Raw genomic sequence first — 71168 nt, forward strand, 5'->3', positions numbered from 1 at the left:
ACATAATATATTTTTTATATTAAAATTCAGTTTGGCCCTATTCAGATCCAGAGGTCAGTTTATCGGTTCACCCTTAAAAAAAATCCTAGCTTCATCCTTACGCTCCATCACACTTGAGTTCTTTTATGAGTTTTTTGTGTCTGTCTTGAAACTTGTGTGACTTGATATAAGTTAACTTCATCCAACTCGAGCGAAACGATATATGAGTCGAGTTGAATTGAGTTAACGATATATGAGTTGAGTTGAGTTCATCGAGCTTGTGTAGTCTAGTTGAGTTAACCGAGATCCAAGCAAGTTTGGCTTATGTACAACTCTAATGCTACATTTATCATGTTTGAAACCTACCATGGCATCCAAATAAACTCATCGAAATGTAAATTTAATAGAATTAACGTGAATTTGGAAGAAATTAGTACATAAAAGTTTAGGTATGCAAATATAATTACGTTAACATGGCAGACAATTTGTGTAATTACTATTGCATCCGCTCCCCACGTGAAAAACAAAAAACTCGAGGTTCTTAGTATCGGCTTAAGTGTTGTATCGGTTTCCAGGCTGATACGCCACCTTGGCCGATACTTGTCTCCCCATATCGGTTGGTATTTGCACATTTCTAATAAGAAATAGTTGGAAAACATTTTAAAATATTAAATAAAATAAAAAATGCTAATATTGGAAGTCATATATGGGACCGCATCGTATCAATTTGCGACCGATCCGGTTCGTTCATCTCAAGTCGAAGCCGTCGAAAGCGCAGCCTTCGGCGAATCTGCTATAAATGCAGGCGGTCGGCGTTATCTGTGCCTGCCAAGCCTCCGGCCTTGAGCATGGTAGAGAGCACGCTGGAACCGGCTGGTCTTGTGGGGAAACCGCTGCCGATGGACTCTCCGGCGCCGAAGGTGGAGGCGCTGGGTGAAAAAGATGGTGGACGGAAGCCGGTCGTCTGTGTGACCGGCGCCGGTGGCTACGTCGGTTCCTGGCTCGTCAAGATCCTCCTCTCCGAGGGGTACATCGTTCATGGCACGGTCAGAGACCCTGGTAAGTAGTTCCCACCTCATCCTATCTTGTGGAGATCGAGAGAGAGAGAGAGAGAGAGAGAGAGAGAGATTATGATGATGATGATGAGATATGTCTTGAGTTGATGTTAATGGCGTACTTCTAATCGTTCTGCTTCCATGAAACGCTCTTCTGAAATCATGAATTCTTGCGCCATGTGAGCCAGTTTTACGAAGCTTTTGCCAAAGGGAGACGGGGTGCATTATGCTCAACCATCCATCATAGCAGATGGACGGCTGGTTCGCTAAATCGCCATTTTCGTGATCGGAGAAGATCATTTAGGTTGACGATGCTCAGTATAATCAACCCTCTCAATGCCGCTTTTTGTAAAACGATTACAAATTTAAGCGACTCAGAAAAGTACCGTACTTGCTGTTTTTGGCCGTAAAATAATCCTCCAGCACGTCCCACCAGATAATTAAGCTATTATGCCTTGAAAAATAATTTTTGTTAAAACATAGTTTTATAAACATGGTTTTTTTAAATAATTTTGCAAAACTTTTGGGGGGGCATGATAAAATTAAGAAGAAGGAAATCCAGTCATCCGTTGCTCGGTGAGAGGCCGAAGCCTCCATTCTAAGTATTAAATTTTCCAGAATAGTGTCGCGACCTTTTTGTAATTCAAAAAAACTATTATACCCCTAAGGATAGTTTTAAATGAATAACGTGAGCCGGCATCAATACCTAAGAGTGGTCCACTGAGACGACCAGATTCTCATTGCACGCCACTTAATGAGGTCTGACATGACTGGATCTGGACTCGGTTTGATTTAGATCTGGTTCTTTGAAATTGAATGGACATCGATCGACCAGCTCAAGGTATGTTATCTATTTATACACGAATCGGTTTTTTTATGGATTCAGATCCACATTCACCGCTGAAAACAAAACCTCAATCCTACCAGTTTGAATTACTACACTCAGATAAATCAATACAGATTCGGGCTTGTAACATCAGCCAAACATATATGACTTGAGGGGCATTTATCATACATTTGAGTAATATTTTATATATAAATATGTAAAAATTTAGGGTCAACCAATATATTTTGTGTGGGCGACTGCCCACACTTACTCGCAAGTATATCCGCCCCTGCCCTGTGTGCCTTTGTACTACTACCAACATTACTACTTGCCTTGCTTGTCATATATGGCTGTAGACAACTAAGGTATAAAATTTGCTATATATGAAGATTTTGTTTTTTGGTTGTGGGGAAGCAATTTTATTTCTAGTTCTTGTAAGTTTCATAGATGACAAAGTCACAGTTTTCAAACCCATGATTCAGACTCGTATCAGTAGACAACCGTGTCACCAGGTCAACAAATTGATATGTTGACTTGGTCGAGTTTTAAAATAACCATAATGTAAATAACTGTAACTGAATTGGGCGAGTCAGGGCCGAGTCAAGGCGAGTCAGGCCAACCTTGAATCGTGGCCAGGTTTTTTAAAAATCCCAGATGACTTGAGCGATTCTCGATCGAACCTGGCGAGTTTGCCAACTATGGACAAAGTTATCATATTTTCATTTATTGGTGTACAACTTGTTATGCAATACCTTTTGGTATGTGGTGGTACTAAACATTACGTATTAAAATATATTTGGGTTTGTAAAGTGAGTGAATGAATGGTGACAGGCCAGCTCACTCATCAGGTAGCTGTTTGATTCATTATGATAGATGATTGAGAGAAAAACAAGAAGAAAGACGTGATGGACTCGCCATCTAATATTAGTTCACACATTTGTTGTTCTTTCTATCATCCATCACAATGGATAGGACGGTGTGACAATGAATAACTAGAGTTACCATTCAATTTTTCTTATAAATAAAATTTCCTCTTTTTTTTTTCTCTCTAGTACTTCTCTAAATGTTAATTAGATTAGCCAGTTACCCATTTTAAGAGTTACTCTAGTTGGGTAATCGTGTTTATTCGGTTTCATTATTATTTACCTAAACTTTTTGTGAGAACATCTCTTCTATTTAAATTGTGAAAATCTCCCATTTGTTTTTTGGGGATGGTTGAATTGAAAGAATGGTATAATGCTTCAATACTTGTAGAGAACATTTGACAACAAGAGCATTCTATTCTTGGAACATATGTTTAAAGAATTAATGCCTTATTCTTGTCCCGTGAAGCATCATGTGATTTTGTCCATCTTTGGTTTGTTCCATTTTGCAAAGGCTGCGGGGAATGAGGGCCCCTCGCCATTAAGATACATAATTGGAACATGCATTTTAGGATTATGCGTCTGTGTTCCTCTTGTATATTAAATACTCTCTTACATATTTGGAGCGGTGAATTGCACGTATAGTATAGCTAGCAGTTCTTGTAAATTCGGTGACAATTTTGGTCTACTACCGTCTACATATATATATATATATATATATATATATATATATATATATATATATATATATATATATATATTAAAAACGGTGATACATGGATATGTAGCATTGAAGTTCGTTGAAAGCCATTAATTTATATGCGTAAAAAAATTTTGTTCATTAAATAATTGGCTTTAATTTTTGAATCCTCCTGTTTCATAATTTATTGCTTTATTGGTCTCACGTTTTTCATTACGGACCTGTGTGTCTGGGCAATGGGCCTGGGTACCTAACGAATACCAGCAATGGGCCTGGGTACCTAACTAAAACCCGATACTCGGCTTGGGTCAGCTCGATCGGATTTGATTCGGCCAAATTAATTTTTAAATTTTTATTATTTTTATTTAATAATAATATATATTTTATTTTTAAAAATATATTTTATATTCAAAAATTTTGATTTTATATTTAAAAAATAATTTTTTATTTTAATCAGGTTGAGCCGGGTCAAGCCTAGGCCCAGGCTTGGATATCAGGTATGAAGCCTAAGCCCGGACTCGGGTTTCAGGCGTCAGGCTGACCTGGGTCTGACTTTTATCGGGCTGGCCTGGTCCGATGCCCAGGTCTACCAACCACTGAAATAAGGAAAATTTTAGCAAAAATTAAAAAAAATGGTTACCAATTTGTATTGGGCATCTATCTTTCATTTTCATTTCTTTATTTGTCTCATCAATAATGAAAATTAAGACATTTTATTTCTTGTTTAATGCCTGACAGCTCATGAAACAAGTAATTTGGCGTTAGTTATAAATTCTTTATTTGTTTAACAACCAACTTACAATGCCAAAAGGTGAGACCCCTAACTCTTTGGTTGAATCCAACAGTAAGAGTGCGTTTTTTCATACCTTAGAGGTTAGTAATTGAGTCCACTAGTAGGAGGCTGCTTTTCTTTTCTTTTTTTTTCATAAGTTAGAGGTCAAGGAGAGAGGGTACATGAATCTTCTTGTGTCGGCATAGTGTACTTAGTGGGGCTAACGACTTGTGAAAGAATAGGTTTATTCTTGTCTTATGTGCGGCACGGTACTTAAGTGAAAGCATGCACTACTACCATCACTAACACCGATGCAGCCCAAAAACTTAGAGGTAGGAAGTAGCGGAGCTACCATTGGACTGGTGTGAGCAGCTGCCCAACCCCGCTTGTATAAATCTTTGTAAATTTTTTATTTTATCATCTGTTGGACTCAAGCCAATGCCTTGTAGCTCTAGATGCAACCAATCCGTTACAATAATACGATGAATTACTCAACTAAAATTTTCTGGCTCCGCCACTAAAGGTAAGAGAATAGAAGGGCTTACATACCTTTTTTCCGAACAATAGGTTGTTAATCTTTTATTCACCAAGAGAGATGTTACATGAATGAGACCCAATGTATATACTTGCTTCATTTTCCACCAATGTATACCAGGGAACTAATGTAATTATGTTTCTCTACTCAGTAACATGGACCCTTCAAAAAGGTCATGACACTTGAATAACTAAATTGATAAAATCAAAGCTTTCGAATTATTATTTGTTAGTTTTATTATTTGCAAACAATTTAATTATATAAGTGTGTGCATATATTCCCCATATAATGTGGAGAGTGAGTTGTGTGAGCCATTGCACACACAACTTATAGCAGATGGGACATTTTGGTAATTTTTTCTTAAAAAATATCTACTACAGTTTTTTTTTTCTCTATTTTTATTTTTATCTTTACAAAGAGTTTTCTTTCTAGTATAAATGAAAGTATTTTCATCATTAAACATAGTGACACACAAAATTTCGTGCACTATTGCAGATGACAAGAAGAATGAACACCTTAAGCTACAAGGAAACTCATGTGGGAAGCTGCAGCTGTTCAAGGCAGACCTTCTCAACTACCCAGAGATGTCTGCAGCCATTACCGGATGCGAGGGAGTTTTCCATGTTGCTAGTCCACTTCCTGCCCACGCTGTCCATGACCCTCAGGTAATATATATATATATATATATATATATATATATATATATATATATATGAAAATTGGTGTATTTCAAACCAGTAAGTTAGGAACAAAAACCAGAAGACCTCTTAAATTCTTATCAAAAAATATTTTAAATAACATATTAACATTCTAATGTATTTATAATACTAATGCAACATAAAAAAAAATGTCTTGGTTAAATTTGTTTTTCAGGAAAGAATTGATTTCTATATTATCAAAAATTTGAACTCATAAGAGCCGTTCATTTTTTATTCTTATAATAAAATGTTTAGACTCAAAACATAATTAATTTTGTGTATGATTCTCACCAAAAACATTCCTAAGAGCATATCTATACAATAAGATTATACAAACAATTACTTAGATAATTATTTTTGGGTAGTCTTATTTTCGTCCCATCAGCAAGTGTTTATTTTGTGGTGATTTTAGCGGCGGCTTTTAATTATTTAGCCATACGGTAATACCGAGCACAACACAGATGATTTCTATATTTGTCTTTCCTATACATGTATATTTGTCTTCGCATGACTGTAGGCAAAGATTAGGTTCAACTACCTAGGTGGATTTGTGTGTCTCCTGCTTGCTGGAGAAAAGAAAGAGTGAGGCCAATTGCAAATTTGTGGTGTGGGTATTGCAGAAGGAGGTGATTGATCCTGCGGTGACGGGCACTCTAAATGTTGTTAAGGCATCAAAAGAAAATGGAATAAGAAGGGTTGTCATTGTATCATCTGTAGCCGCGGTTGTAGTTAGTCCGAGCCTCCCAAAGGACTCCTACGATGAAAGCTGCTGGTCTGACCTTGACCATTGCAAGATGATGAAGGTAACAAACATTCTCTCTCTCTCTCTCTCTCTCTCTCTCTCTCTCTCTCTCTCTCTCTCCCGATATCTTCATATTAACCTATCTCTAGATGTACGATGTTTTATCTCTAACCCCCCAACAATGGCTGCGGTTTGTCTGCAATGTTTTTTATCCCTCTCTCATATTCTATAAAAGTGTATAAGTTGTGCATCATACTACCAAGTGTGCTGATTGACAGTATTTTTGGGTAAAAATAGTAGTTGGCGACGGGCGGGTTGAAATCTGCCACACTAAACGCTTAGCTTAGTTTCGATACAAGGATCACGTGCATGCATGTTTGTGGAAGGCTCTATCTAATAAGTTGAGTTTTTTTTTCCCCCCCTCTCCAAATCCGCAAAATTGGTGCTGAATTAGCTGATTTAATGTGAAGTGGAAGTATGGCTTCTGATCTTCTGCTCTCTGTTTTTGAATTGTTGATCTTGCAAACAACAAAATCAGCTTTCAAAATCTGAACGAAGCTTCTCTGATTGATTCACTTCAGATGATCTTCTGAACCTTAAGAAACCGGTTTGAACAACTATATTATAAGTTATGACTGAGCAGATCATTGCCTTATGACTGAAGTACCATAATGAATTTTATTGAGAGGAATAATTTGGGGAGTTTCTTGGGGTTGGAGTTCTTTACTTGGTTGATTGATGTAGATCGCTAGCAAGCCCTGGCCCTAATCAAGAGGCTATTATTTGGATATCAATTTATTTATTTGTTGGTTTAGGACTTAATGGAGTTTTAAAGATCTCTTATCTCTAAAATTATAGATGTTAGTCTTCGGGATTGGCTGTTTGAGCTAGACTAGCAGATTGTTTTTCTTGATCACCATCAGTACCAATGGCTTTTCTCATAGATTTTGTTGGCTATGGCATAATCCGGAGGTGAATCGCTAGTTGCTTCAACAAACCCTACATATAATTGCATCATACGTCTTATGTCTGCTTTTAATTTTGGATGCTTGTGAAAGCTAGTTTCTCATATGAAGAACTAATTTATCTTTGTGGGTGTTGCTTCAAATGCTAGAAATGGTATTATGTATCCAAAACAATGGCAGAAAGTCTTGCTTGGGAGTATGCAGAGGAGAATGGCCTGGACCTTGTCACCATATGCCCGTCTCTGGTCCTGGGGCCAATGCTGCAGCCAACCGTGAATGTTAGTAGTTTGGTGCTGATCAAACTATTGAAAGGTATGGTTCGCATTCCAAAATTGATTTGATTTGCTATGTGGATCTTTGATCAATTTTTAGTAACATGGTAGTTCTCAACTGATGCATCCATCTAAATCTTTACTTAGCCAGTTCAAATTGGTCTTTAGTTAACTTTTCTGAAAAGTTTCCTTTTCATTTTTCTGTCAAAATGGTAATAACATAAAGGGTTCAAAAACATATATGAAGGGTTGATTTGAGTGGGAGAGGTTAAAGCAACAAATGATAGATTGAAGTTAGGATGTCACTGAGGGATTTATCAGTCATGATGAAACAACGTTGGACTCACATTCGTCTATAGGTTGGGAATGAATTGAAAGAAAAATGCAGCTTTGAATGAATTGAAAGGAAAAAGTTTTCTTTTTTCCTCTTCAATAATATAGCATTCACTTAACTCAAGTGCCTTTTAAATATTTGAGTAGTGCCTACTGCCTTCTTGGACAATGTGTGGGATCCATGGTCTGCCCATCCTTGAGAAAAGTAGTAGCCACAATTCTCTGCCTCTCTCTTCATATACTTGTACTCTTAGTCTTGTTACTATTGTGGTTTTAACTGGGTGTAAAATTATCAGGAGAGAAGGATGCAGTAATTTATAGTGGAATGGTGGATGTGAGAGATTTGTGCGAGGCTTTAGTACTGCTGTTTGAGAAGGCAGAGGCTAGTGGACGCTACATATGCAGTGCCCATCATCTTAGAGCAAGTGTTCTGGTGGAAAAGTTGAAGGGCATGTACCCCAAATACAATTACCCTGATCAGTAAGTTTTTTCATACGTTCTATTTGGAACCTATATAAGTTACTTATTTACCTATATCAATGCTCCCAATGGTGATGTTTGTGGCCCAGGCTATGGTGCATTTTTTCTGATTCACAACTCAGTAGTTACTGTTGGTGTGGACCATTTTTCATTCATTTATCTGCTTCCATGAAGGTCTAGGATTACACTTGTCCCTCCAACTACTGAAAAAGGTGATTAGCACAATGGTTGGTTACATGCCTTCTCTGTTGACAGTCATTTAAAGAGTGTGAGCTTATGATAAAATCAGAGAAGGAGGACAGTATGAAAGTATTTGCAAAGCATAGTTTTCAAATGAAATTCTGCCCATTCCCAATCTAATATCATTCCCTTAATTCTTTTGAGTTCTTCTCATATCTGTTCCTATTCTATGGTCAATTGACAAATTTATCCCTAATTTGCTGCCATTAGAACCTCTACCCTTTACGTGACAGTTCCAAACGTTTCGTCTTTGAGGTGAAATTAACTGAAATATGAATGTGACTGATATAAATATTCTCAAGAAGAGAGAGATGAGTGATTTAGAAACAAAAACTAATCTTAGATAATGGAACAGACCAAGTTTGCTAATAAAAATAGCCATGGTAAGCAGTTAATAATGTGTCTAAAGTTGAAAAAAAAATGAAATTTTCTTGAATATACGACTGTTGAGGACGGATTTCTCAATCACAATGGGGCAAGGATGGACTTATCAAATTCCTATTTGTCAGGGATGAATTTGGAGAGATGCCATTATAACCCATTTGGATGATGCTCAAACAATGTAAGAAATCTAGATTCTAGCGTCAAAATCAGTGTAAAAGAATTTTCTTTGATGCTAAAATCAGGTCTATAAACATGTTGTTCAGCTTCATGCAAATGGCCGTTAAATGATAACAAATACTCAACTTTGTTTTATGGCAGTGGCAGAGCATCCAACAGTTCTTTTTATGCCTGTTTGAAGCTCCCCTACTGTTGGCTTTTGACTCAAGTACTTGGGTGTTAAACTCAAGAATTGAAGGTTGATGCAGGTATATAGGTTTTGGGCATGAAGTACCTCTTTCTTCTAAGAAATTGCAGAATTTGGGTTGGAGATTCAGGCCTTTGGAGGAAACACTTGCCGATTCAGTTCAATCTCTTCTCAAGCATGGAATTGTTGAGTAGTGAATCTCTCTCTCTCTCCCCTCAGTTATAATAATGAGGAGGAATGGAAAGTGCTGTGGTGGTATATATCGAGTCATGGTTTCATCCATATGATATTGATCAGGATTCGAAATCTGCGTCTTAACTGTTAGCAGGAAGATGAAACAAGTCTTTTCTCTCAGATTATGCTTGACTATTTGTTAACCACGAGAACAACAACGACGATAAGATTTTGCTTTTGAAGAAGGGAAGCAATAATAAGGAAAAAGGGTTGTCTTTTTATTCCTCATCTGAGAAAAAGTCACAACTTTTTATTTTCTAATAAGGGCCACAAGTTCTCTTATAGGCAGAAAATGAAGGCATACTTCCACCGATTGCTCAACCTGTCAAAATCTTAGCCGAACTGAAGCCAATGGAAGTAGCACCTTTTCCTTTCTCTGTTTGATTAGAGCACTTCTAAACCAAATGCAGAAATGTCGGCTTTCAAATGTGGCAATCTCTAGTATGAAGTCTGTGCAAAAAGGCACAGCGCTGTATGATGCTGTGCTCTGTTATGAAACAGAGAAGCACCAGTAAGACAGAGCAACCGGGTAGTAGCAGAGAGGCAGAGGGAGAGAGAAGCCACATAAGGGAAGCAAGTGCGATGACTTAATTGAATTTGTTACATTTGTACAGAAAAGAAAAAGGAGAATCATTTTGCATGCTTCAAAAATAACTTTCTTTTTGCACACGAGTACTCCATATACGGATCATCCATCTACATCACGCATAGTGAGACGTTTAACCTGAAACCACCAAATATGCTGTAGTTCGAGTGCTGTAATTCAGCTAATATCTCTTAGCACACACCCTTCAAACTGGATCGTAAAGATCACACATGCCCAGTTTGGAAAAAATAAATTGCTTCTTTGAAATTAGGATTGAACTAAAGGTTGGTTCATCATTAAAAAAATCTTTAAAAATAATGAGAACAGTGATAACGGCAGGAGCTCCAATCTGGTAATAGGATTTTCTCGCTGGATAAATATCCTTTTTCATAGATGTCTAACTCCAGTTACATGTAAAATTGCAAGTTTGGATTCATATCGTGCACATGTGAGTCCGATTCACACGTGAATCAATTTTAGCAGTATCCAACTGGTTGATCAAGTAATAGGTACATCCATACCAAATTTGGTATGGAATTTGCTTAGTGATGGTTGACATACAAGTTTCATTTAGTCTGTATTTTGCAAAAGATTTTACTCCAAATCTGACTCACGGTCAGCTTAAGCAATATATCCAATTGATGAAACCTGTAATAACTACAGTAACCAACAGTCAAGCCACCACCCAAAAGCCTGACATTTGAATGTCAGACAGCACCACCATTTAGCAAGCTTTCAACTTTCCCAATTCAGTTCAAGGGTTTGAATGTGTCGGTTTTGCTCAAAACGAATAAAGGGCGACTCATGTTTGGTTGAAGGCCGAAGCCTCCATTCAATTCTTTATTCCTTATTTTATAGGCCTTTCTTTTGGTGTTTTAGAATACCATTTGTTATGCTTTGACTTTGTTTGTAACTTGTGTTTTGCAGAATAGAGAGGATTGAAAATAGATACTAGCCACAACCACTTATCAGTTCCCTCAGTTCCCTTTTAAGTGTCTTGAGAAGGCGAACAACTGCTGTTGTCGATCTCCTATCAGACAAATTGAAAAACCGCTGGGCAATATGGATGTTGAAACATTTTAGCATTTTATACGTTATTAAATTGTTCGTTATTAAATTGTTTTAAACTATTTATTACTTATTTTTTAAATAAAATGTATGAGAAATAATCTGTTATATCCGTACCAGTCGGCAAACAAATACAATGCAAAACGACCGTATGGTGTACTGTGAGTCAGTTCCACCACCAGATTTTTGGGATTGACATAAGAAAGTAGCGTGGGGAAGGGCAGGAGAGGGCAAGCAAAGCCGGTACCACAGTACGCCTTGCTATCAATGGAGGACTCGGAAGAGAAGGAGGTGGTGGGCGGTGGTGGCGGCCGCTTTAGCGGAGGAGGGACGGGGGTGGTGTGTGTGACGGGTGCCGGTGGATTCTTGGGGTCATGGCTGGTGAAGACCCTTCTCTCCAAGGGGTACACCGTCAGGGGTACAGTCAGAGACCCAGGTGCTTCTCTAACACCTCTTCTCCCCCTTCCGACCCTTCTCTTTCTCTCTTTCGGAAATGTGGAGAGCGAGAAAGAGAGAGGGACAGTCAGACAGAGGCTGGCAGGCGGCACCTGATTTTTTAATTGGCAAGTTGTGTTCAGGAAAACTCCTGCCAAGTGCGAACCACCTCATGCCAAGAGAAGGAGAGTTCAAGTTGCGGGTCTTTTAAGTCCCCCCAGGAGCAGGGATCTCCTTTAAACAACTTCACGTCTATATAATAAAGTCACAAATCTCTTTCCTGGAACATCTCGGCGAGAGGAATTCCCATCATATCTTAAAACATTTTTATGTTTGCTGAAAAGATGTGAGAATACGTAGTACGTACTGTCCATAGAAAATATAAGCAAGAGAGAGTGCATCAGCATGCTTCTGATAGAAGCTAAGTGGCATGTTTGTTACTGCTTACTTGTTATAAATTATGTTCAAGGATTGAAAAAGAAAATGATTTCGACCATCAAGTTTGGTCACACGAATAACTACACAGCACCACGAGAACGGGTGTTCGTATTCTGTTTAGAATATAAACTATCCAGGATATATTAGGAAGCAGGCAAGAGGCAGGAAGAGAACCGAGCAGGACGCGGGAAGAGAGAACGGACTAATAACGAAAACTGAAAAAGGAACTGTTTTATCAGATTGGGATTGCCACAAAAGCATCATCTTCAAACTTAAAAAGGTGTCTTAAAAATCTCTCCGTCAAAATGGGCAGCTTTTGTAAAATCAATTTTCGTTAGCACTATAGATTACCAGTTTTACTTTGAAAAACTTAAAACTCGGTCCTTGAATCACATTTTAAGATGTATAAATGTACTATTGGCAATCAGTGGCGTGAAATTTTACAGCCCGAATTTGTTTGTGCAATTCATCTGCGTACACAATACGGTGCAGAACAATTGAGCTTTAATTCATAGATGCAAGTTGTATTGACTCAAATTTGACTGCATAGATACTTCAATATAGTTTGCTTGTTAAGGAGTGGTCTGGAACCCCTAGAGACTTGATTTTTATTCTTGACCATCAATAGTTCAGCTTATCTCTCCATACCATGAGTAGAACATTTAATGAATCTTGAATTTAAATTTGCGTAACTAGAAGATTCTGTTTGTTACAGTTTTGTTGTTATGTTGTGCTCAAACTTCAGTCATTCATGACAATCCTATTTAGAAGAGCCTTTTCTAACGAAAACTATATTTGTCGTCTGCCTAAATATAACTTGCTAAGGCATCATTTTGTCTACATAAGGCCAATCTTGGTTTGCAGATTCTTTCTTATGACGTATGCCAGTTCGTTTGCAGATGATAAGAAAAATGAGCATTTGAAGACCTTAGAGAACGCTCCTGAGAAACTGCAGCTTTTCAAGGCAGACCTACTAGACTATGATGGCTTGTATTCTGCTATCGTTGGATGTGATGGAGTATTCCATGTTGCTAGTCCACTTCCGACGCATGCTGTGGTTGATCCTGAGGTGCAGTTTTCCACAAACTACTTTGTGTTACACCACTATAGAGTAGCAACCTTATGGATTCTTCTTATGCACATTCCCATCTCAGAGGAAACTTGTTTTTGTCGTCAAATGTAGGTCTTATATTTTGATGCACTAGTTCTGATTAAAAGATATCAGGAATCAATATGTCAAAAAATTCTGTAATGATTAAGTGTTATCCTCTTTCTAGTCTCGTAGACAAGGAAAACTTGGTCCTGTTAGCTGTTGAATCATCATGAACTCATTATTGTTAGGCCTTGCTTTGCTTTCTTCATGCTAATAGACAAAACTTAGTATTCATTAATATAGATGAACTTATACTTGCCAAGCATGCTTTACCTGACACTATGATAGATAAAAGTGTACTTTTTGCAAGTTAATTTAATATTTGCCCACAGATTACCTTTTCGTCATAACATGCTGTTATGCTGACAATATCTTCATGTTGCAGAAGGAGGTGGTTGACCCGGCTGTGGAAGGTACAATGAATGTCCTTAAGGCATCATCAGAAGAAAGGGTTAAAAGGGTTGTCCTTGTTTCAACTGGTGCAACTATCACAATGAGTCCAAATCCACCGGATGATAATTTCTATGACGAAAGATTTTGGTCTGACATTGAATACCTCAGGGCAAAGGAGGTAACAAAATGGTCTGTTGGCATTCTGATTCCTCGCGTATGCTGGAATGATTGACATTCTAGTGCTACTGAAACACAAAGTGGTGACATAATTCAAGTCATGAGAACATTAAGGAAAATAAAGGGGAAAGAAAAAATAGTAAAATCCATTGCAAGGAAGACCGTAAGGAAAGCACTGTAAAGGAAAACATCTAACAAAGAATGAAGAGCAGTGTGATGGGTACCATTTCATGGTCTTGTTCTTGCATTCATTCTGATGCAACCACTTTTTCTCCCAAGAATTGCGAAACTGAAACTCCAGAGTGCAGTTGGGGGAGGAAATAGAGGAGAAAGAAGACTTTTCTTGTCTGAAAACTTTGCTTAGATTGCACAATCCTCAGTTGGGTATGCCTTTGTGTTAACATTGCATAATACATAACTTGCTAGATTAACATAGTCAAATGACTTCTTACTTACGGCTTCTGTCGGGTTTTATGTATTTTCTGGTTAATATTATTGCAAAGGGTATACTGTCTAGTTAGATTTGGGGGTATACTTGGTGAAAGAACTGTAAAAGGTTTGATGGTTAATTTTCCTAATAATGCGGAACGTGATGACCTAAAAAGGGAGTAAAAAGGTTATTCTGAATAGTTCAAGAAAGTTCTTCCTAATTTTCATGACTGCCTATACTAACACGTTGCTCTATATTTCTAGTTTGTGCCTATAGTTGATGAGACTTCGACTTCTGACTCAGCTTGATTTACAACTCATTTCTATCACGTTCATGGAGGGCACTCTTCTTCTCTGGATGAAATATTTGTCTTTTTTCTTTTTGTAATTAGAATTGCTTCCTCTGTTGGTTCTGCCATCTTTCCTTGAGAAGCTGCTTCCAAACCTCTCTGTTGAAGAGCTTCCCCTCATCTTCATCACTGTTTTTATGCTAGAATTGGTATCCCCTTTCAAAAACAATGGCAGAACAGCATGCTTGGGAATATGCTAAGGAGAGTGGCTTGGACCTGGTAACTCTTTGTCCAACTATGAATCTGGGCCCAATGTTGCAGGGGAATGTGAATGGCAGCAGCATGTTTCTTATTAAACTATTGAAAGGTATCTATACATGCCAAAACCTGCTTACCTTTTGATGTGATTTTGGGTTAACAAATGTATGAAAATACCTTCAACAACGTACCTTCAAGAAAATAAAGCCACACGGTTACCTATGTGCCCAGCAGGAAAAAAAAAGTGAAAAAAAAAGGAAAAAAGGACCTTGTGGACTTGGATGTTTGTATAGTTCCATTATTTGAAGCGGTGTTCAATTTCCACATTGAGTTTAATTTTGTTATCTCATACTTGATATTTCACTTGGCAGGAGAGAAAGAGACCATTCAAAATGTCATTCATGTAATTGTGGATGTTCGAGATGTGGCAGAGGCATTAGTTCTGGTATATGAAAATTCAGAGGCTTCTGGACGCTATATATGCAATGCACATCATATCAGAGCACGTGATTTGGTGGAAATTTTGAAGCGCTTGTACCCTCATTATAATTATCCGAAGCAGTAAGTCTTCTGATGTGCTTGACTTCATGTGTTGATAGCCAATTACCATGGTCACAATCAATAATTGATTTTTAGGTGAAAGAAGATATTCTTAAATTTTGTATTGCCTAATGTCTGCTTTGAGACATAACACTAGTAGTTGCATTTCTTGGACATGGTTATAGTTGTTAACCTTGGTGGTAGTGAAACTGTTTGTATTTTTCATGACTATGAGCATTAGTTTCTCTTCCTGCTTCATCCGAAGCTAATTGTTAGCCAATTCCCCAGTTCAGCATATGTCTATAACTGTATATGTACGTGAGAATACATATCTACAAGCCATAAACTGCAGTGGATTTAATGTCTTCAGATATGGTTTTTCGTAGTTTGATTTTCCCTGTGATTGGTACAGATGTAATACCATAAATCAGGTTTTCGGTTGATGAGCTGAATGAGATCCTCTAGATTGACTATTAGCTCTATATTCTTAAGCGAATCACCAATACCACAGAAAGCATTTCTTTATTTATGATTCAAAAACTTTGGGCTATTCTGCTTTTGAGGAACTCAAGTAGTATTGTTTTATGAACTTTTGCTTAATTTTCATTTATGTTCATTGTCGATTTGTGTGATATTTTATGCTTATGGTCACCGTCACAGGTTTATCGATGTGGCACATGATAAGCATGTCTCTCCAAAGAAATTGCAGAGTCTGGGCTGGAGTTTCAGGCCTCTAGAAGAAACACTTGCTGATGCTGTACAATGCTTTTGTGAGCGTGATCTTCTTGGGTGACTCTTGTCTCTGTGTCTTTGGCATGTATTTTAGCAACTTTTGTCATGTCCTTTCTAGTAATGGTTGCCAGATTCTTTTCATTGTTGGGCATTGGCTATTAAACAATGATTCATATAAAGCTGGCTTTTGTCCGTTTTGTTGTCATCGTTCTACTAGTAAAGTTAAAGGCACTTCTGTTGGTGTTGGCGTTGGTTATTACTAATGATCCATGTGAAGCTTCTTGTTCTTAATATAGGTTTTGAGTCGAGTCATAATTTGTGCACCAATTTATTTCTTTTACGTATTCTTATTTCTTAAATGATGGTCCATACCTAATCAGGTCTTGTATCATCTGCTGAAGAAGGGGTAACACTAAAATGGCCTTAACCTTCCGAAAAGATACTCGTTCTAAGACTTGCCCATTTGATCTCAGTTGGCTTCTCAAATACTTTCCGAATGCAGTTGGCAATGGCTTTCTTTCTTGTATTAGCCCTTCTCCATTTGGCAAAGTTCGAAGGCCACAGCATCACAGAACTGGGGCTTATGGTTGTCCTTGCTTTCGGAGGAATCGAGTCGATGATGTACTGTCTTCACACCAGTCAGTCGACCAGCTATGCTACGTCACTTAAGACCTTCAAGGTAGGACATGTCTTTTGGTTTTCTCTTTGGTTAGGAGAGCTGAGATTAGGCAGACTAAAACCAGATTATGCCAAGAGTGACAAACTCCAAGTATTGGACCAGTCATCTTCTCTAATGCCTGAGTTGTAAGGATATAGCTACGTGTTGAGGTAGTGCGGGCAATTGCCCATACAGACCCATAAAAACTGTTTATTTTCATATTAATATTTATTACCATTTTTCTCATTTTCAATAAAAAATTAAAATTTTAGTACTAATGCGCTTACCCAAAAATTTCTGGTCCTGCCCTGCATTGAGCGACGTGATTGGGCCGCTAATTGGCTTCTTTGAATTAATTTAGATCAGATCCAAGTCCATCCAGTTGAACTTCCTCTTTTAGTCCTCGTGAATAACAAAACATGCAGTTTTACTGGAATGGCCATTGACGAGTGTCATTCATGTTTTCTTTTAGTTCATTATACTGTATTAAATGTAATGCTTTAAAAAAAAAACATTTGTGGGCCACATTTTAATTTAATGTTAAAAAGGCTTTTCATCCTAACTTTTAAATAAGACAATCAAAATTGATCAATCTTCTTGACTTATAAATTATTTTTGTGTGATCTTTCTTCCCAAGTTCAAGATTAATCATTTATCGTTTCCAAGAAAATGTGTACTACGTCGTTTGATCACAGGGTTGTTCTCCGTGAAGCGTCATTTAATTTCGTTGGGCTGGTTAATTTTTTAAATTAATTTAAAAATGATAACCAAGATAAGTATTTGTTTAAAAAAATTGTTAAGAAAACAATTGTCAATATAGCCCGAGCTCCTGTCAAAGAATTTCAAAAAGTTTGAAACTAGATCAAAATCAGGCTTTGAAATGAAAATTTTCCATCTATGTGGACCTAATTCGAAGCATAAACTTCGTTTTTTAATTTCTGAATAGAAACTTAACTTGTCTAAAAATTGGTAAATAAAAACTTATTTCAAAGATGTCAGTGGATCTGATTCAGGTGGGATATCTAACCTAATTTCTTCAAAAGGGTTGGATATGGAAAAAAAATTTAACATCTGATTAAAAAATTGAATCGGATGCAGACTTAAGAAATGGCACCTAATCATGCTTCATAATCAGTTTTTAAATAAATATCCAATTGAATATGAATTTGGATTCGGATTCAGTTTTAAATAAATGGTCAATCAAATTCGAATTTGGATTCAGATTCAATTTCAAATAAAAATTTTATATTTGACATTCATATATTGGAAAGTCAGTTCTTAAATATCTGAATGCAGTTCAGAATTGGCTGTGTATTTAAAATTCAGATTTGAATTTGGATGAAAGAATAAAAGTCGAACTTGGTCTAGATTGACATTGTGAATTTAAAAGTCAGATTTAGATATGGTATAGTTTTCATTCATATTTCAATTCAAACTGAAATATGTAAACATCCAATAAATCAGATACACTAAAGAGTAAATCCAATTCGTTCCGCTACTTATTTTACATTGCATTGATTTCTGGTTACATGCTCAGTTAAGCTAATAAAAAAAAATAACAATAATATGACGGCCTTCTTTTTAAAAAATGCAACCTAAAAAGACAATAGTAAGAAGTACAAATTTTTACATCTTTCAAATTACGAAAATTTAACATTAAGAACTTGTTTAACAGTTTTCACAGCGCATTAGTCATATCAAACAATCTAAAAGCATAAAGTCTGTAATGAAAATACAATCAAATGCAAGTGGGTAAGTTAAAAAATTGATTAAATTAGACATTCTCCATCTTTGTTATAATCCGTGGATGTGAATACACGTGACAACTTGCACCCTTTTTATTTTAAATTGAAATTATTGAAACAGCTGCCAAGATTTTGGTTCATTCTCATTTTTTTTAATAATATCTTGCTCGTTCACTAATGTATAGGTAAGGAAAGACTTCACATGGATGACATTAATATTGAAACTTTTTCATATGGTAGATTTTTGGGTTGCTTTTATGAGGCTCCAATTAGGATTAGGGTGATCAACGTGTAGCCCTATATCAAAGAATAGCTAGGCATATATAGTGTCGCCTCATATGTTTTTCCATAGCTCAGCTGGCAGTTACGGCGAGTGAGAGATTTGCGAAGTGAATCAAGCTTGTAACTGCAAGTGAAACCCCTTACCTTACCTTACAGTTACAATATGAATGGGTTGGGCTCTTGCTTGCTTTAAAACCAGAAGGAAGATGATCAAGAAAATGGTAGAAGTGGAAGTGAGAATCAGAAGGTCCTGGAGAAGAACCTGTAAGAAAGGAAGAAGCATGAGAAATATGAGCAGTATCATTTAACGTCCTACTGTCGCCTCCAACTTGATACAATGTAATTGTATTCTGCAGATAATCATAGACCCAGGATAAGGACACAGTACTAGGCTGGTACTGTAATATATATATATATATATATTATTGTTGGTGGGGATAATATTCATGAGTTAGCTTTTGGCGGGGTGGATGGATGGCTGTTGGACCTATAAATTGCTTTAATGGTAAGCTGCCCACGATAGGACAAGGTGACTGGAAATTTGAATAGTCGTGAGACAGAGAGCGACATCATCAATTATAGCGTGGAAATTATAGAGCCCACTTGGACAATAATGTTGTTTGACGCTTAACTGGTACGGTCTACCGAGACTTTGTCACTTGAAGAGTAGAAACCAAAGTTGCATATCAAAGGTGCAGGTGCGCCTCACTGCACCCAAATGGGTCAAACAAGAGTCGGGTGCGGTCAGTCACACCAAGCTAAAATCGTCTTTTTTTGACTCGCGTTTAACCCGAGTCGGGTGCGGTCAATGGCGAAAAAGTCCACTTTTGTCCAATTTTTAGGGTTTTTTTTTTTAAGTTTTTAACAAAGTCGATGGTTGCCCCTTCTTCATCTCTCTTCTTCGACCTTTCCCTCTTCGACCCTTCTTTTTTTTCTTCTTCCCTCTTCTTCGACCTTCATCCCTCTTAATCCCTTCTTCTTCTTCTTCCCTCTTCTATACGTCGCATTGGGTGGAGCCGACGAACTCGTCGCTTGCAGCCTGCAGGGTAGAATGACTGTATGAACTGTGATTCTGTGAACTCAAAACTAAAGTATATTTCTTATTGAATTGATGATTGATACTCATATCATGATTAGCAAATTGTAATTTTCATGTTGTTATTTAATAATTTTATTGGTTTATTGACATAATTTTGTTATATATATTATATACATATTATTATAATAAATTAATAATAATAATAATAAAATACTCTCGCCGCACCGCGCACCAAAATTTTTTGAGATATGCCGCGCCGGCATCCGTAACATGAAGAAGATCAAATAGTCCACAACTAGATGGACTAAGACTTGATGAATAACCACTACAAGTGTGTTTGCCAAGTTGACAGACTTCACACTGAAACAACTCTTATAATAATAGATGAGGAAGTAGGTAACAGAGCTTGAAGACAGATGGATGACCTAGTCTGAGATGCCACTGGAAGGAGGAGGACAATGAAGAAGAAGAGGAGGCTGTAACACCCACAGAATCAATCGTCTTCCGAGTTTGAAAGTCTTAAAATGAATATAAACTAGAGTCAAATGTAACACAACAATGGAAGGTATTAATCAATTGTCCAACTGCTAAAAGATTAGTGGGAAACTTAGGAAAATATAACACATTAGGAATTACCATAGATTGAAAAATTTTAATATCTCTATAATCGATAATAATAGGAGACCATCTGCCATCTGTAAGTTTCACATGACGAGTTTAAGGCTATGTCACATAGGTGTAGGGTGCGGGTGGTGGAGCAACACATCCAAAAAAATTTAGGTGCGGCGAGAATATTTATTTATTATTATTAATTTATTATTATTATAATATACATATATACACACACACACACGCACATATAAGAATTAAGAAATTTAGAGTATAAATTATAGCCTATACACTCTACACTATACACTTTATGGATAAATTATATATGAATGTTACATATTACATACTTATAAGTTCTAATGTTTGTGTATATGAATGTAACATATTAAGCATTAACATGCTAATAAAATACAAACATTAAACAAGTAAACAAAAAACACAAAACACACAAAATGAAAAAAAAATGCTAAACCCTCTTTTTAACATTAAAAAATTTTAAAATAAAAAGTATTGAAAAAGAACGAAAATAGGCTTGACGCGGTTTGACCGTACCCGACTCGAGTCAAACACGAGTTAGGTGTGCGTCCAAAATGGAAGAAAATGATCGAGTACGGTTAGCTGCACTCGACTCTTGTTGATTGGTAGTCACTTTCCAGCGTCCATGTGACTTAGGTTTGAGGTAATGTGTGGAGCAAGGTAAACAATGAAGGTCTACTACAAAAATGTATCGATGCTCCTGAATCAATAATATAAGTAGTATTTGTATCATGTGGAGCAGTATTGATAGACATAGCATTGTCTATCATAATTATGGAGGCCGACGCCTGAATAGATTTGTGTGCTAAGAACTGTTCATATTTTGACTTGTTGATATTCAATGTCACAGTTTCAAGATGGGAAGAAGACAAAGACCCCTCTAGGAGATGAAGCTGCATGGACAGATCTAACAGGAGACTGCTGATGAGTTTTTGCCCTACTTAAATGCAGCACCTCTTCCTAGGGATATAGTGGAAGGACGACCATGCTTATTCCAATATCTATCTTTCAAATGCCCTATTTTCTCACAGTAGGTACACTGAAATCTCCGTCGACCTATGTCCTTCCACTTGAAGAAACTACTTCCACGGCCTTTTGAAGCCACCAAGTCAGACACAGGAGCATCACTGGAAGGAGGAGAAAGTGTCACAACAAGACGATTGAGTCTGTTGTAAGCCTCAGCTAGGTTAGGGGTTTCTGCTCCGGTCTACATCTACGTCTTTGCCATTGCTTATTCGGGAGAGAGAACCTATAGAAACCATGCCACCATTGTCTGTTCACCCTGAGTCTTGTGGTGTGTGGGACATGGAGTTTTCAGTCTTTCATAGATTGACTTGATGGAAGCAAAGTACTAAGCAAGACTTTGGTCATCCTATCACAAATTAAGTAATTCCTCGTCTACTTGCAAGATCTTGCTAACTTTTTTGTCATTAGAGTACGTTTGTTTCAAAAAATCACACATCTGTTTTGGCAAAGATATAATATGCAATTATAGAGGTAATTTATAGTTGCCCATTATTCATGATTTATGACATGACAATATTATTATCTTCTTTTCATGAACTATATTTTTCACTATCCAACATAGATTCATTTTCTTCTATACGATGCTCCTTTCGATATCCAATCACAGACATCATAAACACACAAGACTAAATCTCATAATTAGATTCATCTAACTTTACAATAGAGCCATAAGAAAAGGGATTTTCTGTGTTCTTATGCTCATATTGCATCTTTGTCTTGCCTTCATCAGCCATAGTGGGGGACTGGACAATATGACCTTAATCTGGTTACACTTTGATAAAATCAAGAGTATAGTGCACAAAGGACTTAGGCAGCAGATTTTTTTTTGCATCAATAGAAGTCCTTAAAAAAATATTTATTAACTTGTTGTTCAGTAAATAAATCCACCAATCACAACAATCAACTTTAGAAGATCTAGGCAGTAGAATTTTTTTTTGAGCATCAATAAAAGTATAAAAAAAATCTATAAGCTTGCTATTCAGTAAATCAATCAACCAAACTTCCACATAGTAGGCTTCGTATCATTGTTTACTAGAATCCACATATGCATAAAAACATACAATCTGATCAAAGTATAACCAACTTGCAGCCACTTTTCCACAGTCAACCAAAAAAAATAAAATCTGATGAGCTTTGTCAAACGGGTACTCCTCTTAAGGAGGAGTACTTGCAGGGTACGGGTATGACATGAGTACGGGTACCGCAAGGTATTGCGTTGATCGTACCGAGTGTGGTCAATGCACCCAAGGTCATTTTTTACCTTTTTCAGACTTGGCCAAAGTTGACTGAGTCCAAATTTGTCCGATTTTAATGTTAACAATTTTTACATTTTAACTTTTTAAACCATTTTAATGTTAAAATTTTCGAAACCCTCATTTTAATATCCCACTTCCCTCTTTTTTCTTCATTCTTGCTTCGTAGTGTTGGGATTCGTTTTTTGCTTCGCTAGCTCCTTTATCTTGTTATGTAAAAGTTTATGTTGTTCTTTTATTTGTGCTTATGCTTCTGTATACGCGTGATTTCCTTCGGCCTCAGTTGAGCAGTAAATTTGTGACTGAGGAGAATGAGAATAAAAAATGATAAATTTTGGATTATGATTTGTGAATATGTTATTTTGTTTGTACTTTATATATATATATATATATATATATATATATATATATATATATATATATATATGCGAATATATTATTTTGTTTGAAATTTTTTGACATATATATGTATGTGCATGTGTGTGTACGGCCGTACTCCCGCACCCAAGTTTTTTAAAAATGGTCCGTACCCGTACTCGCACCAGCACCCGTACCCGTACCCGCACCAGCACCCGTACCCGTACCTATGTGACATAACTGATAAAAAATTGATTCACGTTAAGCTGAGCCCAAATCTGATTTAGAACTTTCCAACACAACTCCCACGGAATTGTTCACACTAACTCGAACTCGACTCATTAACATACTCGAGTTTAAGTTTAAGCTCGAACTCGACTCGTTTATAAACGAGTCGAGCTCGAGCCGAGCTTTGTCGAGCGAGTTCGAGTCGAGCCCGAGTTGGCTCGACTCGTTGTGCAGCCCTAACTGCATCCATGTTGGGAACCTAATATCACATACCTCTCATTTGTGATTAGGTCCCTCTTTTCACGTTGCTCCACTATCTCTCGCTTAGCAGAGAAAAGGGATAAAGGAAGGGTAGAAGAAGAAAAATAGTGGAAAGAGAGGGAAGAGAGAAGAGCAGAAGAGGTCACGGCCACGTTCCTCTTTCTCTCGCTTTGATACCATATTACAACCAGCAGTATTAGAGAGAGAAAAATTTCTTCTTTACTAACTCTAATCTCAATAATAAATAGATTAGGGCAGAGGTAGAAACTTATAAATAACATCAACAAAAAATAGCTAAATATTTAAAGAGAACTCCTAACTATTAAATATTACAAAGGACTAGGTAGAAAATTAAATTCTTCTAATTCACAGGTTCTTCGCGTATGGTGGAATGATTCACATTCTAGTGCACTGAAACACAAAGTGGTGACATAATTCAAGTCATGAGAACATTAAGGAAAATAGAGGACAAAGAAAAAATAGTAAGAACCATTGCAAGGAAGACCGTAAAGGAAAGCACTGTAAAGGAAAACATCTAACAAAGAATGAAGAGCAGTGTCATGGGTACCATTTCTTGGTCTTGTTCTTGCATTCATTGTGATGCAACCACTTTTTCTCCCGAGAATTGCGAAACTGAAACTCCAGGGTGCAGTTGGTGGAGGAAATAGAGCAGAAACAAGACTTTTCTTATCTGAAAACTTTGCTTAGATTGCACAATCCTCAGTTGGTTATGCCTTTGTGTTAACATTGCATAATACGTATCATGCTAGATTGACATAGTCAAATGCCTTCTTACTTACAGCTTCTGTCAGGTTTTATGGATTTTCTGGTTAATATTATTGCAAAGGGAATACTGTCTAGTTAGATTTGGGGTATACTTGGTTGAAGAACTGTAAAAAGTTTGATGATTAATTTTCCTGATAATGCAGAACGTGGTGACCTAAAAATGGAGTAAAAAGGTTATTCTGAATAGTTCAAGAAAGTTCTTCCTAACTTTCATAACTGCCTATACTAACGCTTTGCTCTATATTTCTTGTTTGTGCCTATGGTTCATGAGACTTTGACTTCTGACTCAGCTTGATTTACAACTCACTTCTATCACGTTCATGGAGTGCACTCTTCCTCCTCTGGATGAAATATTTTTTTTTTTTTTTGCAATTAAAATTGCTCCCTCTGCTGGTTCTGCTATCTTTCCTTGAGAAGCTGCTTCCAAACCTCTCTGTTCAAGAGCTTCTCCTCTTCTTCATCTTTGTTTTTTTGCTAGAATTGGTATCAATGGCAGAACAGCATGCGTGGGAATATGCTAAGGAGAGTGGCTTGGACCTGGTAACTCTTTGTCCAACTATGAATCTGGGCCCAATGTTGCAGGGGAATGTGAATGACAGCAGCATGTTTCTTTTTAATCTATTGAAAGGTATCTGTACATGCCAAAACCTGCTTACCTTTTGATGTGATTTTGGGTTAAAAAAAATGTACGAAAATACCTTCAACAACGTACCTTCAAGAAAATAAAGCCACAGGGTTACCCATGTGCCCATCAGGAAAAAAAAAAGTGAAAAAAAAGAACAGGAAAAAAAGGACCTTGTGGACTTGGATGTTGTATAGTTCCATTATTTGAAGTGATGTTCAATTTCCGCATTGAGTTTAATTTTGTTAACTCATAGTTGATATTTTGTTTAGCAGGAGGGAAAGAGACCATTCAAAATGTCATTCATGCAATTGTGGATCTTCGAGATGTGGCAGAGGCATCAGTTCTGGTATATGAATGTTCAGAGGCTTCTGGGCGCTATATATGCAATGCACATCAAATGAGAGCACGTGATTTGGTGGAAATTTTGAAGCGCTTGTACCCTCACTATAATTATCCAAAGCAGTAAGTCTTCTCATGTGTTGATAGCCATTTACCATGGTCACAATCAATAATTGATTTTTGGGTGAAAGAAGATGTTCTTAGATTTTGTATTGCCTAATGTCTGCTTTGAGAAATGACACTACTAGTTGCATTTCTTGGACATGGTTATAATTAACCTTGGTGGTAGTGAAACTGTTCGCATTTTTCATGGCTATGAGCGTTAGTTTCTCTTCCTGCTCATCCTAAACAAATTGTTAGCCAATTCCCCAGTACAGCATATGTCTATAACTGTATATGTACGTGAGAATACATATTTACATGCCATAAACTGCAGTGGATTTCATGTCTTCGGATATGGTTTTTCGTAGTTTGATTTTCCCTGTGATTGGTACAGATGTAATACCATAAATCAGGTTTTCGGTTGATGAGCTGAATGAGATCCTCTAGATTGACTATTAGCTCTATATTCTTAAGAGAATAACCAATACCACAGAAAGCATTTCTTTATTTATGATTCAAAAACTTTGCGGTATTCTGCTTTTGAGGAACTCAAGTAGTATTGTTTTATGAACTTTTGCTTAATTTTCATTTATGTTCATTGTTGATTTGTGTGATATTTTATGCTTATGGTCACCGTCACAGGTTTATCAATGTGGCACATGATATGCATGTCTCTTCAAAGAAATTGCAGAGTCTGGGCTGGAGTTTCAGACCTCTAGAAGAAACACTTGCTGATGCTGTTCAATGCTTTTGTGAGCTTGGTCTTCTTGGCTGACTCGTCTCTGTGTCTCTAGCATGTATTTTAGCAACTTTTGTCATGTCCTTTCTAGTCAATGTTCCCAGATTCTTTTCATTGTCGGGCATTGGCTATTAAACAATGATTCAGATAAAGCTGGCTTTTATCCGTTTCGTATCGTACTACTACTAAAGTTAAATTCCGTTCTTTTGGTGTTGGCGTTGGTTATTACTAATGATCCCTCTGAAGCTTCTTGTTCTTATTGTTGGGTTTTGAGTCAAGTCATATTGCACCAATTTATTTCTTTTACTTGTTCTTATTTCTTAAATGATGGTCCATACGTAATCAGGTCTTGTATCATGTGCTGAAGAAGGGCAACACTAGAATGGCCTTAACCTTTCGAAAAGACATTCGTTCTAAGACTTGCCCATTTGATCTCTGTTGGCTGCTGAAATACTTTCCGGATGCAGTTGGCAATGGCTTTCTTTCTTGCATTAGCCCATCTCCATTTGGCAACGTTCGAAGGCCGCAGCACCACAGAGCTGGGGCTTATGGTTGTATTTTTTATGATTTGAACTATGGAAATTTTGAAGATTTTTCTTGTAAAAGGCAGAGTTTAAAAACTAGTGAATGTTGTGAGCTTTATGAATTAAAAATAGTTTGAAAGTGCAACATTTATTGATTGCTGCATCAACTGAGTGATCTAAGGAAGGAAACTAAAAAATCTTTTTGGTTTTGTGAGTTGCTGGTGAGGTAAATACTGCCTCAATGGCCACGATCATCATCAAACAGTGACAAACTACATAAAAAATGTGTACATACATCACTGGTGGTTCTGTATAATGAATCCGCTTATTCTTTCAGAAGCATTGCGACACTTATGCCATCTACCCGTCATCTATCCAGTCCATCTCGATAAAGGTTGGCACGAATTGTTCGAATATGGGTGAGACTGTAACATGCAACGTTTTGAACTCCCACTCTTAATAATTCAAGCTAGTGATGCTAATGTTGATGATGGGCTTCATCCTTAGATTGGCATCTTCACATCTGAAAGCAACATGTATGGCAGATCCCATCCACCCTCTGGGCATTAATAAAGGAATATCCTTCACTATTTGGCTACAAATGGAACGAAATGGTCTTGTTTTGTTCCTCAGTTGAAAAGTGATGTCTTGAGCAATCTGAGAAGCACTTTGATAAACAGATTTTATCTTGTCCGTCTCCATTAAGGTATTCGTTTTTGTTTTATTTGACAACAAGTATAGCTTTTTTTGCACTTCGTTCAAATAAGAGTTGTACCCGCACGGAATTCTCTTTAGAAACACTCAGTCGCTGCAAATTTGAGGTATGAAGTGTGACATGAAGAACTCGGACTATCTTGTATTTCGTTCCACCCTGATCACACATCAGTTGGATCAGAGTTTATGGTCTGCTTTGGAACCTAGGTGACTGCAGTATCACTTCGGTATTGAAGAAATTAAGTAGCACCCACGGGAATTGAATACTTCGGCATCACTGTTTACAGTTAAAGAAATTAAGTAGCACCCACGGGAATTGAATATGATGTACCATCTATGCACCAGTCAGCCAGCTATGCTACGTCACTTAAGGCCTTCAAGGTTGGGCATGTCTTTTGGTTTTCTCTTTGGTTAAGATAGTTGAGATTAGTCAGGTAAAACAGACTATGCCAAGAGTGACGAACTTGTTGGTGTATGGAAGTTGATCCATACAAGATACTCATTTGCAATACCGCGGTAAGTCCATTTTGTAAGGGCATATATGTCATTTTGTACAATGCGGGTTTGCCCTAATCCTTATGTTTTGAGGATGGCCGCCGCTTGAGTGTGTCTATTCTGTGTGTTCATAGAAGAGAGAGAATACAAGAGATCTGTGCGACCGTGGACGTAGGAGATTATTGCTCTGAACCACGTAAATCGTTGTCTTCTTCCTTGTTGCTTCTAACCCCCTCTTGAGAGTCTGAGATGAGAGTTTATTCTGTGTTGTTCCTAACAGAACTCCAAGTATTGGACCACTCATCTTCTCTAATGCCTGGTTGTAAGGATATAGCTAGGTGCTGAGGTAGTGTAGGCACGTGTGGGCAATTGCCCATACAGACCCATAAAAAGTGTTTATTTTCATATTAATATTTATTACCATTTTTTTCATTTTCAATAAAAAATAAAAATTTAGTATTAGTGCCCATACCCAGAAATTTCTGGTCCTGGCCCTGCATTTTGCTATGTGATTGGGCCCCTAATTGGCTCTTTTGAATTATCTTAGATCAGATCCAAGTCCATCGAGTTGAACTTCCTCTTTTAGCCTTGTGAATAACAAGAAAATGCAGTTTTACTGGAATGGCCATTGACCAGTGTTATTCATGCTTACTTTTAGCTCATTCTATTGTATTAAATCTAATGCTTTAAAAAAAAAATCATTTGTGGGCCACATTTTAATTAGAACTAAAAAGGCTTTGCATCCTAACTCTTAAATAAGACAATTAAAATTGATAAACCTTCTTGACCTATAAATTATTTTTGTGTGATCTTATTGTTTCCAAGGAAAAGTGTACTACGTCGGTTGATCACGGGGTTTTTCTGCGTGAAGCGTCATTTAATTTCGTTAGGCTGGCTAACTTTTTAAATTAATTTCAAAGTGATAACCAAGATAAGTATTTGTTTAAAAAAAATGTTAAGAAAACAATTGTCAATATAGCCCGAGCTCCTGTCAAATAATTTCAAAGTGTTTGAAACTAGATCAAATAACCAGGCTTTAAAATGGAAATTTTCCATTCATGTGGACCTAATTCGAAACATAAACTTCGTTTTTTAAATTTATGAAAAAAAACTCAACTTGTCTAAAAAAACTCATTTGAAAGATGTCAGTGGATCTGTTTCAGATGGGATATTTCTTCAAAAAAAGTTGGATACGAAAAAAATTTTAACATCTGAATAAAAAATTATATCGGATGCAGACTTAAGAAATGACATCTAATCAGTCCGTTCTTAAATAAATATCAAATTGAACATGAATTTGGATTCTGATTCAGTTTTAAATAAATATTCAACCAAATTCGAATTTGGGTTCAGATTCAATTTCAAATAAAAATTTTATATTTGATGTTCATATATTTGAAAGTCCGTTCTTACATGTCTGAATGCATGTTCAGAATTGGATGTATATTTAAAAGTCAGATTCAAATTTGGATGAAAAAATAAAAGTTGAACTTGGTCTAAATTGACATTGTGAATTTGAAAATCAGATTCAGATATAGTATAGTTTACATTCATATTTCAATTCAAACTCAAATATGTAAACATCCAATAAATCAGATAAAGTAAAGAATAAAATATAATTCGTTGCGCTACTAATTTTACATGTTAAGCTAATAAACAAATAACAATAATATGACCACCTTCTTTTTCATAAATGCAACCTAAAAATACAATAGTAAGAAGTGCAAATTTTTACATCTTTCAAATTACGAAAATTTAACATTAAGCACTTGTTTAACGGTTGCCACAGCGCACTAATCATATCAAACAATCTAAAAGTGTAAAGTCTGTAATAAAAATACAATCAAAATGCAAGTGGGTAAGTTAAAAATTTGATTAAATTAGACATTCTCCATCTTTGTTATGATCCGTGGATGTGAATGCGCGTGACAACTTGCACCCTTTTTATTTTAAATGAAAATTATTGGAACAGCTGCCAAGATTTTGGTTCGTTCTCATTTTTTTAATAATATCTTGCTCGTTCACTAATGTATAGGTAAGTAAAACTTTTCCACATGGTAATTTTTTTTTTATTTGAGTCTATTCGTTAAGTTGATCACTGTCTCATATCAATAAAATTTTATGGTTATTATTCTCTAGAGGATCAATTTCAATTATTTAAACTTGGTGACGGCCTGTAAAATACTTTTTAAGTTAACTATGTGAGCATGATTGTCATGTTTTAAGAGGTGTTTTGAGTGCACATGACCTAGGATCCTCGTGCTTTGATATTTAAGGACTTAAGACAATCCTCCTCTTTAACAATTTGGTTCACTCCCACACTAGGCTCAGCTCTCAATTTAATGGATCCTAACATGTCACCCACATGTCACCCACTTGCTTTAGTTCCAGTCCTAAAAACACAAGGAACGAAGACAATCTGTTATTTGTCTAGTTTCTTTTATAAGGCTTTGAAGATTTCTTACAATCTTTAATGTGAGACTAAAGTCGTAGGGAGTTACAATCTACCCACTTCAGCCACTTGTATTTGTGCATACGTGATCATAGGTCTAAGTGTTGGTTCATCCGATATAACTTGTAATAATCCAGTTCTTAATTTGGTGAATCTCAACCCACTTCTTAACAGTTTCATGTCTAAATCAAGAAAGATTAGGAACTACGACAGCGAACCACTTAGTCAGCTCTCACCTAAGCCATTAAGCTATCTCTCAATTTTTAGTACATGATTAAACTTTTTGTGGTTTTCCAATCTACTTTCCTTAAAACGTCCGCATGCGTGAGACCCATGTCGAAGTATTGAGTTGTAGACTAATACCAACGGTAACAACTTGACCTAACACCAAGATCAGATTCCTAATTTGGCCACTCCCATCTACTCGATCGCAGTTTCAATTCCAACCTCAAAAAACCTATGAGCCAACATAATGTATCACTTCACCAGCCTTTTTATTCTTCACATGTTGCAATATACCCCCTTAGAGTAATAGGTAAAAACCATACCACTTAGATATGAGACAAAAACTAGACCCTATTAAATTTGTGTAAAGATATGTTTTCCACAAAAAGTGAACATCTTAATGTATTTTTAAACCTTAATTTAATTTACATTATGTTTTAGTTCAAGTTAATTTTGTAAGAAAAAAATTGATCTTTCTACTATTAAAATTTTGATGTATATGAACCGTTCATTTTTTTTATTATTAAACAAGATTATTAAACTAAAAAATCACTAGATTAACATATATTTATCACAAAATATCTCTTAAGATCACAAATAAAAAAAAAACATTCTAACTAATTTTAGTAGGACTGGCTTCTATCTCTTGTCAAAGTCGTTTAGTATTTACCATTTTCATATATATATATATATATATATATATATATATATATATATATATATATATATATATATATATATATAGATTAGATTTTTTAAAAATTATTTATGACTGAAAGCCAACATAAAAGTGCATTGGTGATGTCAAGTTACTAATTGGCCACAGTTTTCAGCAACGGAATGCACCTTTTGTAACACTTTTTAACAACCCAAAATAAGAAAACAACTGTATGACCACAAAAGTTACCAACTGATTTCAGTATATATATATATATAATCTGAAAACCTCCAACTATTTTGAGCTTCTTCTCATCAAGGCTGCATGATGCATTTCATTGAAAGAGCATGATTAAACACACACGTCCGTTACATTAATGCATCGGATGGTTGGAGGTATTTTTCTTTAAAACCCTGGCTGGAGAAACACACACACATATATATATATATATATATAAAATATGAAAATTCGTCATTGAAAATTGTAGCACTAACAATGGTTTATGATGAGGCCCCGGTTGATGGTGGCTCCAGTGACGGTTTATGGTCCTTTTAAACTTTTTAAATTTAGGTATCCAATGCTACTATCTGGCTTCCAACAACATTTACGTTTCTCTCTCTCTCTCTCTCTCTTTCTCTCTCTCTCTCTCTATATATATATATATATATATATATATATATATATATATATATATATCAGAATTGAAATGAGTCGACCAACATCCATTTTTCCATGGACTTTTTACATTTTACGATACTATAAATACCGTCAATGGTGCATTCTGCATTGACAGGACATTGGCCATGATCTTTTGGAATTCAATGCACTCTCTATAGCATCACAAAATCTAAAAAATCATATGGCAACTGAACCGTGACTCTAAAGCTCAAACGACATTTAGGGATATCAAATGAGGATCATCATTCTTTTTTTGATATGATGGTCTTCATTTGATTCCCTTTTTACAATTTTTATACACTTTTTTTTATATCTTCTTTTTAATGATGAGAGAGGAAGAGGTTTGATTTCCACCCGCCACCCGCCTGACGTTGGTACGGTCCGGGGCTGTCAACGGAGACGGCAAACCACATGTTCTCCACAGCTAATGATTGAAGGGAAGAACTTCCTCCGTCTTATTTAGAACATTCAAGATGGAGAGAGGTTTCTCTTTCCTGCCACCCAGCAACAGTGCCCAGGCTGTTGGCAAACGACCCCCGACAATCCTGGACCAGGGTGGAAGGAGGAAACCCCCTCCCTCCTTCCTACGTCAGGATTAGTTCCTACTCCCTTACTTATTCACTACCATCGGCTCGATCATAAAAAGAAAAAGGACAACCTTATTTGGATGGCTGGTAGATCTGGATAACTGCACCATCATGCATTCAATAAATATATATATATATATATATATATATATATATATATATATATATATATATATATATAAGAGAGAAAGAGAGAGAGTTGAATTGTTACATAGAGCTGGGCATCAATGTTACACTCCGGCTTACCACTCCTATTTTTTTTTTCTTTCAACACAACCCATCAACACATCAAAATAATGCACCACATATATTTCAAAATAACAATGGGATGAATAATTAATTATGTACAAAAGATCATTCTCACAAAAATGATCATACATTATTAAAGATGACCCTCATGACAGAAAAAATGCCCCTAAAGACAGGATATTGATGTTTAAATAAAAATCAGACATCAATATATCAAAAGGCATGATGCACCAGCACGATGATGCACAAAAATTTTTTAGTAGGATTTGAGTTCTAATCAACCTAAAAATTCTTTAATAGGATTTGAGTTGAGCCATCTGAATAACTCATTGTTATGGATCTGTCAAAACTTGAAAAATGAAAGCAATAGAAGGCTGAGCCTTGACAATATGACGACACACCAAAGAAAGCCCAAAATCTCTAAGATAAAAGTTCAAATTTTGGAAACCAAGTATGAAAGAAACATGATCGCTTTCTTATAATAATGCATCCATGCGTTTTCTTAAACTATCATTGTAGTCTCTTTCATATTCCACAATATGTAAGAATCTAACCTACCGTCATAAACAATACACTTGATTAGCCTCATTCAATTCATTCACAATTCATTCACCTTCTCACATTTAATTTACATCTCCTAAGGCGCGTGCACATCACAAATGACCTCCGTTTGAGAGACAACTCGTGTGATGGCCTGAAATACTAGGCATCCATACACACTACAGCAGTAGAAAATCCACCAAGGAAGAGTGTATTCTAAGGGAATCTGTTCGGCCTTCCCTAGAATGCCCATGTTGTTTAACAGTTGCCACAACGCACCAGTCATATCAAACAATCTAAAAGTATAAAGTCTGTAATTAAAATTCAATCAAAATGCAAGTGGGCAAGTTAAGAATTTGATGAAATTAGACATTCTCCATCTTTGTTATGATCCATGGATTTGAATACGCGTGACAACTTGCACCCATTTTATTGTAAATGAAAATTATTGAAATAGCTGCCAACATTTGGTTCATCCTCATTTTCTTAATAATATCTTGCTCGTACAAGTAAGCAAAGACTTGACATGCATGACATTAATATTGAAACTTTTCCACGTGGTAAAGCGTTTTTTTTATTTAAGTCCATTAGTTAAGTTGATCACGTGTCTTATGTAAATAAAATTTTAAGGTTATTATTCTCTAGAAGTTCAATTTAATTTATATAAACTTAGAGACGGCCTCTTAAATACTTTTTAAGTTAACTATGTGAGTATGATTGTCATGTTTAAGAGGTGTTTGAGTAAACAAGACTTAGGGTCCTCGTGATTTCTTATGGATTTAAGATCAGACCCTCCCCTTCAACAATCTAACTTACTAGTCTCTCAATTTAGCATATCCCAACATGCCTACCACTTACTTTAGTTCCAGTCCTAAAAACACAAGGGACCAAGACAATCTATCATTTAACTAGTCTCTTTATAAGCCCTCGAAGATTTCTTACAATCTTTAATATGACATTAAAGTCATAGGCTAATACAATCGACTCACCTAAGCCACTTGTATTCGTACGTACGTGATCACAGGTCTGAGTGTTGAACCATTATCTGATATAAACTGTAACAATCCAATTTTTAATTTTGTGAATCTCAATCCACTCCCTAACAGTTTCATGTCTAAATCAAGAAAGACTAAGAACTAGGACAGCCAACTACTTAGCCAGCTCCCATATAAGCCATTTAAACTTTCTTTCAATTTTTAGTACATGATTAAACTTTTTGAGGTTTTCCAATCTTCTTTCCTTAAGATGTGTTTGCATGTGTTAGACCCCATGTCCAAGTATTGAATTGTAGACTAATACCAACGGTAACAACTTAACCTAACACCAAGATCAGATTCCTAATTTGGCGACTCCTACCTACTCGATAGTAGTTTCAATTCCAACCTTAAGAAAAAACTATGAACCAAGATAATGTATCACTTAACCAACCTTTTTATAAGCCCTTGAAAATTTCTGACAATCTTTAACACAAGATTAAACTCTTTAGATGTGGCAATATACCCCCTTAGAGCAATGGGTAAAAACCAAACCACTTAGATAAGGGAGAAAAACTAGACCCTATTAAATTTGTGTTAAAAAATGCTTTCAACAAAATGTGAACATCTTAATGTATTTTTAAGCACTAATTTAATTTACATTATGTTTTAGTTTAAGTTATTTTTGTAAAAAAAAATTGATCTTTCTACTATTAAAATTTTGATGTTATAAGATCCATTCATTTTTCAATTATTAAAAAAGATGATTATACTAAAAAATGACTATATTAACATAGATTTATCAAAAAATCACACTTAAGATCATATTTTATAAGGCTAGAGTGCAAATAAAAAAAAATTGTAATTAATTTTAGTGGAACTAGTTTCTATCTCATATCCAACTATTTTAAGCTTCTTCCCATCAAGGCTGCATGATGCATTTCATTGAAAGAGCAGGATTGAAACACACACATCTGATACATTAATGCAATGGATGGTGTGCTGTGAGAGGTTGGAGGCTTTTTTCCTTAAAACCTGGTTGGAGAAATATATATATATATATATATATATATATATATATATAATTGCCCGATGTTGTCGGACGACTAAATATTTGCAAACTATCACAAAAAGCATAATGTCACTGAGGCATTACCACTGGCTTATGGTGTAATGACAATTTATAGTGTTTCTAATCATGGGTTATGGTACTTTATAGACGAGTTCTAAATATTTAGCTATCCAGCAAAGATTTTCCTTTATATTCATATATATATTTGTCATTTATTTTGAAATGCATTTGGGCTTTAGATAATTCAGAATTTTTTTATGATCTAAATCTGTCATATTAGATCAAAATAAATGTGGATCTAAAAGTTGAAATATGGGAAACCAAACTTAATAATGTAAGTGCCATTTATACTAGTGAAGTTGGTTGGAGTGCTACGAGAAAATGTATTAAAGTTGATCGGGGTAAAAAAGATTGTACTGAAGGTATATTGGTCCTCTTTCCACGTTCCTTATGTTATGACCGCACTCTGTATCTTTACTTGCATTTATTTTTTCGAATATTAGGCGTTTTGATTCTGCACTGCCACTTTGTGCAAATAAAGGATTATATTTTTTCCCCTTTGACCACTTGAAGTGAAATCAATCACTTAACGAAATGGTATCTTGCTTGCTTCAAAACCGGAAGGAAGATTGTCAAGAAAATGGTAGAAATGGAAGTAAGAATCAGAAGGATTAAGGAGAAGAAGCTGTAAGAAAGGAAGAAGCAAGAGAAATATGAGCAGTATCATTTAAAGTCCTACTGTCGCCCCCAACTTGATACAATGTAATTCCATTCTCCAGATAATCACAGACTTCTTGATGGGAGGCCAGAGAGAAGCGGGAGAAGGCAAGAAACATAGAGACAACGAAAACTAATGTCTTCTGCGACTGAACATTCCTCAGTTGCCTATGAGATTGCTTAACGTTTTCCACTGTACAGTGCCAGCCCTGTTTCAGAAATATTGTTAGGACATAATAGATATGACTGTGGAAAGAAATATCCTTGATTTTATGAAACGAAAGAGGCAGAAATGAAAATTGACCAAGTGGCATGAATCCTTATCATCTTTTGTCAACCTATGCATCTGGTTAGACCCAGGTAATGAGGGCACAGTACTAGGCTGGTATTGTATTATTATTATTATTATTATTATTATTATTATTATTATTATATATATATATATATATATATATATATATATATTATATATATATATATATATATATATATATATATATATATATATATATATATATATATATATATATATATATATATATATAGAGAGAGAGAGAGAGAGAGAGAGAGAGAGAGAGAGAGAACATGACTTAATCCTACAAGATGACTATAATATGAAAATTCGCCATTAAAAACAATCACTACATTAGCACTAACAATGGTTTATGATGAGGCGCCGGTTGATGGTGGTCCCAGTGATGGTTTATGGTCCTTTTAAACTTTTTAAATGTAGGTATCCAATGCAACTATCTGGCTTTCAACAACATTTACTTTTCCATGATATATATATATATATATATATATATCTCAGAATTGAAATCAGTCGACCAACATTCACTTTTGGATGGAGTTTTTACATTTTGCGACACTAAAAATATCGCCAATGGTGCATTCTGTGTTGACAGTTCATTGGCCATGTTCTTTTGGCATTCAATGCACTATTTGTAGCATCACAAAATCTAAAAAATCTATCTCTAGCCTTATGCAATTCTCCTCGATATCATTTCATTCCATTTTTAGAGAAGGTCTCCAAATAGACAATTCTGCTTGATATCATGTCTCAGCAACAATAACTTTCCCTCTCCTAACTCTTAAGCAGTTGTGTAGAACAAGAGAAAATTGTGCAATGTGTTTTTTTGCATCACTTGAAATCTGCACAGTATCAATAAGAGGAACAGCCAATTCGAGGTGTCCCCTAGTAAGGTATGGTCTCTCTCTCTTCTTTATTGGGCGAAAACTCCATGCTTCTCATGTCTCTTGGATCTAGGACTACATCTGTGCTTAAGGTAGAACCAGTGCAATATGATGCTGTTTACACACCACCAACTCTACCAAGGGCGCTACTCTCCATGAAACTCTAATAATGGATGGTCATGGTGTCCGGTTTAATCTAGGCTTTTCTGGTTGTTGTCACATTCTTGCACATGGCGAAAGATTAGGGCAAATTTATACGGTCATATATTTTTTGTCAGCTCATCTTATAAAGCATAAAATAAAATATTCACTACAGTGAATACTTTCCCATCAAGAACGCTTTCTTTAATCTTGGTAATAAGGTGTTTAATAGTGATATATCATAAATATATTTAGCAATAAAATATGTAACGGACTTCTTGTCAGGCAGGTGAACATTTTTTTTTTGTTGGACAAAGAGGGTGGTACATGTGAGACAAAAACCCTGAAGAGTTTAGGACTCTTAATATTTGAATGATTACGTGACACTTTTTAATATAAGTATGATGCATAAAAAGCGCACCTACAAGAATCAAATTATTAGTCAAAAATATTCAAGAATATTTGTTATTAGTCAAAAATATTCAAGAATATTTGTGATTAGAACCTTTTTTTTATATATTGTTAAGAAACCCAACTCTTTCTTTGAAGAGTTAATTAAGTTTCTGGTTGGATTATTCTTGAACATTATATAAATTTTTTTGAAGCACATGTCGGAGAAACAATCTTGGGCAGAGAAGGGGAGGGCAGGTACTCACGCTTGCCACGTTTTATGGAGAAGACGAGAAGAAATCGAGGACTCCAACTCAGATGACACGAGTCAACTCAGAGGAGCCCCGGTGGGGACGTGGACGAGATGGCACCAAGTCCGGGGAGAGCTTATGAGAAGAACTGATTGGCATTCTTCTATTCTTCTCTTCTGTTTTTATTCACAATGATAAATAAATGTGCAGGCTTCTAGCGTTTGAGTCGATCACCAACACGGGGAGCGGACAGAGAGAGAGAGAGAGAGAGAGAGAGAGCGGGAGGGAAGGAAAGAACGGGGAATCTAGGATGGAGTATACGCCGAAGGAAGTGGCGGTGATGAGTGGTGGCGCCGTTGGAGGAGGACGGCTGGTGGTGTGTGTGACAGGTGCTGGTGGGTACATAGCCTCGTGGCTTGTCAAGATCCTCCTCTCCAAGGGATACACTGTCCATGGTACCGTCAGGGACCCTTTTCTCTTTCTCTTTCTCTTTCTCTCTCTGATTGTACCTTTCTGTTCTCTGTCCGAGTCGGAAAAGTCGTAACAATTACTTTTTATGTACAAATAGAACTAGGAAACACATTAGTTCCATCCTGAATCCCTTATCTCATCATCCGTCCAATAGGAAATACAAAGCTTCGTTTTCACTATGTAAGACTGTTTCGTCATGTGTTCTTCGTTACGAAGTATGCCAGTTCCCTTGCAGGTGACAAGTTCCCTTGCAGGTGACAAGAAAAATGAGCATTTGAAGAACTTGGAGAACTCTGAGAAATTGGTGCTTTTCAAAGCCGACCTACTAAATTATGGGGAATTGTACTCTGCAATCGTTGGATGTAGTGGAGTATTCCATGTCGCTAGTCCTGTTCCACTTGGCTCTGTACCTAACCCCGAGGTGAAGTTCTTGACTATGTATACGGACTAGTGACTGTGATGGACATGTTTGCACATACAACTCTTAGATAGCAAACCTCTTTCTGTCAACAGTTCTTGAAGTATAACTTTGTTGGTGTTACAGGAGATGAGATTTGCTAAAAAATCAGTAGTCAGAAAACGTCATTCTTTGGGGAGACCATTAAATTTTGCTTTCCAACTATGTGTTTTATGTTGATAATATATTCATGTTGCAGAAGGAGTTGGTTGAACCCGCCGTGGACGGTACCCTGAATGTCCTCAAGGCATCAGCAGATGCAGAGGTGAAAAAAATTGTCTTTGTGTCATCAACTGCCGCTATATTTGTGACTCCAAATCCACCAGAGAATAATTTCTACGATGAGGAATGTTGGTCCGACACTGAATATTGCAGGGTAACTGAGGTAACAGACTGGTCGCCTTAACCCTCTGTATCTTTACTTGCATGTATGATCTCAAATATCAAACATTTTGGTATTGCTCTGTGCAAATGCTAATTATGCATCGAGGGGGCGTGGCGTGCGCCACCCAAGGTTTGAACCCCATCGGTGGCTACTGGCTACCCTTAATCCAAAGCATGTCCTTACCCTGGAGGCAGAGGGAAGGGGTCCTATGGTTTTATGCACTTTCTGAGAGACTGTCTTTTTTACCAAGTTGTGTTTCTGCCTGTAAACTCGAAAAAAAACAAATAATGGTAGAATTTGAATGCTTACTGAGGGGTAGAAAAGGGGGAAAAAGGGATCTTTTCCACTTTTAAACACTTGAAATGAAATCAATCTCTTAAAAGATAAGGTATCTTGCTTGCTGTATAATTGGAGGAAGGTTATCAAGAAAATGGTAAAAGTGGCAAGAAGAATCAGGGAGAAAGAAGAAGGAAAGCCATTTACCATGACACTGTAATTCTATTCTCTCCTGATAATCATACCCTTCAGGATGGGAGGCCAGATAGACGAGGGAAAAAGGAAGCCAAGGAACACAAGTCAACGAGGCCATTTTCTTCTGCGACTGAACATTCCTCAGTTGCCTGTGAGATTCCCAATGTTTTCCACTCTACTCTACCAGTCACGTTTCAGAAATATTGTCACGACATACTTGATGGATATTACGGTGGAAAGAAATGTCCTCGATTCTAAGAAGCTAAACTGGCAAGAGACCAAAACCGATTATTGTGACATGAATCTCTATCATCTTTGATCAACCTATGCACTCTTTTCTGATTAGACCCAGGATAAGGGCCGTACTAAGGTAACTTTGGAAAATTTGAATATACTTATGAATTTTGAATTCTTGAAAGCGGAATGCTCCCAAGCATATAGGATTGTTTTCCCTTTGACAGGTCATCCTATCATGGTGATTCAAAAGGAAAGAAAGAAATAATTTTCAATGGTTTAATAACTTCCTGATGCTTAAAATGTGTGTTTTTCATTGTGTTCATTACTGACCAGAGGAGTGGGGTCATGATCTAGGTTTCCTTTTGAAACCAACGGTGAGGACACCAGTAACTTGTATCTGAATTTTAGATCTCAGTTGTGGCACTCTGTCATCACCCCGAAATGTTACTCGTCTTCTAATCGGTGAACTGTTTTTGTCACATATTTTCTAATCAGAATTTCCCTCTAGTGGCAATTCTTTCATCTTTCTTACGTTCCCAAAGAAAAGGCAACCGCTTTCAGACCTGCTTATGTAAGAGCGTAACTTTATTTCTTTCTTCTTTACACAAGAACTGGTATTGCGTTTCAAAAACGTTGGCTGAAAAGCGTGCCTGGGAATGTGCAAAAGAGAGGGGCTTGGAACTTGTAACTGTTTGCCCAACCCTTAATCTGGGACCAATGCTGCAGAATCCTGTGAACGCCAGCAGCTTGTTTTTGGTCAAGCTATTAAGAGGTATCTCTGCATCCTTACACCCATTCTCATAGACTTTGATTTGAAACGTAAAAATGTTGGGTATATTCAATTTTACTTGCTCATCTTGAATCCTGTTGAGTTAATGATTGAGGTCTACATTGAGATGATTCGATCATAGGAGACAAGGATACAGTACCAAATGCTGTTCGTGGTATAGTTGATGTCCGAGATGTGGCAGAGGCTTTGGTGCTGGTATATGAAAAGCAGGAGGCTTCCGGGCGCTACTTGTGCAGTGCACATTGTGTTAGAACATGCGAGTTGGTGGACATTTTGAAGCGCATGTATCCTAACTACAAATACCCTAAGGAGTAAGTATTCACATATGCTCAATCTAACTTCAACCATCATCATGGGCATGATCAACATCATCAATAGGATCAATAGAAAATCTCCTTTAAGTTTTAAACGTACCTGCTTTGACAGATGACAACGGTTTTACAGTTGTTAGTCTTTGATGTGATGAGGTGACTGTTTCTGTTCACAATACAAACACTAATCTGCTACTGTTGCATCAGAGTCGTCTGGCATAAACCGATATTATGAAGCACTGCTGGTTATTGTTTACTCATGTTCATACCTCTAAATGCCAATGCATAGTTTAGTAGGGAGAAGGGATAGCTTACAATAATAATCTGTCATCGACCCTTTGAATTTAAAAGATTTTCAAATTTAACAAGGTCAAATGTTTGATATTGGGGATGCTTCTCTGTTGGGATAATCTGGCATGCCTCTGCCTGATCCCAGCTTGTCTTTCATAAGACAAAAAAAAAAAATTGTTCTAGAAGTAATAAGGACAACCGAATCTCACATGAATTATTCTTTGTTCTTTGTTTTAATCTTTTAAAGGTACTTTATTCTCAATCAACTCTTCCTATGACCATCTTCAGTTTGAAGTGAATATTTCGGCGAAAGGCTTATCTAGTGCTGCTTTTGAACCGAGTATCACATTCTTTTGGTATTTTGTGATGGTTGTTGTAGGTACACTGCCAGTTCTCACGACGATTGTCTATCTTCGAAGAAGTTGCAGAATCTGGGTTGGCATTTCAGGCCTTTGGAGGAAACGCTTGCCGATTCTGTTGAATCTTTTCGTGGGCATGGCCTTCTTGAATGACTCTCTCTCTCTCTCTCTCTCTCTCTCTCTCCCTCTCTCTCTCTCTCTCCCTCTCTGTGTGTGTGTGTGTGTGTGTGTGTGTGTGTGTGTGTGTGAAGAAGATCCTTCCTTATGGGGTTGACTGGTGTGAGCGTGCTCTGGTTATCATGCAATTATCTATGTGAAAGTTATGTCATTTTGGTCAGATTGGTATATTATTGTATTTCTTCCGTGGAATTGCATTTATTTTTCTCCATCGGTCAGTGTGTGAAGAAGACCCACTTTTTATGGGTCTAATGAAAATACAATAAATGCAAGCTAAAAAGACAAATAGTAAGAAGTGCAAATTTTTACATCTTTCAAATTACGAAAATTTAACATTAAGCAGTTGTTTAACAGTTGCCACAGCGCACTAGTCATATCAAACAATCTAAAAGTACAAAGTCTGTAATGAAAATACAATAAAAAAGGAAGTGGGTAGGCCAAAAAATTTGATTAAATTAGACATTCTCCATCTTTGTTATTATGATCCATGGATTTGAATACGCGTGACAACTTGCACCCTTTTTATTTTAGATGAAAATTATTGAAACAGCTGCCAACATGTACCCTTTTTATTTTAAATGAAAATGATTGAAACAGCTGCCAACATTTTGGTTCATTCTCATTTTCTTATTGAAACTTTTCCACATGGTAGTCTTTTTTTTTTTTTTGTTATTTATAAGTCCATTAGTTAAGTTGATCGCGTGTCTCATATAAATAAAACTTTAAGCTTATTATTCTGTAGCAGTTCAATTTAGTTTATTTAAACTTAAAGACGGTCTGTAAAATACTTTTTTAGTGAGTATGATTGTCATGTTTAAGAGTTGTTTGAGTGCATATGACCTAGGGACCTGTTGATTTGATATTTATGGATTTAAGATCAGACCTTCCCCTCAACAATCTGACTCACTCCCCCACGAAAGGAAGAAGCAAGAGAAATATAAGCAGTATCATTTAACGTCCTAGGGTCGCCTCCAACTTAATACAATGTAATGCTATTCTCTAGATAATCATAGACTTCATGATGGGAGGCCAGATAGAGAAGCGGGAGAAGGCAAGAAACCTAGAGACAACAACGAAAACTAATGTCTTCTGCGACTGGACATTCCTCAGTTGCCTATGAGATTGCTTAACGTTTCCCACTGTACAATGCCAGCCCTGGTGCAGAAATATTGTTAGGACATAATAGATATGACTGTGGAAAGAAATATCCTTGATTTTATGAAACTAAAGAGGCAGAAATGAAAATTGACCAAGTGGCATGAATCCTTATCATCTTTTGTCAACCTATGCATCTGGTTAGACCCAAGATGAGGGCACAGTACTAGGCTGTTATTGCATTATTATTATTATTATTATTATTATTATTATTATTATTATTATTATTATTATTATTATCAGAATTGAAATCAAGTAGACCAACAACCATTTTTGCATGGACTTTTTACATTTTAAGACACTATAAATATCGCCAATGGTGCATTGTGCAATGACAGGTCATTGGCCATGATCTTTTGGAATTCAATGCACTATCTGTAGGATCACAAAAATCTAAAAAGTCATACGACAACTGAAACGTTAGTCTAAAGCTCGAACGACATTTGATATGATTTTTATACAATTTTTATTATATCTTCTTCTTAATGATGAGAGAGGAAGAGATTGAGATTCTGCCTTCCACCTGCCTGACGTTGGTGCCCCCAGACAGTCCGTGGCTGTCGATGGAAACGGCTAACCACGTGCTCCATTTAGCAATATATATAGTTATTTGTAATAAAATACTATCAATATATATATATATATAAATTAATAAAAATTTTAAGAAACCAATTATGGAACAAATCAGGCTTATCGGGCCCACCTAAGTCAGCTCGACTGGCCCGGGTTCTTTTTTTTTGGGTTCCGGCCTCAGTCGTATCGGATACCGAGTACTTAGTGACAGCACAACCCAGTGCCCAACCTTACCCACCACAATTCTCGACGAGGGTGGAGGGAAGAAACCCCCTCCCTTCTTCCTCCCTCGCCATCAGTGCCACTCCCCTCTTTATCCCCTGCCATAAAAAAAATATAAAGAGAAAAAATAATAAGACCACTTTAGTTGGATGGCTGGTATATATATATATATATATATGAGAGAAAGAGAAAGACAGATAGTTGAATTGTTACAGGCAGGCATCGCTGTCACACTTTGGCTTACTACTCTTTTTTTTTTCAACACAATTCATCAAGGTATGATGACATAACACCATAATCACAAATAACCTTTTAGGGTTTTAAATGATGAGGTTTTTCTCAGTTATAATATGGCGAGCTTGAAAAAAAAAAAGAATAAAATGAGAAAAATATGGTAAATTTTTAAAAACTTTAAAAACTAAAAATAGAGAAAGAATAAAATAAGTGAGAAATTAATAATATAAACATTACATGATAAGTAGATTTGTAACAAATAAAAAATAGAAAATGAAAAAAAAAATTGACATTAAAAAAATAAAAAATAAAATAAAAAGTGAAAAAAGAACGTGTTAAAAACACGTTTTTTTTGTTTTTAACGACAAGTTGTTTATCGTGTTTCTCGTCACACTGGTTGATAATACACATCAAAATAGTGTACCATATATATTTCAAAATAACAATCGGGTGAATAATGCATTTATGTACAAAAGATTGTCCATACAAAAATGATCATAATGTTCATAGATGGTTAAAGATGACCCCCACCACAAAAATGACCACGAAGACAGGATATTGATGTTTAAATACAAATCAGACATCAATATATCAAAAGGCATGATGCACCAGCACGACGATGCCATCTGATTCTATTGTCCTAGGTCTTTCGAAACCTGAAAAATGACAGCAACATAAAGTTGAGCCTTACAGTATGATGACACATAAAGAAACCCCAAAACCTCTAATAAGGTTCAAATATTGGAAACCAAGTATATAGAAGAAACATGATCGCTAAGCCCTTGCACAGCCAGCACTGTGAGCAGGTGAGATCACTGTTGAGAGTGTGATGTATCCGAAATGTATTATCATATCCCACTAATTTCAACTCAATTAATCTTTCTTAAATTATCAAAGTGGGAACACATGATTTTATGATTGACTAGCACATGAGGTTTGTTTATTCTGTGAGTGTAAGTAAACCCTAAAGCACCTTTATAAAAAGGTCATATAATCAGTCAATACTCTTAACTAGCCAAACCATACTCCACTGGCACCTCCACCCTTTTAGTTCGCTCAAACGCATCATTTCATGATTGCAATGCAAATAAAAACACATAATAATCAATCCTCACAAAAACTTAGCCGAATCACAAAAAATAGTTTTATCTATGATTGGCTCGTAGCTGTCATAAGTAATTATCATATTAGAATGCTCACTAATGCACTCGACTTGATACGTCGGCTAAGCTGTTGTAGGCAATTATAATTCTAGCATGCATGTCATTGTTTAATAATTAAAAACAGTTAATCAAACTCACACATTTATTCATTTGTCAAGAAGCATTGATTCACACATTATTCATACAAGAAAACAATCACAGGATCCAATAATCCTAACTGTCCAAACTCGAAAAATATAAAAGACAATCTATATTTTGGCCCCAAACAACAGTTTGCTGGAATATCATCATATCTAACGTGCGTCTCTACAAACACCAAAAAAACATTTTGAGCAATAGATCATGTCGCTTAGAGTTTGCTCGATGCACGCGGTCCACCGACAGAAACTCCAAACAATAAGTTTTCTACATACTACAACCTTAAAATCTATTTAGATAGGCAATAGAGCTAGCAAGTCTAAAGTTGACAAACCTAAAGAGTGCAGAAAGATTGGATTTACCTATGACTTTCCTTCATGTTTTTCCACATTTTTTAGATCGAGACAGACGGATCTAGATTTCAATTTTCTTCATTCAGTATATTAGTTTCAAACTTTTGGGTTCAGCTTCCGAGTTAATACTCGATAAAAATCACAAGTGTAGTTCTGATTCAATGATTCACATAGAGTTAGTGGCAATTACTAGTTGTCAGTTCGCTCAACTACCACACATTTGCATAAGTTTTCCCTCAATGTTAATTCAAACATGATATTTGTCAATGTCCATTTATTAACCATGGTTCGCAACACTAGATTTGACTGCTAACACCTTGTTGAGGCATCACAATTGCAATTATGTTTTTTCATTAAAAGTCTAATGCTGATGTGACGTTAGGTTCAATAATGGTCACATAAACTTAACAGAACATCTCTCTCTTACACTAGAACATGCTGCGAGTAAAAGTTCAAGTCAACACACCATTGATTTGCACGTACGTTCATCTCAAAACGTAAGTTCTACATGCACGTCAATGCAAGTTTTCTCTCCCCACGAGCTACGCAATATTCATATAAAAGATAACATGCGTCAAAAATTCATTGAAACAACCCTAAAGATCCCTAAATCTTTATTAATGTAATAAATATAGGTCCAACATTCACAGGGTACATATTCATTAAATTTAGAACAAGAGATGGGAAGACTGAGAACAAGAGAGAGTGCAGAAGCGAGGGAAAGACCAAAATAAATTTGGAGGAGAAGACTGATGATGAGAGAGAGGACGAGAGGGTGAGAGAGAAGATAGACGAGATGACTATGGCAACTAAGTTATCGGATGGAATCGAGCTAAGTCGGGCCAACCTAGGCCCAAAAACTTATCGGGTTGGTTTGGCGACCAATTTTCGGGCCCAAACACCAACCTAACTCGGATTGGGTACCCATCGAGTACCTAACCCGATGCGAAACTTTAGAAGCAGGTGTGATCAATTGACCATACAAAACCACAAAAAGTACTTATTTTTATATTGATACTTTAAAACAAATTTTTTGTCATACATATGTTGATGCATCTTAAAATTTTTAAATATATTACTAGTGCTTAACCAGAAATTTCTGGCTCTACTCCTAAAAAGGCTCCTTACTTTCTACAGCCAGACTCATCTTGTAGTCCCCCTCTAGGCTTATGAAATCCAATCTTAGAGACCCCCTCTAGGCTTATGCAATCCAATCTTAGAGAATGTCTCCAAGTAGACACTTCTCCTTGATATCATGTCTCAGCAACAATAACCTTCCCTCTCCTAACTCTTTAGCAGTTGTGGAGAACAACAGAAAATTGTGCAATGTGTTTTTCTGCATCACTTGACATACGCACCGTATCAATCAGAGGAACAGCCAATTAAAGGTATCCCCTAGTAAGGTATGGTCTCCCTTTTTTATATAGGACCAAAAACTCCTTGTTTCTCATGTCTTTTGGATCTAGGACGGCATCGGTGCCTAGGGGCGGAGCCAGGGTAGCGCCACTAACTCTACCAAGGACGCTACCCTCCGAAACTCTAATAAGGATGATCGAGGTGTCCGGTTTAATCTAGACTTTTCTAGTTGTTGTCACATTCTTGCACATGGCCAAAGATTAGGGCAAATTTAGACGGTCATATATTTTATGTCAGCTCATCTTATGGAGCATAAAATAAAATATTCACTACAGTCAATACTTTCCCATCAAGCATGCTTTCTTTAATCTTGGTAGTAAGGTGTTTAATAGTCATATATCATAAATATATTTTGCAATCAAATATGTAACGGACTTTCTGTTATGCAGGTGAACGTTTTTGTTTTTTTGTGGAGAAAGAGGGTGTTACATGAGAGGCAACAGCCCTAAAGAGTTTAGGACTCTTTGACATTTGAATGATTATGTGGGACACTTTTTAATTTAAGTATGGTGCATAAAAAACAGCATCTACAAGAATCAAACTATTCTTTAAGAATTTTTTAGATTAGAACTTTTTTTATTAGCCTGATGAAAAACAAAAGAAACCTAACTTTTTCTTTGAAGGGTTAATTAAGTTTTTTTGTTCGATTATTCTTGAACATTATATAAATTTTTTGAAGCCCAACTCGGAGAAACAATCTTCGGGACAGAAAGGGGAGGGCAGGTTCGCCTTGTGCTCAATGCTCACGCTTGACACGTTTTATGGAGAAGACAAGAAGAAATCGAAGACTCCAACTGACTCATTGGGTGTTTGAAGAGTGGAACTTTAATGCATCACCCTAATCATGTGAATGATTAATTTCCCTGTCTAAAGATTGAGTAAATTTTTGTAAGATCTAAAGCAACTGAGAGTTTCTTTCCCAAACTAAAGATCCTAAGAGCTTCTAGGGATGTTAACAAATCCAATTTAAATATGTTCAACCACATTAAAAAGGTTGGACATGGAAAAAAATTTGATATCCGATTAAACAATCAAATTCAAATATAAGAAATGGCACACAATCAGATTCAAATTCATCCAAAACTAAAGATGTTGATAACTTATTTGGATGTCAATAAATCCAATTCAGATATGATGTCCAACCGAACCTCATCAATAAAATGGAATATGAAAAGTAACTCATCGATGACGCGAGTCAACTCAGAGGAGCTCAGGTGGGACGTGGACGAGATGGCACCAGGTCCCGGGAGAGCCTATGAGATGAACTGATTGGCGTTCTTCTCTTCTATTTGTCATCATGTGCAGCCTTCTAGTGTTTGAGTCGATCCCCAACACGAGGAGCGGGCAGAGAGAGAGAGAGAGAGAGAGCAGGAGGGAAGGAAAGAGCGGGGAATCTAGGATGGAGAATACGGCGGAGGAGGAGGTGGCGGTGATGAGTGGTGGCGCCATTGGAGGAGGAGAGACGGTGGTGTGTGTGACGGGTGCTGGTGGGTACATAGCGTCTTGGCTTGTCAAGATCCTCCTCTCCAAAGGATACACTGTCCATGGTACCGTCAGGGAACCCAGTGAGTACCCTTTTCTCTTTCTCTCTCTCTGATTGTACCTTTCTGTTCTCTGTCCGAGTCGGAAGCGTCTTAACAATTACTTGTTATGTACAAACAGAAATAGGAAACACATTAGGCCCATCCTGAATCCCTTATCTCATCATCTGTCCACTTAGGAAACACAAAGGCTTCGTTTTTTTCATTATGTAAGACTGTTTCGTTATGTGTTCTCTGTTACTAAGTATGCCAGCTCCCTTGCAGGTGACAAGAAAAATGAGCATTTGAAGAACTTGGAGAACTCTGAGAAATTGGTGCTTTTCAAAGCAGACCTACTAAATTATGGCGAATTGTACTCTGCAATCGTTGGATGTAGTGGAGTATTCCATGTCGCTAGTCCTGTTCCACCTGGCTCTGTTCCTAACCCCGAGGTGAAGTTCTTGACGATGTAGACTCCTACGGACTAGTGATTGTGATGGACATGTTTGCACATACAACTCTTAGATAGCAAAACCTCTTTCTGTCAGCATTTGTTGAGGTACAAGTTTGTTGGCATTACAGGAGATGAGATTTGCTAAAAATCAGTAGTCAGAAAACGTGATTCTTTGGGGAGGCCATTGAATGACAATGGAAAATTTTGCTTTCCAACTATGTGTTTTATGTTGATAATATATTCATGTTGCAGAAAGAGTTGGTTGAACCTGCTGTGGATGGTACCCTGAATGTCCTCAAGGCATCAGAAGCTGCAGAGGTGAAAAAAATTGTCTTTGTGTCATCAGCTGCTGCTATTTGTATGACTCCAAATCCACCAGAGAATAATTTCTACGATGAGGAATGTTGGTCCGACACTGAATACTGCAGGGTAACAGAGGTAACAGATTGGTCGCCTTAACCCTATTTATCTTTACTTGCATGTATGATCTCAAATATCAAACATTTTGGTATTGCTCTGTGTAAATGCTAATTATGCCTCGAGGGGGCGTGGCGTGCGTCACCCAAGGTTTGATCCCTATGGGTGGCTACTGGCTACCCTTAATCCAAAGCATGTCCTTACCCTGAAGGCAGGGGGAAGGGGACCTATGGTTTTATGCACTTTTCGAGAGACTGTCTTTTTTACCCGAGTTGTGTTTCTGCCTGTAAACTTGAAAAAAAAATAATGGTAGAATTTGAATGCTTACTGAAGGGGTAGAAAAGGGGAAAAAAGGGACCTTTTCCCCTTTGAACACTTGAAATGAAATCAATCTCTTCAAAGATATGGTATCTTGCTTGCTGTAAAATTGGAGGGAAGGTTATCAAGAAAATGGTAAAAGTGGAAAGAAGAATCAGGAAGATTAAGAATCTGTAAGAAAGAAAGAAGCAAGACAAACATCAGCAGTATCATTTGACGGCCTTACTTCTTCCTCTACCATGACACTGTAATTCTATTCTCCTGATAATTAGGCCAGTTAGACAAGGGAAAGAGGAAGCCAAGGAACACAAGACAACGAGGCCATTCTTCTGAGACTGAACATTCCTCAGTTGCCTATGAGATTCCTAATGTTTTCCACTGTACCATACCAGTCACGTTTCAGAAATGTTGTCACGACATACTTGATGGATATTACGGTGGAAAGAAATGTCCTTGATTCTAAGAAGCTAAACTGGCAAGAGACCAAAACCAATTATCGTGACATGAATCTCTATCATCTTTGATCAACCTATGCACTCTTTTCTGATTAGACCCAGGATAGGAGCCGGTACTAAGCTAGCTTTGGAAATTTTGAATATATTTAGGAATTGGGAATCCTTGAAGGCGGAATGCTCCCAAGCATATAGGATTGTTTTCCCTTTGACAGGTCATGCTATCATGATGATTCAAAAGGAAAGAAAGAAATAATTCTCAATGGTTTAATAACTTCCTGATGCTTAAATTGTGTGTTTTTCATTGTGTTCACTACTGACCAGAGGAGTAGGGTCATGATATAGGTTTCCTTTTGAAACCAACGGTGAGGACACCAGTAACTTGTATCTGAATTTTAGATCTCTGTTGTGTCACATTGTCATCACCCTGGAATGTTACTCGTCTTCTAATTGGTGAACTGTTTTTATCACTTATTTTCTAATCAGAATTTCCCTCTAGTGGCTATTCTTTCATCTTTTTTACGTTCCCAAAGAAAAGGCAACACTGTCAGACCTGCTTATGTAAGAGCTTAACTTCATTTCTTTCTTTCTTTATGCAAGAACTGGTATTGCCTTTCAAAAACATTGGCTGAAAAGCGTGCCTTGGAATGTGCAAAAGAGAGGGGCTTAGAACTTGTAACTGTTTGCCCAACCTTTAATCTGGGACCAATGCTGCAGAATTCTGTGAACGCCAGCAGCTTGTTTTTGGTCAAGCTTTTAAGAGGTATCTCTGAATGCTTAAACCCATTCTCCTAGACTTTGATTTGAAACGTCAAAGCCCAATTTTACTTGCTCATCTTGAATCCTGTTGAGTTAATGATTGAGGTCTACATTGGGATGATTTGATCATAGGAGAGAAGGATACAGTAGCAAATGCTGTTCATGGTATAGTTGATGTCCGAGATGTGGCGGAGGCTTTGGTGCTGGTTTATGAAAAGCAAGAGGCTTCCGGGCGCTACTTGTGCAATGCACATTGTGTTAGAACATGCGAGTTGGTGGACATTTTGAAGCGCATGTATCCTAATTACAAATACCCTAAGGAGTAAGTATTCACATATGCTCAATCTGTGGCACTTCAGCCATCATCATGGGCATGATTAACATTATCAATAGGATCAAAAGAAAATCTCCTCTAAGTTTTAAATGTACCTGCTTTGACAGATGACAATGGTTTTACAGTTGTTAGTCTTTGATGTGATGAGGTTTCTGTTTCTGTTCACAATACAAACACTAATCTCTGCCACTGTTGCATCAGAGTCGTCTGGCATAAACCGATATTATGAAGCACTGCTAGTTATTGTTTACTCATATTCATACCTCTAAATGCCAATGCATAGTTTAGTTGGGAGAGGGGAGAGCTTACAATAATAGTCTGTCATGGACCCTTTGAACTTAAAAGATGTTTCAAGTTTTACAATAATAGTCTGCCATGATCCCAGCTTGTCTTTCATAAGACTAAAAAGAAAAATTGTTCTAGAAGTAATAAGGACAACCAAATCTCACATGAATTATTTCTTGTTCTATGTTTTAATCTTTTAAAGGTACTTTATTCTCAATCAACTCTACCTATGACCATCTTCGGTTTGTAGTGAATATTTCATCGAAAGGTTTATCTAGTGCTGCTTTTGAACCGAGTATCACATTCATTTGGTATTTTGTGATGGTTGTTGTAGGTACACTGCCAGTTCTCACGAACGTTATCTCTCTTCAAAGAAGTTGCAGAATCTGGGTTGGCATTTCAGGCCTTTGGAAGAAACCCTTGCCGATTCTGTTGAATCTTTTCGTGGGCATGGCCTTCTTGAATGACTGTGTGTGTGTGTGTGTGTGTGTGTGTGTGTGTGTGTGTGTGTGTGTGTGTGTGTGAAGAAGATCCTTCTTATGGGGTTGACTAGTGTGAGCGTTCTGTGGTTATCATGCAATTATCTATGTGAAAGTTATATCATTTTGGTCAGATTGGTATATTCTTGTATTTCTTCCCTGGAATTGCATTTATTTTTCTCCACAGGAGAGTCCGTCCACAGGGTTCTGTTCTTAAAGGGAAGCGGCCAACCGAGGAAGTATACTTTTATCTATAAATCTGTCTCTGTTGTTCAATTTCGATTTCCTGGAAGTAGTCATGGACAACAACCTAAGCTGGATAAATCCTGGCTTTTTGTCCAAACAAATGGTGTGAAAATCGATCTGAATCAACCTGAATGGCCTAATTCAAAATTTCAAATGGAATGTTGAGAACTTAATGCACTGGACGCGTTAGGTTCCAGTTGCAAGCGGTGGAGTTCGAGTCTTCTCTATGATTTTCTCTCAGCCTATAAACTGTCAAGGTAATTCACATATCAACCAATATCTCTTTCTCTCTCTCTTTCTCTCTCTTTCTCTTTCTCTCTCTCTCTCTCTCTCTCTCTCTTTCTCTCTCTCTCTCTCTCTCTCTCCTGTCTTGCGGTTTGTTACTGTAGCTAGGGGACTTCTTGTCCCCAAATTTTGATACACATTCCCATTTTATCGGCTCTCTCTCTCTCTCTCTCTCTCTATATATATATATATATATATATATATATAGACACACACACACCCCATCAAAGTGTTCTCTTTATGAAAATGGAGATCAGTTAAAAGGATCAATAGATCCCACTTGGTTCTCATTCTTAACTTTCAAAGGACAGTTGGTACGATCCACTGCACGTTGTAACTACATTTACAAATTCAATTTGAAAAATCATGTTCAATCGTATGAATACTACATATCCTAGTTTGCTTAGTCCGTCACAATTTATGGCCTTTCTTCAATTAAGACTGATCAAATATCAAATCTTGCTCACTAGCTTATCAACAACATTGAGAAACATAACCGGTCTTCCGTTCTTCTTAAGCTCGGTCTAATAAACTGGCTATTCTTGAAGAATTCTCCTAAAAGATGAGTTTTGAATCAGCAGTATTTGTTGATATAAAACCATGATTTGCATGTTCAATCTACGTCCCTGCTTTGGTGATAAATGAGTGCGAGAGTAATCTTTTTGAAATTACGAGGGGGTTAAAACAAGGCGTCATTTTTTCCTTTTCTGTTTTTAGTCATAGTTGATATGCTTACTAGAAAGTTCAAGTATGAAAAGGCAAAGAACTTCATCAATGTGCCAATTTTTATGGACATGGAACATCTTTCCTCGACTTTAGCTTCCATGGATGATATCATTTTACTTTGCAAGGCAAAAAAGTTAGTACCTTTCTTAAATGAAATTCTTAGGAAGTTTGAGATTAAATCAGGAATAGAAATAAATATAGATCTGCTTTTAGCCTTTCAGAATGATTTGCTTCTACCTACTAGAACACTCACATGTTTTGGTTGGGGAGAAAGGAATCTTTCTTTGGTGTATATTGTCGTCAGTCGTCACTCCTTTTGCTGGCAGGCCTATAGAAAATCATAAGACGATTCTCATCTAGGCTTAGTGGATGGATTAAATATAAGATATTTTCGTGCAAGGGTAGAATTTGTTTAATGAAGTTAAATGATTTTCCAATAATTAGTATCCTTGGTTTCCCTGCCTACACGCCCGGGCTTCAATTCAACAGTTGACTGTATGTTCTTTGAATCTTTTCAACAAATGAGAATGGGGGCCCAAGTAAATTAGGTTTTACTCGGTGCAGGACCGGAGATTTATCTCTTACCGGCGGTAAATCATGCCGGTAAAAATTTTGCAAACATCTTGTCGCTGCTGCCGCGGGTAAGTGGTCTTAATTAAATGAATCAATGGCGACATGCACATTTGTCAGTGTATGATGCAAGTTTACTCTAACTTGTGTCCATTTTCAACATTGTTTTGGTCAACTCGAGCTCGGCACGAACTCGAGTCGAGCCTTACAATGGTGGCTCTAGCTTGACTCGATCAATTGTGTTCGAGCTCGAGATTGACTCGAAAATGGTAGCTCGAGCATGACTCGATCAATTGTGTTCGAGCTCGAGATTGACTCGACTTACTCGTTTAACTCGATTAATTGCTTGTATGCTTTTGTTGTGGATGGCGACATTGTTTCATGTATGGAATATGGAAGAAGCTGACAGTAGCAGAAGTAGTTCTGCGTAGGAGAAACAATCATACGTTGCAAAAATCTAAAAGAATAAAAAGAATGATTTTCAGCTGCAGCTGAAAGCCTGAAAACCTAGAATGAGTTTTCCAGTTTCCAAAACACTTGCTCGAGTGAGGTTTGAGGAAGAATAGACGCTCGCTCGAGCAAGGGTCTGAGAGAGAACAGAACTTTGCTTGAGCGAGGGATTGAGGGAGAACAGATCTCACTCGAACAAGGTCAGAGAGAAAACAAAGATTTCGCTCGAGCAAGGGTCTGTGGGTTTTAGAAACCCTTGCTCGTTTTGCTTGAGCGAGGTCTGCACTCAAGTGAAACCCTCATTCGAGTGAAACCCTTGCTCGAGTAGAGATCATTTCATTGGGTTTTTGAGACCTTCTCTCGTTTGAGGGGAGTGGGTTTTCAGAAACCTTGTATCTCTGATTTAGAGAGAGAGAGAGAGAGAGCAGGCTAGTTGCCATCAGCAGTTCTGCCGATCGCCGGATGTCGCTGTTGATCGAAGGAGTTCGTTGGCATCCAAGGAAGGATGAAAGAGGAAGAGAATGAAGAGAAAGAAAAAAGATGAAACAATGAGGAAAACAATAAATATGTTCAATGTTCATAGTGTTACTATTCACCCACTGTTTTTTCTTAAGTGAGAGAAGGGGAAAAGTAGAGGAATAGGAGAGGCAGAGAGCAAGAGCCTGTAGTTGGCATTTGATGCTTTAGCCTACAGTTGGAGGAGTCGGTGGTGGTTCACGAGAACGAAGGAGTGAGGAGAGAGAAAAAGAAAGAAGAATATCCATTACCCGAGCTAACGAGTCCAGTTGGGTTAAGCGAGCTTCGTTAAGCGAACTCAAACTCGGCTCGATAAAATAAATGAGTTGAACGATCAACTCGAGCTCGGCTTGTTCAGTAGAAAAGCTGGCTCAAACTCAAGTTCGTGTCGAGCTTTAACGAGCCGAGTTCAAGTTGCTCGGCTAGTTGTTCACTCCTACTCACATCAGTCATGTAAAGAATTTGATAAATAAATGAAAACTAGTAATGATAAATAGCTGGATTCAGTTGATGTTATTGTACTTTTTTTTTTTGTCTATTTACATTGGCCCAGATCATATATGCAACTAACTCAGCGGTGGAGGCAAGTATGGGTTAAGTGTGGACAATTATCACCCAAAAAAAACTTTGTTTCTTTATGTTGATATCTTCCAGCAATTTTTTCATTTACATATTGGTTCTCCTTAAAAATTTAAAATTTCATACGTAGTGTTTCTTACTCAAAATTTTCTGGCTATTTTTAGAGAGAGAAACATAACAACAACATTGCTAATGACTCGTACTGGTGAGCCCCACACGGTACGTTACTGTTTGATAGATGTCTCACGTCTACATTGACAGAAATTTTAGGCCTTTTCTGATTCATGACAAAGATTCACAATCTATGCTGTTTTTTTGGCTGAAGCGAGCATGGTTGCAGTTAGAGGAGACTTAATGCTGACTTTTAGAACTTTGCACTTGAAGTGTCCCGGCCTTGACCCACTATTGGGTGATGTAGAAGTCTTGTAGACTACCCCGTGTGGTGGATCAATTAGGAATGTGATTGGAATTGATTCGAACCAGATATTACTCTTTATTGTATTCATTTTTCTGGATAAAAATCTGATTTCACAATTTGAATCTGATTTTTACATTCATAAATGAATCTGAATCCGAATTTTGAACTGAATGCTAGATTTTCAAAATGTAAGAGGATTGGATATAAGATACTTATTTGAAACTGAATCCGTTTCAAAAGTGAATCTGATTGGATATTTATGTATGTTTGAACCTGGATCTGAATCTGATCTGATCCAACTGAATGTCAGTTCTTAAATCCAAATCTGGTCCAAATCAGTCCTTTTATCAATCATGAATCACGGGGGATGTGTGTGTGTGTGACAAAAAGAGATGAGCACGTAACAAAGTGGAATAATTTTTCTTATAGACAAAAAGGAAAATTTTAATGAGCTCACAATATTAATAGGTATGAAAAGGAAACATGCCCTACAACGAAACTTGTTGATTTTTAGATCTTAGTAGAAGAAACAAAAAATATATCTACCATATGGGAGAGAATTTTATTAACCACCAACCTAAGTAATTTTAATTTTCATTTCTCAATTTTGGGTTATCAATAGAAGTACGTTTGAATAAGCAATCCACAAAACAATTAGAAGGCGAAACACAAGGTAGTGGTTGCTTGGCAGTAACAAAACAGTACCTAACTGTTATATATATATCGGCCAAAAATTGAGGCAAACTTATGGAACGCCTTAAAAAGTAGTATTTCACAAACTTGCTTCAATTTTTAAGGCAGATTCATCATAAGCAATATAGGAAACAATTGAGAGACGTGTTTTATAAATACGAACCAATGATTGAGGTAAAAATTATGAAACACTTCAAAAGTGTTGTATAAACTTACTCCAACTTTCAAAGGCAGATTTATGAAACAATAACAAAGTCTTTCATTTGCCAAACAAACTTTTACAATTTCTACTCTTGTGTTTCAGTTTAATAGTCATAATGTGTTTCCACATGATTCTGTATCGGTTTCATACAGTAGCTGTAGTGACTGACAGCATCAGCAATCAAAAGAACGCCATGAATTTGTCTCTGACAATGAAAACGTGTGACCAATGACTGTCCCAAACGCTTCTGCTGTCAATCATGAATCAAGGGGGATGAGAGAGAGAGAGAGAGAGAGAGGACAAAAGGAAATGAGCACATAGTATATGCAAATTAAAGTAGTAATTTTTCTTATAGACAAAAAAAAAGAAAGTTTTAATGAGTGCACACTATTAATAAGTATGAAAAGGAAATATGTCCAATAATGAAACTTGTTCATTTTTAGATCTTGGTAAAAAGAAACAAAAAAATATGTCTGTATGTATGGGTGGGAATTTGAATAACTATCAAGCAAAGTAATTTTAATCTTAACGTAAGTTTCTTAATTTGGGTTATCGATATGGGTACTTTCTCAAAAGTAATCTATAAAACAATTAGGAGACGAACACAAGATAATGCCTAGATAATGCTTAGTGGGTAGTCACTTGAATGTTTGTTTAGCAAACATAACAATATAACAATATGTAACTGTTTCATAAATATGGTTCAATGATTGAGGCAAATTCATGGAATGCCTTAAAAAGTATTTCAGGAATCTACCTTAATTTTTAAGGCAAATTCATCATAAACAATCCATAAAACAATTGATAGATGAAACCCAAGGTGATGTCTAGTTGCTACTACCTTGACCGTCTATTTGACAAATAAACCAATGTTTTATAACTATGATCCAAAGATTGAGGTAAATTTATAAAACACTTTGAAAAAAGTGTTCTATAAACCTACCCAACTTTTAAATCACACTCATAAAATTATTTTATTTGCCAAACAAACCCTTCAAAGGTTCATTTATTTCCTTTTCAAAAGGCTTCTTACCTACCAGTCACCATAAATAATAGTATAATGGCAACTTTGTCGTATAAAGACTCAAGAATCCACTTCTAATTTCTATTTCTTAGTCAAGATATGACTTTTCTGTCTCCTGAATATTCAAGCAGTTCACATGCACCCTTGTTTTCAACGCCAATCCCGGCAGTCTGTCACAATTCCGTCACCGTTGATGCCCATTGAAACTATCCTTCGGGGTAGTTAATTCCAGAGATTGGTTTCTGACGTTTTCTTCAATCTGTCTTTTCAGTACACAAGACTTTTTCCTGAACAAACGCAATTATTGTATTGGGGTCCTTTAGGGTCCTAAAAAGTCATGGAATCGGCATTCAATTGATCATATATGTAAATTAATTATCATGCATTAACTCATCCCCACATGCACCTTACAGATATGGTCAACATTTCATACATATCAAGTTGGTCCACACACAATAATTTTCAGTCACCTTCTCCAAAGCTCGTGACATCCGGCCCAATGCCAATCACACATCTCATCAATAAATTATCAGTTTCACCATATATTTTATATGTAAATGATTTCATCATCTTGTGTATGTTACATGGTGTCTGTATTGGACTACCCAAGAATCTTCCTTCCCATATTGTTACACATGTGAACGTCTTCTGTCTTCTTGCTGTGACTAGAAATTTTTGTACTCTACCGATCGGATTCATCAGAATTTGTTGGTGTAAGATTACACATCTACCCCTTCCGCGAGTCCGGCAAGCCGTTCCGGGCATCATGTCCACCGGTGACCTCGCTGGCCGGCACTTCTTGTGCGGCCATCTCCATGTTGTTGGCCTGCCTGAACTTGGCATAGATGTCACCTTTGTAGAACTTCCTGGTCCTCATAACCAAAATCAGAGATACCAAGAAGCCCAAAAAGGTTGCTCCTGCAATTATGATGAAGGATAGCCGGTAGCAGTGTGAGCCGAGGCAGGTGAGCTCGCCATGGGTGGGCAAACCGCCCCTCTGCTTCAGCCCTTCTTGGTCATAAAGGTAGCCTGCCACCCTCACGTTCAGAATATAGGAGCCTATTGGGGACGCCACTGCTGCAAAGTTGAACAAGGTGGAGTAGTACTTGAGCCCAAAGAGCTCAGAGATGATGGCGAAGAGCAGCGGCCATTGCGCCCCGAAACAGAGGCCGAGTATTATAGAGGCAAAGTATAGGGATCCGGGGATTGCGAAGGCGATGAGCAGGTGTCCCGCACAAGATAACAGCAGGACACAGCTGAGCATCAGCGGACGCGGGAACTTGTACTTGGCCAGGAAAATTTCCGACACGAATCCGGCGAGAACCCGACCGGCGAAGTTCCAAATGCTGATCAGAGAGACGAATGTGCCGATGCTCTGCTTTTGGTATCCGAGCGACTGACCGATCTGGCCCAAATTGTCGATGGCTGTTAAGGTGCCCCCTATGCCACATATGGTTGCGACGAAGAGAACCATCATGTCGATGCTTACTAGCGCCTGCAGGATGGTGTAGTCCTCCCCTCTGTCGGGAGACTTGAACATCTTCTTGAGGCAGGAGACCGCCCCGGTGGATGCCGGAGTACTGCCATTTGCCGCCGGAGGTGGCGACAACGGCGACGCAGGAGGAGCCGGCAGAGCTTCCTGTTGCTTCTCTGCTTCTTTGGCCTCACTGGGTATGTAAGAAGGAATTGGGGACTTTTTCAATTTGGGAATCTCCTGACGGAAGATGATGACCAAGGGAAGAAGAAGCAAGGTGACGACGACGGCGGCACTGGTTTTGTAACCGGCGGCCGTGAAGTGGACCCTCGGTTGGACGATGATGACTACCATGAGGTAACCTGCCAATGCGATTGTGACATAGAGGATTGAGTAAAATGCTTTCAACTCTTGCTTGTTCTGCTCCCCTGTCAAACGATCAGAAGAAAGAAATCGTCAGAACTTTTAGAAAAACGATAATCATGGATTCTTTTCTGAAACTGAAAAGCAGATAGCTGAAGAAATTAAGATGTTTACCCTCAAAACTCGGACGAATGGAAGGAAGACGTATGAGATGAGAGAAGGAAGCCAAGCAATGAGCAGAATGAGTCCCTCAGGATTCTGCCCATAGATGGCATAATAAAGCTGGGTGAAGATGGCTCCACTCAAACCAGTGAAGCCCTTGAGCAGTCCGAGCACGATCCCTCGGCTCTCCGGGAAGCTCCTGACACAGGTGACCAGAGATCCGGTGTTGACGAACGTCTGGGAATTGGCACCGATGCATATGTAGAGGCACATCTGCCACAACTTGGGCTGGGCAATGCGTTTGGTGACGGCAAGCCAGATCATGAAGTAGCCGCAGAAGTTGAGTGAAGCTCCGAGGAACAGCACGAACCACGGCGGAGTGACCTCGGCGATGAGGCCGGAGATGACGCCGACGTTGGCGCCGAGGTCCTTGAAGAAGCTCAGGGTGTTGAGAGTCTGCTGGTCATAGCCGAGCGCCGACTTGATGCTCGGCGAGTAGATGCCGAACATGTAAGTGGCGCCGGCGGCAGACATCATGAGGCATGACGCAAAAATCATGAACCACCGGCCGCGCAGCACTTGCAGGACCAAGTTGGCAGCCTCACCGGCCGAAGAAGACATGGCGGCAACAACCATCTCTCTCTGAACCACTGCCTGTTCAGCTTGCTTTTGATGGCATGGCACTCTTGGGTTGCTATTATATAAGCAGGAAAAGATAGGGAACAAAGATGAAAATCTAAGACATGTGATTGACTTTGACTTGAGGAGCATGTGGACTCACACAGGGAGAGATGGAAGCAGGGATGTGGTTGAGTTTTGGCACAGAGACAAGAGAAGAAAGCTGCAGAAAAGATGAAAACTCAAATCAATCTCTTGGAAAAGTAGATTGGATCTTTAACTTGCTTGTTGGTATTATTTTATTTGCCTCAAATTGGTGAAGGGTGGACCTAAAATCTGGTCCGTCCATCTCATATCTAATCTATTGGTGCCAATGGTTTTGTTGGGCATGAGGGAATTTAAACTTTGATTGTAGAGCCTTGAATTCGAGTGCCCAAAAAGACAAATGGGTTTCGAGATATGGACCCCAAGAGCCATCCACCACTAGTTTCTTTCTTTTGTCCTCTTGGAGGATTGGTCAATTGCTTTCACATCTACCAACCATCGATAGATTCCCTTATTTTAATTTTACTTCACTCTCAGTTGTTGAAAACAGCAACACTCTCAGTTGTTGAAAACAGCAACATTCTAGTTGACAAGTATACCCAAGTCAAAAAAACAACTCTAAAACCCCCATAGATAAAGGAAGAAGAAAGTGTCTGCTTTGAGATGAAAAATGAGACTTCATCTGTTCACCTAGAATCCGTCAATATAGTGTTATATTTTTATATTTGTTATATCTTAAATTTTTATAACAACTCGACCCCCTTCTAAGTTTAGACCCCTAGTTTGGCGGATCTTAACATACTTCCTAGCAGCTTTGACTTTAACTTTAAAAAAAAAAAACTATGAACCAAGACAATCATATGTTTAATAACCCTTTTCATAAGCTCTTAAAGATCCATCACACTTTTTAATACTGGACTAAATTTTTCAAATTTTATACCGTTTATTTTAAATTTAAGATTTGAAATATTTTCTAATTCTCATACATGTGATTTCAAAAAATGATAATGACATTTTATGTTATTTTTTGCTGGTCTAATATAATCAGTGAGTCGTGAATCGGCTATTACATTACAAGCCCAAGATTTTTCTAGGGTATTTCTATACTTGATTTAAAATTTTTGATAAAAAAAATGAGGCAAACACTGTTAGCAAGCTTGAAGACTTAAAAGCTGTCCAATCAACAACTTGGCACTTGATTCAATCACCATGGCCGAAACAAATTCTACTAAAAACCTCCTCCCTTCTCCATTGTTCCAGGATCTGAGGTTGCTTCGATGTCCCACTATACTTCAATTAATTTATCAATTTCTGTTTGAATTCAACTTTGTTATGTACTTTATAATTAATTTTTGGCAGTTTCGAATAAAAAACTATTAGCTGCAATATCACTTTTCGCTTGCATGCATGATTCAATATTACTCTTACTTGGCTATAGTGAGTGAAGAACCATAAAAAAAATGTATGCCTCGGTAAATCGACAAGAAACTTTACCATTAAAAAATGTATGTCTCGGTAAATCGATAAGAAACTTTACCATAAAAAAAATGTATGCAGCGGTAAATCGATAATAAACTTTGCGGCTAACACCATTCGGCTTATCAAGTCAACGGAAGTCTATTTCCAGATTTACTTGGTATTCGAAAAAGAAAAAAGAAACAGGTAGGACAGATCGCAACCGTCCATCCACCACATCCAACGGTCGATCATGTCGGCGAGAAGGAAGAGTCAAAGGGAACGGGGAGAGCCGTAGTCAAAGGCATCGTTGAGAAAAGCGTGGGAAAGAGAGCCTTGCTGTCGCCGACGTGTTGCGTCTGAAGGTGGGTGTACGCGCGTCCACTTGGTCTTAACGCGTTCAGGTGGGACCCAGCGGCTATGTGGGTCCCACCGCCGGCTGTACCGAGACGTACGTGGAGGCGGCGGTGCTTGTTGGCGCCGGGTTCAGCTGTCGACGGACTTCTGATGCGACGCGTTATTGTATTCTTCACTATCATGCGGTCTTAATTGGGGTACGTCCGGCCGGCCCGGCTGGAGCCCGGGTTTCACTGGATGCTCTAAACCCGAGCTCAGGCCCGACTCAACTCAATTAAAATAAAAAAAATATTTTTTAAAATATAACATAAAATTTTTTAAATATAATATATGTTTTTAATAACAAAATATATATTATTATTAAATAAAAATGATATAAAAAATTAAGCGGGCTGACCTGACCCGGGTTGGGTATCAAGCCTGATTCCTAGGCTTACTTTGTTTGGTGAAATTAATCGCTTTGGGGTAATTTTTCAAAATTTTAAAGTTGGAAGGCGACCTTGTTTGCTTGATTGCTTCATGTGAGGTTCAGATTTTCTATCTTTGAATCATGGAGGGGTCGTGCGGCAACAAGGGCATTATAAACATTGAGGCAAGTTTGAAGAACAATAGTTTTATTATTCTATGAATTGATCTCAATATTTAGAGTAGATTCATTGGATACTCTCTTAATGTTATTTCTACCAAACAACTTCTAACGAGTGTATGATAGTCTTGTCTCTGATATTAATATGATAATCTCTTATTCATAGATTTAAAACCAGATCTCCTCACTAGTTTTTTTTTTTTTTCAATTGAAACTACCAATTGAATAATATTGTGGATATGTCGTCATGCAGTTAAAATAGGACTGATGACGATGATGGTTGAAGTGCTCGACATTCTCATTTTAATGTGTTGAATTTTTAATCGAATTAGATTCAATGATGTCTCTGTGGATCCGGATTTGACCTTCTTACTTAATACTTACAGAGAGGGAGAGAAGAGAGAAAGAGATCTACAATCTGACCTGCTTACAAAGTTGCCAAATTCAGTAAACAAGTCCCAAATTGAAATGCAAATTGCTGGGCCAGACTATCACTTTCTTGAGAGAAAGTGTCGTCAAAATGGATTCGAATTAGTCAAATATGGAACTAAATCAATTCGATTCGACCCATTACTCCAAAGATGTCACATGTCATATACTATCTTCTACCAACTCCACACACACATATATATATATATATATATATATAGAGAGAGAGAGAGAGAGAGAGATCTTTTCAAGATGGAAGGCTGAGGAAAAATCAAAGAAAAAAAAAAATTGGATATTTACTCATCTAGTATTAATTAACCACTTTTTCTTTTTTATTTTCTCTCAACAACTGATATAAAAAGTTTAAATACTTTATATATATGAATATACAAAAAATAACTAAAATATAAAAAGGTGTGTCATTTTTTCTTCTTATTTTTTGCTTTCAGTTGTCCATGAAATATATGAAAAAAAATGGTGACAGAGAGAAAATAAGAAAATTGTTTAATATATAAACATATATATATATATATATAATTGATTATGGTAATGGACGGTGAGGTTCCTGGTTAGGAAGGTTTTTGATTATTATAAGGGTCAACGTTGAACTTGTGTGTTGTTAATCCCATTCTGGCGCGCATGTTTTCAGATATAAACACAAATAACTTCCCTATGCTTTTTTTGGTACTCCAATCTGCAGACACATGCAACTCCACGACGTGTAACGTAATGTGTAAGTTGAATTGTCCAGACCGTCCACGTCATAGAAAGAATGGTAGGTCAGACAAAGAACTTGCCGTCACGCACTGCAATTGATCTGGCCCAATAGTCCTTCAATCAAACACGGCACTGGTTGTAGTTATTAGTCATACGATACGATCATCCAAAATGGTATTTAAAGCTGGCCTAGGTCTGGACAAGTTCTCATTTGCATTATATAAACTTAAGATATGAGAGCAAGGATGGTACAGATAACCCATTTTGCCTAGGTCTGGACAAGTTCTAATGCATTTTATAAACTTAAGATATGAGAACAAGGATGTGACAGATAACCCATTTTGCCTTTCGGACAATAAGTACTAAACGACATCAAGTTCCACCTGGTTGAGTTTGCCTAACAGTTAAAATTAGACCTGACCGGTTATCGTCTGACGTTTGGCGATATGGAATATTAGGATCGTTTGGTACAATGAACGTAAGTGTTTCATAAATCTTTTATATATATATATAAGACATTTGAACAAGTATTTCATGAATTTTATCCAATATTTATGATAGATTTATCAAACACTCACATAGTGTTTCTCAGATGTCATTTGGCACTAATAACTACAAATTGTTACTATCTCATAAAACTATCTAAAAAATTAATATAGACCCTGTAACATAATGTTTCATGAATCTACTTCAAATTTTGAAGTAAAATCATTGAACAGTAACGATCAAATCAAACAACCTTTTAGAGTTGGAGAACCGAGATGTGGGAAGAAGAAAACGACAATGCATGTGGTCTGCATGGATCCACATCCACAAAATCAGGAAATGGTTATAACTAGCAGCACAACGTTCCTTCTACATCTGTCCATGCAACTCTCATGGTAATGCCACTTCAAGGCCAACGTAGCCTCAATGTTTCGCGCCTGTCAAAGAACCAACAAGAAGGTGATGCAACGCATAGGACAACTGAAATTTCAAACTCGAAAGATGAATATTGCCTTGCAATTGGTACTCTCTTGTATAAAAACACATTGGAAACTCACTTATCTCTTGGTACATGAGAAACGTGGACGTAGGATATTATCCGAGGCTATTAAACACAACCTTAAGGATTTGCATTCTACTCATTCTAAAGCTAATCAAAATCTTGTTTTTGTGAGCCAACTTTTTATCATTTAATATTAATTCATACGTCTTTTTTTCCTTTTCAACCATCTATCTCAATGAATCAGGTGAGCTATACCCAAAGTCACCATTCACTCACATTTGGATGGTTAAAATTTAAAAAAATTCTTTAAAAAACAGTCACAACGTTGACATTAACAATGAATTTATGGTACAATAAATAGTTTATAGTAGCTTTAGCAATGATTTATAGCTTTTTAGTGATTCCCATTGGCGGAAGTCAATCTTTTTTCCCTTTTTGTTTTCTCCAAACCTTTTCTGGCCGGCCTGGTTGACTGGTTGACAGGTTCTCTCTGATTCAGGTTTGACCAATTTTGACCAACAAAACTGGGTCCCCACCCATCCCAAGTTGGCCTAAGTAGGTTTACCAGTTGTCCTCAAGCATATATTAGGTATGCTGCACACCTAGTCACTTTTTTCCCATTCGAGTGTGGTTTTGGTTATTTCTGACCCAATCAAGCCTTGGGGTGGCTGGTAGGCGGCTAGTCTTCATTTTTAATATGAGAGGTGTCAACCTCCAGTACTGCAAAAAAAGGGATCACTGATACACAAGTTGAAGCGCAGCATGGCGACATCCTAACATAGATCTTAGGGAACAAGTTGATGGGTGGGAGCATCGAGTCTCTGCCAAATGGTGGGGCTCTCTGGCTGATGCAAAAGAGATGAAACAATAATATATTTATGAAAATATGGATAAGTACAATCAATAAGACAGGGGCCCATTTGGAAAAATCTCTTGGGATAAGTTCTATATCTTCTAGAAATGGAGGAACCACTCTTGGCTCGTCGTTTTCATGTATCAAGTTCTTTCAAAATATTGGAAAAACTTTTCAGCTGCGAATGGTGTGAAAGGCATGCATGCTCGGTCGTCCCTTTCTCCTAGAATGAGAATTTAAAGTGCTCTTCTCTTATCTTATTTCCTAATCAAGATAAACTTAGCAGATTAGAACATCAAATTATTATAGAGTTTGCTGACTTGTGAACAGTCTTCTAATAATTTGCTTCCAAATTTATATCGTTAATTGATGCCGTTCTATATTGGGATGTCAATTTTTTGAGATCGGATATCTGACCGAACTGATCCAAAAAAAAAGCTGCTATGGAAAAAATTAATATTGGATTAGAAATCAGATCGTATTTGGATTTATAAAATGACATATATACAATCAGATTCAAATTCAGATATACATAAATATCGAACAGGATTTAGATTCAGATCAAATTTAGCTTTAAATAAATATCAAATATCCAATACTCTTACATTTTGAAAGTCAGCTGGATTTTGTTCAAAATTCGGATTTAGGTTCTAGAATGAATGTTAAAATCTGATTTTGGATTCGGATCTGAATAGTCCTTTCCTCCATTCACAATCAAATCTAAATATGTGAATATCTAGAAAAAAAATGGACATGGTTAAGAGTATATCTGATTTGAACCCGATCTATTGACGTCCCCAACTGTCTACCATTGTTAATTACAACCGAGAAAATATCATAAGCTAAGCCAGCCATGAAAATAAAACTTTAACCTGCTATTATCTGATGATCTCGACTTAATTATTGACAGGTAAGACCAAACTTTGTTAGATTTTATCCATGGTTTAGAGTAATTAGGGATCAAAATTAATTTAAGCACTTCAAATAATCTGAATGAAAGTTTAATTTGAGATTGACTAAAGAAACACAGCTGGAGTCCAAGTCTAGATCTCCTGCGCCCGTCATCATGTCTGTTCACTTTATCATTTGAATACATTTCAATGCATGCCCAACATTTGAAATGTTCTAACAAGAATATTACCAGGTTGGGAGTTGCAGACTTCAACCTTTTCTCACCTAGCTCGTCTCAGTCAACAAGGGAGGAAAGGTGGTCGTGATCGAACATTTAGATTATCAAGAATATTCATGGAAAGTAAAAAAGTGGTTCCGCGTCATCTTGTCCCTCTTTTTTCTTCAGTTGGTGGAGCAATATTCTACGATGTAAAGCCGGAAGAACGTCTACATGTGCAAGCTTATTGGTGCCGGCAGTAAAAGTCAGAAATTTCTGAAGCACTAGCGGTATATATTTTAATTTGAAGAAGCACTCATATATAAATAAATAAATAAATAAAATAATTAAGGTCATAATGTGTAAATTCCTATGGACTTGTGTGGGCAATCTCCTACATCAGCCCACCAATGGAGGTCACACTTGTCTCTGCCACTTGATTGGTGTCATTAGCAAATGGGTACAAGTTTAAGGCATCAGCTCGAGGCATCGAAAGCAAAATTAATACATTAAAAGATTGTTTGGCACTCATAACATATTGTTACTGTCTAATGATTCTAACTCAAAATTTGGAGTAGCTTCAGTTGCAATGTTTCATGAATATGTTTCAATTTTTTGAGTAGTTTCACTAAACAGTAACAATTTTTTATTGATGCAAAGCGGCCTCTAAGAACATGGGGGAATAGTAGTTTCATTAGGCCATAACCCAATTTTTCACTGGTGCAAAGCGGCCTCTAAGGACATGGGGAAAGGGTGGGGGACTTACGCTCTTAGCCGGAAAGGCTACACTTGTCTCTGCCACTTGATTGGTGTCATTAGCAAATGGGTACAAGTTTAAGCATAGCAAGGACGTCATCTTGAGGCATCAAAAGCAGACCTAATACATTAAAGGTTGTTTGGCACTCATAACATATTGTTACTATCCAATGATTCCAATCTAAAATTTGGGGTAGATTCATGGAACACTACGTTGCAGTTGTAGTGTTTCATAAATCTATCTCAATTTTTTTTGTTGTTTCATTAGACAATAACAATTTTTTACTAGTGCAAAGTGGTCTCTAAGGACATGGGGAAATGGTAGTTTCATTAGACAGTAACAATTTGTTTTGTTATTGGTGATAAGCGGCCTCTATGGACTTGGGGGGAAGGGTGGGGACCTTAAGCTCTTAGCCATAAAGTAAGATGAAAGGGTACACTTGTCTCTACCACTTGATTGGTGTCATTAGTAAATGGGTACAAGCTTAAGCATAGCAACGGCGTAACCTCGAGGCATAGAAAGCGGACCTAATGCATTAAGTGGTTGTTTGGCACTCATAACATGTTATTGTCCAATGATTGTAACCCAAAATTTGTGATAGATTCATAAAACACTACGTTGTAGTTGCAGTATTTCATGAATCTACCTCAATTTTTTAGGTAATTTCGGTAGAAAATAACAATTTTTTTACTGAGGCAAAGGGGCCTCTAAAAACATGGGGGAATGGTAGTTTGATTAGACAGTAACAATTTGTTACTGGTGCAAAGCTGCTTCTAAAGACATGGGAGAAGTGTGGGGAGCTTAAGCTCTTAGCCGAAAAGTAATATGAAAGACTATTCCTGCATGGGATGTGTGAATTATAAGACTTTGAACATAGCCTGTGTGTGAATTATAAGACCTTCGCGCGTCATTTTGTTGGGTAGCAATCAACCACCGACTACACGTTCCTTTTTGTCTGTTTATTTGTCATCTATCACTTGCATGATACGTGGTCCACTTTTCCAAGCTAGTGGGATTGTCTGAGCGAGAGAAAGTAAACTCCAAATCTTATATGCCAAAGCAGTTAGAACCACAATACATGATTGGCGGAGCACTTCGGAAAATTCCTCACTATAGAAGCTGGCGACCGCAGTGATCCATACTTTGAAGGCTCCTTCGAAAGCTACATGTAATCTTCCTTGCACACTTTTAGGATTCAGAATTTCCTTTTGGAAAAGCAAGTTGGTTTCTGCTCTTGTGGGCACAGATTCTCAAATTATTGCATCTGCACTAAACGGCACACCACAGCGTAGCTAGCTGGGTCGCAACACTGTTCAGTCAGGTAAAACAAGAGTGGCCTTAGTCCCAAAATCATTCAGTGTCCTTTGAGAACTTGCAGTTTCACTTCCTTTTCTTTTTACTCATGTATCGGACTTTTGGCTGTCAGATGGATACTCATCGTGTCAGTTCTGTAGGCATCAATTCTCTAATCTCTATTGAGCGTGTCCTTTTTTTTTATGACTAGATGGAAAGGATAAAGGAAAATAAAAAGAATGATGAAGGAAGGCATACATATATGAAAATTTGATAGTGATTATGGTTATTAAGAGTCGGTCACCTATTTCACTCATGAGGGTTATTTAATACATCATGACATGATGAATGATTGAGAAAAAAACAAATAAAAAGGAATAATGATCATTTTTATCATATAGTATTAGTTCAGTATTAGTTCAGACTTTTTTTTGTTTGTTTTTTTTTCGATCATCCATCACAATTAATGAGAGTTTTCTTGCATAAATTGAATTACTCTACATAAATAGTGACAGTCATCATTCACTTTCTCTTTTTCTCTCTCTCTCTCTTGCGTTCTCTCTCTTGCCTCTATATATACATAGAGAAAGAGAGAAGGCGAAATTTAATAACTATTTTTATTTGTTTCACTCTCAAAAGTTGCACTAAAATGGAAATTGATAATGCCCGTGATCATGCTCCTCCTCTTCGTCCAATCACTTTAAGATATCATTTTCCATCTTTGCATGCGTGCATAAATGCATGGAGTGTGGGGTCCTACAAAAATTTAGTCGGATCTGATGTCCACACTTGTCAAAGGTTCCACCTAGTGACATGCGTCAATATACTATTTTTCCTGTGTTAGTATGGTTAATGACTAAATACCTTTAGTTCGAAAAAGCAAACTTTTTGTAAAGGTAAAATTAAAAATTAAAAAAGTAAAAAAAAAATATGAAAGATATTTCTTTTTAAAAATTACCAAAATATCCTTCCCATGTGTCACATAACAGGACACACCTGTTTTGTTGATTTCTTGTTGATAAAAGTGTGAGGCAGGCATCCCTCCTTCTCAAGGGTTGCTGTTTTGGCATGTTGAGCAGGGTTAGAGGTAAGAATTTTTTGTTGTAATAGTTGAACTAATAGTTTCAAAATTTTAACAATAATTGAATATACTTTTTCAAAATTCTGTTATAACACATAAATTTTTTATTTATTTTTTAAAGATTTGAGGAATTGTCATGACCCCTGCCTTTTCTCCTGCCTCCACTTCTTATTCTGAAGATGGGAGCATTCCTCATGTTAAGTCAAACGCAGTCCCTTCCCCTTAGGGCTGTGTTTGTTCTAAATGTTTCTAGGTTCTTAGGAACTGGACATCTCTTTGCTAGGGTCATGAATCAACCATCCTTTTTTGGGAAATTTTTCATTGTTGCTTATAATAATAAGAAGCTATTACCTTTTTTTACTTTTTTCTAATAAACCATGGTCTTCATGAAAAAGCCAAATAAGGACTTAAAATAAACTGCGGTTAGCAAGAAAATTATTTTAGCTGCATTTTTTTAATTATCATCGGTTGAAGTAGATTCTTATTTTTTATCAATAAAAATCCCTTCCCTTCCCTCTATCAGTAAATTGTATCTTCACAATGTTGGCTAACGATTTGTTTTTTCATATTAATAAAGTACCATTAACAATCTGATAGTTTAATGAAAAGTGAGATCCTTATTAAAAGAAAATATAAAAGATCGTGGCCTTTTTTAAGAATTGTAGGCCAAAAAGCTGGCTAAGAAAAGAGAGCTGAGCCAACCCTTTTCTGCATCCAAAGAAATCCAAGTTACATTTTGAAGCCCTATGGGGTTCTTTGACAACAGAAACATTATGTAATAAATCACGAAACTGTCACAAAAATTAGGGTAGATTTATGGAGCACTAAATCAAATATTCTATGAATTTGTCTCAATATTTAGATTAGATTCATAAAACATTTACAAAATATTTCTAATGCCAAACTTTCCCTATGGGCGGTTCTCAAATATTTGACATTGTCAGAGTTCTCTGAAACTGTCTTATGGAGCACCAAGAATTTTAATTCAGCAACAAGAATTTTTTTCGTTTAATGAAATTGCCAACTCAATTTCTTTGTTTAATTATTGACTCAAAATTTCACGGT

At 37.0% G+C, this 71168-nt stretch overlaps 6 protein-coding genes across 8 annotated transcripts; 5 read left to right on the forward strand and 1 right to left on the reverse strand.

Moving 5' to 3' along the window:
• Nucleotides 1-821: 821 nt before the first annotated feature.
• LOC116256174 (cinnamoyl-CoA reductase 1-like) lies at nt 822-9670 on the forward strand. Of its 3 annotated transcripts, none has more exons than XM_031632436.2 (6): nt 822-1038; nt 5226-5395; nt 6049-6231; nt 7285-7447; nt 8037-8220; nt 9260-9670. In XM_031632436.2, exons 1-6 carry the CDS (start codon nt 828-830, stop codon nt 9288-9290), a joined length of 942 nt encoding a protein of 313 aa, XP_031488296.1. In that variant the 5' UTR covers nt 822-827; the 3' UTR covers nt 9291-9670. The 3 variants fall into 3 exon arrangements, with proteins under 3 accessions (XP_031488296.1, XP_031488294.1, XP_031488295.1); XM_031632434.2 differs by having other exon boundaries at nt 9270-9670; XM_031632435.2 differs by having other exon boundaries at nt 9163-9287.
• Nucleotides 9671-11295: 1625 nt separating this feature from the next.
• LOC116256175 (cinnamoyl-CoA reductase 1-like) lies at nt 11296-16146 on the forward strand. The gene is made up of 6 exons (XM_031632439.2): nt 11296-11532; nt 12869-13038; nt 13508-13693; nt 14616-14778; nt 15041-15230; nt 15870-16146. The coding sequence occupies exons 1-6, from the start codon at nt 11364-11366 to the stop codon at nt 16000-16002; spliced, it is 1011 nt and encodes a 336-aa protein (XP_031488299.1). The 5' UTR covers nt 11296-11363; the 3' UTR covers nt 16003-16146.
• An 8564-nt stretch (nt 16147-24710) lies between these two features.
• On the forward strand, nt 24711-26062 carry LOC116256574 (cinnamoyl-CoA reductase 1-like). The gene is made up of 3 exons (XM_031632974.1): nt 24711-24849; nt 25119-25308; nt 25930-26062. The coding sequence occupies exons 1-3, from the start codon at nt 24711-24713 to the stop codon at nt 26060-26062; spliced, it is 462 nt and encodes a 153-aa protein (XP_031488834.1).
• A 12054-nt stretch (nt 26063-38116) lies between these two features.
• LOC116256092 (cinnamoyl-CoA reductase 1-like) lies at nt 38117-42002 on the forward strand. Its single transcript, XM_050078367.1, has 6 exons — nt 38117-38342; nt 38583-38779; nt 39015-39200; nt 40518-40680; nt 40820-41009; nt 41680-42002. The coding sequence occupies exons 1-6, from the start codon at nt 38198-38200 to the stop codon at nt 41810-41812; spliced, it is 1014 nt and encodes a 337-aa protein (XP_049934324.1). The 5' UTR covers nt 38117-38197; the 3' UTR covers nt 41813-42002.
• A 6337-nt stretch (nt 42003-48339) lies between these two features.
• On the forward strand, nt 48340-52241 carry LOC116256091 (cinnamoyl-CoA reductase 1-like). Its single transcript, XM_031632262.2, has 6 exons — nt 48340-48655; nt 48896-49062; nt 49317-49502; nt 50852-51014; nt 51143-51332; nt 51964-52241. Exons 1-6 carry the CDS (start codon nt 48388-48390, stop codon nt 52094-52096), a joined length of 1107 nt encoding a protein of 368 aa, XP_031488122.1. The 5' UTR covers nt 48340-48387; the 3' UTR covers nt 52097-52241.
• Nucleotides 52242-58335: 6094 nt separating this feature from the next.
• Nucleotides 58336-60629, reverse strand: LOC116256469 (protein NUCLEAR FUSION DEFECTIVE 4-like). Its single transcript, XM_050078433.1, has 2 exons — nt 59829-60629; nt 58336-59711 (listed from the first exon to the last, which is right to left on the reverse strand). The coding sequence occupies exons 1-2, from the start codon at nt 60585-60587 to the stop codon at nt 58545-58547; spliced, it is 1926 nt and encodes a 641-aa protein (XP_049934390.1). The 5' UTR covers nt 60588-60629; the 3' UTR covers nt 58336-58544.
• Between the last annotated feature and the right edge of the window lie 10539 nt (nt 60630-71168).

Source organism: Nymphaea colorata, chromosome 6 (genome assembly GCF_008831285.2).
Source record: "Nymphaea colorata isolate Beijing-Zhang1983 chromosome 6, ASM883128v2, whole genome shotgun sequence".
NCBI classification, from domain to species: Eukaryota; Viridiplantae; Streptophyta; class Magnoliopsida; order Nymphaeales; family Nymphaeaceae; genus Nymphaea; species Nymphaea colorata.

What these genes read in the sequence shown, in the direction of transcription:
- LOC116256174 (XM_031632434.2), top strand. Translation starts at nt 828, where the DNA reads ATGGTAGAGAGCACGCTGGAACCGGCTGGTCTTGTGGGGAAACCGCTG. An exon ending in TGGCACGGTCAGAGACCCTG is followed by an intron (nt 1,039 to 5,225) that starts GTAAGTAGTTCC and finishes GCACTATTGCAG; the next exon opens with ATGACAAGAAGAATGAACAC. An exon ending in AAATACAATTACCCTGATCA is followed by an intron (nt 8,221 to 9,269) that starts GTAAGTTTTTTC and finishes AGGTTGATGCAG; the next exon opens with GTATATAGGTTTTGGGCATG.
- LOC116256175 (XM_031632439.2), top strand. Translation starts at nt 11,364, where the DNA reads ATGGAGGACTCGGAAGAGAAGGAGGTGGTGGGCGGTGGTGGCGGCCGC. An exon ending in GGGTACAGTCAGAGACCCAG is followed by an intron (nt 11,533 to 12,868) that starts GTGCTTCTCTAA and finishes GTTCGTTTGCAG; the next exon opens with ATGATAAGAAAAATGAGCAT. An exon ending in TCTTATTAAACTATTGAAAG is followed by an intron (nt 14,779 to 15,040) that starts GTATCTATACAT and finishes TTCACTTGGCAG; the next exon opens with GAGAGAAAGAGACCATTCAA.
- LOC116256574 (XM_031632974.1), top strand. Translation starts at nt 24,711, where the DNA reads ATGGCAGAACAGCATGCGTGGGAATATGCTAAGGAGAGTGGCTTGGAC. An exon ending in TCTTTTTAATCTATTGAAAG is followed by an intron (nt 24,850 to 25,118) that starts GTATCTGTACAT and finishes TTTGTTTAGCAG; the next exon opens with GAGGGAAAGAGACCATTCAA. An exon ending in CACTATAATTATCCAAAGCA is followed by an intron (nt 25,309 to 25,929) that starts GTAAGTCTTCTC and finishes TCACCGTCACAG; the next exon opens with GTTTATCAATGTGGCACATG.
- LOC116256092 (XM_050078367.1), top strand. Translation starts at nt 38,198, where the DNA reads ATGGAGTATACGCCGAAGGAAGTGGCGGTGATGAGTGGTGGCGCCGTT. An exon ending in GCTCTGTACCTAACCCCGAG is followed by an intron (nt 38,780 to 39,014) that starts GTGAAGTTCTTG and finishes TTCATGTTGCAG; the next exon opens with AAGGAGTTGGTTGAACCCGC. An exon ending in AACTACAAATACCCTAAGGA is followed by an intron (nt 41,010 to 41,679) that starts GTAAGTATTCAC and finishes TGGTTGTTGTAG; the next exon opens with GTACACTGCCAGTTCTCACG.
- LOC116256091 (XM_031632262.2), top strand. Translation starts at nt 48,388, where the DNA reads ATGTGCAGCCTTCTAGTGTTTGAGTCGATCCCCAACACGAGGAGCGGG. An exon ending in TTTGGTCAAGCTTTTAAGAG is followed by an intron (nt 51,015 to 51,142) that starts GTATCTCTGAAT and finishes ATTTGATCATAG; the next exon opens with GAGAGAAGGATACAGTAGCA. An exon ending in AATTACAAATACCCTAAGGA is followed by an intron (nt 51,333 to 51,963) that starts GTAAGTATTCAC and finishes TGGTTGTTGTAG; the next exon opens with GTACACTGCCAGTTCTCACG.
- LOC116256469 (XM_050078433.1), bottom strand. Translation starts at nt 60,587, where the DNA reads ATGCTCCTCAAGTCAAAGTCAATCACATGTCTTAGATTTTCATCTTTG. An exon ending in CATTCGTCCGAGTTTTGAGG is followed by an intron (nt 59,712 to 59,828) that starts GTAAACATCTTA and finishes ACAGGGGAGCAG; the next exon opens with AACAAGCAAGAGTTGAAAGC.